The 71,889-nt window shown below is 39.1% G+C and overlaps 2 protein-coding genes across 13 annotated transcripts; one reads left to right on the top strand and one right to left on the bottom strand.

Annotated features, from left to right (window-relative positions):
• Nucleotides 1-13,581: 13,581 nt before the first annotated feature.
• On the bottom strand, nt 13,582-15,635 carry LOC128011937 (transmembrane protein 107). Its single transcript, XM_052594742.1, has 6 exons — nt 15,441-15,635; nt 15,228-15,318; nt 15,070-15,137; nt 14,348-14,448; nt 14,032-14,128; nt 13,582-13,911 (listed from the first exon to the last, which is right to left on the bottom strand). Exons 2-6 carry the CDS (start codon nt 15,312-15,314, stop codon nt 13,842-13,844), a joined length of 423 nt encoding a protein of 140 aa, XP_052450702.1. The 5' UTR covers nt 15,315-15,318; nt 15,441-15,635; the 3' UTR covers nt 13,582-13,841.
• Nucleotides 15,636-16,444: 809 nt separating this feature from the next.
• Nucleotides 16,445-58,004, top strand: LOC128012143 (E3 ubiquitin-protein ligase HUWE1). 12 transcript variants are annotated; one of them, XM_052595175.1, is made up of 82 exons: nt 16,445-16,512; nt 19,452-19,501; nt 20,352-20,421; nt 20,514-20,612; nt 20,692-20,898; nt 21,005-21,157; nt 21,536-21,598; nt 22,743-22,820; nt 22,945-22,992; nt 23,117-23,285; nt 23,398-23,498; nt 23,677-23,827; nt 23,916-24,043; nt 24,135-24,275; nt 24,396-24,501; nt 24,674-24,781; nt 24,880-24,981; nt 25,083-25,163; nt 25,368-25,474; nt 25,712-25,916; nt 25,998-26,089; nt 26,214-26,416; nt 26,537-26,594; nt 26,792-26,968; nt 27,087-27,332; nt 27,526-27,659; nt 28,043-28,143; nt 28,402-28,590; nt 28,690-28,906; nt 29,818-29,940; nt 30,070-30,307; nt 30,392-30,733; nt 31,111-31,233; nt 31,358-31,453; nt 31,609-31,878; nt 32,971-33,123; nt 33,268-33,395; nt 33,586-33,667; nt 33,764-33,940; nt 34,058-34,211; nt 34,924-35,315; nt 35,405-35,600; nt 35,703-35,870; nt 35,997-36,145; nt 36,826-36,892; nt 37,037-37,260; nt 37,475-37,686; nt 37,803-37,985; nt 38,141-38,313; nt 38,403-38,542; nt 38,639-38,714; nt 38,798-38,896; nt 39,115-39,242; nt 39,347-39,506; nt 39,683-39,911; nt 40,157-40,335; nt 40,410-40,499; nt 40,609-40,769; nt 41,405-41,450; nt 42,154-42,510; nt 42,779-42,989; nt 43,560-43,684; nt 43,771-43,994; nt 44,086-44,480; nt 44,788-45,448; nt 46,009-46,693; nt 46,961-47,055; nt 47,170-47,326; nt 47,527-47,656; nt 48,814-49,019; nt 49,173-49,255; nt 52,666-52,768; nt 53,037-53,186; nt 53,265-53,510; nt 53,632-53,749; nt 54,579-54,719; nt 54,812-55,099; nt 55,189-55,294; nt 55,388-55,505; nt 55,596-55,777; nt 56,588-56,778; nt 56,951-58,004. In XM_052595175.1, the coding sequence occupies exons 3-82, from the start codon at nt 20,377-20,379 to the stop codon at nt 57,051-57,053; spliced, it is 13,542 nt and encodes a 4,513-aa protein (XP_052451135.1). In that variant the 5' UTR covers nt 16,445-16,512; nt 19,452-19,501; nt 20,352-20,376; the 3' UTR covers nt 57,054-58,004. The 12 variants fall into 12 exon arrangements, with proteins under 12 accessions (XP_052451135.1, XP_052451129.1, XP_052451128.1 ...); XM_052595169.1 differs by having other exon boundaries at nt 16,446-16,512; nt 35,405-35,588; nt 49,173-49,423; XM_052595168.1 differs by having other exon boundaries at nt 16,446-16,512; nt 36,000-36,145; nt 49,173-49,423.
• The last annotated feature ends 13,885 nt before the right edge of the window (nt 58,005-71,889 follow it).

Below are 71,889 nucleotides of genomic sequence, written 5' to 3'. Positions count from 1 at the left end.
TACCTGTGCACGTGCCTGATTGGTTTTGAAGAAAATAAACAAAACAGTAAAGCACATGATCAGTGGTTGCAAGAGGCAATCACAGAGTTTAATAGTCAGTCTGGGACAAAACTCGGATTCACAGGTAAAAGCGAGAGAAAACGATGATACAGAAGAAAAAAGGAGCGAGAAGGGGGAGAGGAGACAGGGCTTGTCCAGCTGAAGTCCCCAGTGAGGTTTTAAGTCGCTTGGCCTCCTGTCACTTCTGACAGCCTCGAGCAAACACTCCCCTCCCTTCCACTCTCCCCTCCAAAAAGCCCACCACCCCACTGCTCTCCAGCCCGGCCCAGGCCTCAACAGCAGCCCAGTTGTCTGACTGAGCCTATAGAGGTTTCAGAGGAGGACGGCTGGAATACTAAGGGAGCGAGCATAGATTTTTTGCTGAAATGAGGGGGGTTGGGGATGAGGGGGAGATTGAGCTCGGCTAGCCACATCAAACTCTCCTCTTCTTTTTACTCTCCTTCTTCCTCTGCCTGCACTCTAGAGGGACCCTCTGTTTGTCAGCCAACCAGCCGAGCATCTCCCCCTAACCCCCCTTCTCTCTCTCTCTTTGTATATCTCCCTCCGCTTTAATCTGCCTTCACTCTTGTTACGGTTAACGGAGGAAACAGCCTGTTGATAAAAGCGGTAACGGAAAGGGAGTGAGAGCCAGCTTTGTGAGACGTGATGGAAGCTAAAGGCTCCTTAACGGAGCGAGTGGTGCAAAATAGAGAAGAGAAACGGGCACAACTAATTGCACCAAAGAGATGTTCCTAATAAGACAGACAAAGGGTGTGTAGAATGCCAATGAGAAGGCCGACAGAGAGCGTGTGAGTAAAGGGAGGAGGAGATAACCTGATATTTGACTAAAGATTAATGCACAGTATACAAATTATGCTGGAAAAAAAAAACTTGTTAATAGAGGTACAATGTTTGATTTTGGGGGTTAAAACGAGAGATAACATAAAATATAAAGTCAACATAAAACAGCATTCACAGCTTATTAAGAGCCTTCTATTATTAAGACCATTAGTATTATGAACAAAATCAAATCATGAAAGTAGACAGGGTCCATTTTGATTTGATTTTGACTTTCTTTAAGATATTAATTTCCTTTTCAAACATAAATCTTTATATCTTATGATGCTGGAACTGTCCACTGTCAGAAGTTCATTCTGTTGTCTTTATTCCTGACTCTTCTTATTTCAGGTTCTTCCTGTGGTTTCCTGCACCTGTAGCATCTCTTCACGGCCCCTCCCTCTCATGCTCTGAAGTGAGCATAAATGTGAATACCAATGCATGAGTACATACACATGCGTAGTGAATTATGGATCCGCACGGCTCTAAGACTCTGAAGGTAATGCTTCAATGCCACTCCTCGTTTATCTCTAATCAATGCAATACATGCTCAGAATCAACTGAAATCAAACCCTCTGTTTTGTTTTGAGCATTCGGAAGTTTAAAGATTTACCACCTGCTGTCTTAAAGCTGCATGTTTATTCAACTTTGTATTCCGAAATGTTTGTTCTGATTCTTTTGAAATCCTGAGAGGATAAATTAATTTTGTTCAAAATAAAGTGTTAGGGCTGTCAAAGTGAACATGTTCTTAATTAATATTTAAATATGTTTTTTTAATGATTAAAAAATATGTATTTTAGTAATTTTTTGGTTACTAAAACACATTTCTTGATTTTATTATTATTTTTTTACATAGCATACTTTCAATTATATTATGTCTTGTCTATCGTATGTGTAAAAACATTCAGGTAAGATTTTAAGGTACTTTTACTTATGATAATAAAAATGAAACTGAAATTGTCATGTTTAGGGGTCTTTGAAAAGTTTGAAAACCCCTGGCTTAAGCTATTGCTCTTCCTACAAGCTCCACATGTAAATCTCTTCACAAACAGACTTTATCGAGACAGGAAATTTGACAGTTTGTGAAGATGTTTGCTACATCATTATGGAGGCAACAAGGGATCAGTCATTCTTAAGGAAAACCCTCAGCAGCACGATCAAGGGCCGATATCAGGCATGAATTTCAAAATGGCCATTGGAATTCTGTCATGGTTTGATAATCCACAGAACCGGCTTACTTGACCCTGGTCCTCGAGGGCAGGAGTGCCTTAAGATTTTTCCTCCGGCAAATCTGCGCACCACCGAGATCAATCAATAATAATTTGGATACAACTCATCTAGCTGAATCTCTTTTACACGGAGTATCGACGTTCTGGAGCTGTGACTGGGCGGCATGGGGGTTTGAAGCAAGAGGCGGCAACGAAGAGACGCAGAAGATCCAGAGCTGCGCTCCTCCACATACACTTTGATTTTCCTCACACACACTTTGCATTTGAAAGATTTATATATTCAAATCTGCTCCTGTGGTCCCTCTCTCCCGATCAGCCTCAGTGTTTCTCTGACAGGTTCTGCTGAAATCCCAGGCATACGCTGCCAACCTCCACCTTGCTTCCACTTGCGTTCCCCGACCCAGAACCCCTAACGTCGATCTCTCTCTCTCTCTCTCTCTCTCTCCTTCTCCTCCATGCTCTCAGAAGCTGCGGGCTGTGTCCAGCCGCCCACTGCTCGCTCCATGCACGTGTGTGGGGGGGATCAGAGGGGAGAGTGGGCCTCGATCGATTTCAGGAGCTGTTATATGACAAGTCAGGTCTCATCTTTGCCTGCTTACAGAGCATTCGCAGCAAGCCTTCCCACTTTGAGCAATACCAGACAAATTGTTTGTTGTGAGCACATGTACATGCTAGCGTGTTTTCTTTTGCTCCGAGGCATCCGAGTGTGTTTTCTCATTTAAAGTCCGTTCTCTAAGGTTTAGGAATATTACAATATGCTTTGGATCGGTTATTTTACCTCTAATTGTGGCCGGTAAATGCCTTCTGTGTGGTACCCGTGAGAATACCACTGAGTTTGAATCATGGTTATTTGCCCATTCGTAATGTGGGGGGAGTTCATGTGTGCAAGCGTGCCGACAGATTGGATTGGGTGTCTGAGTGCTTTCTGACGGCTATTTTAGCAAATGCAGTGCATCTGGAGGAAGGCGTCCACCAACTGTAGCAGGTGGATCGGTGACTGTTGGGTGGTGGGGGTCCGACACAATTCACCCTCGAGCTCGCCATGCTTGCAACCTGGTTCCATACAAATCCCCTTAACCCCCACGACACAAACACACACCCCATTGTTTGAAGTGCCACGGCACTGAGACGTCACCCGGGCCGTTGGTGAAGATTAGAACTGACAATGTAGCTTCCCTCTCTGCCTTGATCAATCAGCCAGTCACCAGATCAGATCTAATTCGAACTGAACGGTGTTGACTGGAGTGAGTTGTTCGCAACCTTTGTCGTGGCAAAGGGATTTTGTTGTAAAAAGAATGTATTTTGCATATACGAATTGAGGACATTTAATGTTTTAAAGGGATCCCAGCAAGCAATTTTGCATTTGAAAGACATAGCCATTCAAACACAGCCCTGACATATAGGCTAAAACAAGGCTAAATTTGGGATGTCAGTGAATAGACATCTAACCATAGCCCAAGAATAGACTAGACATCAGTTAGACCACTATTGAACGACTACATGTATACATCTAATAGACAACAAAATGGCAATCCATCCAAACAAATTAAATATACAGCTTTTATTAAGAAAATCCATTTTAACAACTTAGACAACTTAAGACAATACAAAATTATAAATATACTAAAGAATTAATGATGAAATAAAATAGTAAAATAACAATACACTTAAATATAAATATTATGATAGGAATTTTTATCAAGTTAAGATATTAAAAATATAAAAATTATTTTTTTATTTTAAATAAGATATTTAAAAGAAAATATAAGCAAGAGCATGTTATCACTCTTCTTAACATTAAAATGTTAAGTTTAAATGACAACGTAAAAAAAAAGAAAAAAAAAGATTAACCCTTTTGTTGGTTTACTTATTTAAACAAATAAAACAGCCAACAGTGAATTTAAAGGAAATTAATAATTATCGTTTTTTTTTTGTGTGTGTTTTTTTTATTTCTTGTTTAAAATAAGATGTTATATTCAATTGGCTCATGCTCTTTCTGTATGCAACAAGCCATTGTTCAAAAATAAATTCAATATAATAGTTAAAATAAATGACTGACTTAAGATAAGTTTTTTTTTAGCATTGCTGCCTGAATCTCCTAATTTTCAACCATTTTTCACGTTGAAACTCCTCCTCAATTCTTCTGAGTGTGTTCACTGTATAAACTTGATTGAAAAGTTTGTAGACAAACTTTAGGTTGGCTTGAAAAAGCCTAGCTAGAACGTTTTAAAAGTTTTAAAAACTTGCATTCGGTTGCTGTGCTGTTTCTAGCATGACTAGCATGTTGCTTAAATATTTCTAGCATGATTTGCATGTTAATAGCATGATTAACATGTTTCTAGCATGACTGGCATGTTGTTAACATGTTGCTAACATATTTCTAACATGATTTGCATGTTAATAGCCTGTTGCTAGCATGATTAACATGTTTCTAGCATGATTGGCATGTTGTTAGCATGTTGCTAGCACATTTAGCATTTTTGCATTTTGGTAGCATGATTGACATGTTACTAACATGTTTCTAATAAGGTTAGCATGTTGTAAGCATGATTAGCAAGGTACTAGTATGTTTCTAGTAGGATTTTAGCACAATTGGCAAGTTACTAACATGTTGTTATCATGATTCTATCATGATTAACATGTTACTAGCATGTTGTTAGCATGATTAATATGTTACTAGCATGGTGTGAACATTTTGTTAGCATGATTAGCAAGTTACTAGCATGTTTCTAACATGATTAGCATGTTACTAGCATGGTGGTTACATTTTGTTACCATGTTTAGCAAGTTACTAGCATGTTTCCTGCATGTTTAGCATGTTACTAGCATGTTTTCTAGCATGATTAGCAAGTTAATAACATGTTGTTAATATGATTAGCATGTTACTAGCATGGTGTTAACATTTTGCTTCCATGATTAGCAAGTTACTAGCATGTTTCCTGTATGTTTAGCATGTTACTAACATGTTTCTAGCATGATTAACAAGTTAATAACATGTTGTTAATATGATTAGCAAGTTAGTAGCATGTTGTTAGCATTTGTTGTTAACATGATTAGCATGTTACTAGCATTTTGTTATCATTTTGCATTGCTTTTGCATTGTTTTAAAATCACTTGAGTTTGTAATCACAAACAAATGATAAACTTTCACTCTATTATCTATGCAGGTTGAGTAAATAGTCACTCACAAAATGTGCATTTTTGGACACAATATCTCTTTAATAAAATTGCATGCTCTGTTTTATATTCCCTCTTTTCCATTATTCATGGTGCTTCAGTAAACATGTGATTAAAAAGCGTTGAAAGATTAAAGGGAAGCTTTGCAAGAAGACCTTTTGGCATATATTCCTCAGCTCATAGCTAATTCGTGTCTGAAAATTAGCTGGAGCAAAGGACATGAAGATCAGCTTTTTATTTCTACTCTAAAATGTTCTCAGCCCCTCAGGCAGTGTATTCAGCTCTCCACACACATCGCTGTTCTTGCGGTTCCTCCCTGGGGCTCACATGTGAAGTGCATTTGATTGTCAGGTGCTCTGATTATATTTATCAAAGATGCAACGATTCCATTGTTGTTAGCTTTCTTGTGATATCTAGACTCTAGAGAACTAATGTGACCAGCCAGCTTTGCTTGGGAAGTATTTATTTCATTTTTTATTTAAAATCTTAAATGAATTTGACATAAGTCACAGAATTAGTTTTATTTGAAGCAAAACTTTGTATTAAAAAAAAGAATGTGCAATGAAATTGCTTTATGAGGAATGAGCTATAGGCTACCTTTCCAATGAGGCATCGTGATGTCTGCACATTTTTCAGCAGGCCTACTCTTTTTGATTTTACATGTTTTTATGAGTGAGTCACTGAATTATTATTTTTTTATATTTATATGTATGTATTTATATATATGTATTTTTTTATGTTTAACATGACTTATGAACATATTTAGCTTTAGCGCTCATGGCAGTTCAAACTTTAAAGGTTTATATTATTGTAAACAAACAAACAAAAACATTTCTCTATTGACAAAAATGGATTTATTTCTTGCTGTTGTTCTGCTCTGCTCTCAGACTGGAGAAGCCTGGTTTTATTCAGACAGAGTTCTACGGCTACAACATCACTGGAGCTTATGGAAAGGCTTCTGTCCTTTGCTTTAAGATCCTCCAGCACAAGATCAGAATAGTTAATGTGTTTGGGTGGGGTGAAAAAAACAAGCTCTCTCTGCCTCTTAGTGTCCATCATGTGTCATGGCTGCTCCTGGGTTTTGTGTTCTGTCTGGCTGAATCTCCTGCTCCAGCGGTTGCTGTTGCCTCTCTGTCCCTCAGAGGCAGAATGCTCCATAGTCTTCTCTCTCAGTCCGGTTGAGTTCAGCCCTACCTTTCTCCTGACACATAACACACCTCTGTTTTGTTGTCTCTCCTCACTCTCACGCAGGGCTCAGGTGTGCTTGAATGGCATCTGTCCAGATCAGAGTCCTAAGACATTGGGACAAGAGACAGACACCTGACCTGAGGAGTCCTTATCCTTTGTTTACTGTTATGAATATAGTTTGGGGTTTGTTTTGGCTAAAACGCACTTCTGTTTGTAAGGACATTGATCCTAGAATTTAAAACTCAAAATGTATTGAAGTGTAAAGTCCTGTTACAGAAATTAACCGTGCTTTTATTACAAGTGTAGTAACCATAGTTGTTTTTGCATGATTATTATGGATATAGCCACAGTTTTACTACAAATATCATGGTTAAATTACCATGGTAAATATGTGGTTCCTATGGTTTAACTGTAGTAAACATGTTTTTGTTTTTTTTAAAACCATTGTTAATTTTTATAAAGGCTAAACACCAAGAACAATAAATGTAATTATAACTTTCACAGAAGCATGTACTTATAATAACCAGAACATTATGTTTATTATAAGAACAGTTGAGGTGTTAACTTAGTGATACATTTCTGAATTAGAATGAGCGTAATTTTTTTATATAGCTATCATTATACACTGTTAAAAGTTACTGTTTTTCAAGAGAATACTATTTAAGTATTTCTGCTTTGAGTAAATTTTTAGTCAAGTGTTGATTTTTGATTCTTGAGTTCTATAATTATTTATGAAAATTAATAGCAATGTCTGAATAAAAAAAATATATTTTTTAAATCTAATTTGTTATATTTCTGCATGTGAACAGTATGATTACAGGATATTTGGAAGTTGTCATAAGATTTTAGTAAGTTTTCAAAATCAAATGTTGATTGTTTAATTATGGCTAGTTGTCTGAATTTTATATTGTTGTATTTAGTATTATGTTTGGTATTTGTTATCTTTTCCATGTTTTCTTTTTCATTAAATTGAAAAGAGATTTTTTTTATTATTATTATTTTAGTCTTATTTTTTAAAAGGTTAGTGTAAAATAAATACATTAAAAAAAAAAAACATTGTGGTGGAACAATTTTTACTCAGAAATTGCTATCAAATTTCTGAAATAATAAAAAAAGGGTAAAAAAAACACATTAATGTTATCGTGAAATTGAGTTAACAACTTTATTTACTTTACAGTGTAGCAGATTGTCATATATAATGTGAAAAAAAAACCTGTCAAAAATAGTGAAAATGTTTAGTGGATTGTTTTACAACATTACACAAATCCTTTTTCAAACAGGTATGCTTGCTTATTGATCTTAGTATTTAGTTGTGCACTTGCAGCATAGTCTATCCGCTCTCATGAAACATTTCTCATTCAGCCTTACAGCCTTAAATTCACAGCTTAATTCAGTACACTCCTGGCTCTGTAATAAAACATGCACTTAGCTTCCAGGCTCGCCCTAAATGTTATGCCATTGCTGACATTAAAATGGACATATTTGAAATCTCTGGCTTGTCTGATTACCATGGGAACCAGCAAATTCAGACTGGCCCCTAAACAACCAGAGGCTGATGAAGACAAATGTGCAAACCCAGGTTGGCAGAATTGCTTTCTCAGTGAGTGTGATCGGCCACGCTCGAGAAGGCGGAACCACGAGTTGTGATTTATCGTTTCATGTTGTCCCTAGACCACCACTGTCTGCTGCCTCTCCATGCCTTAATTACCCCAACCGTGTTTATTAGAATAGTCACACCACCTATAATACATCATCGGCACTGAGGGGAGCGGGACAGGAGATAGCACTGCTCTGTGTGGTCTTTATTTGCAAGCAGGGCAGCTATTTTCAATTTTGGAAGCATAACTAAAATAGCTACATGAAGCAACAGATACTAAAGTTAATGTGGATGTTATGTGACTTAACTGTTAAGAGGGTAGCACTTGTAAGGCCATGGGTTCAATTCAGGGAACAGATAAATATTTACAGATATGGTAAATGCACAAACGTCAATTAAATGCATAGAAGTCAATCTATAATTTAGGGTACATTTAATCTCCAATTATAATCATTTTGGTACTTTGGTACCAAATTTGATACTTTTTTTTTACATAAATAACATTTTATCCATAAGGTAAACCATATTATTCCATGGTCTGTCTAAATACTGGATTATGATTAGCTGGCAGGTGTGCAGTAAAACCGTTTAATGCACTGGTACTTCCAAGTAAGTTTAATCATTGTTCCATATTAATGTACTGCTTTAATTGCACAAAAACCCACACACATCACTCACACACACACACACACACTTAGAGAGTTGGAGATTGCAGATTGTGCTGCGCACACACATAGTGTAAATTTGTTGTCAATGCTTCCCCGCAATTTCTTTTTTTTACATATATATAAATAAAATAGTCTAGATACTAGATCACTACACTCTCAAAAAAAAAAAAAAAAAAAGGTGTCACTGGGGCGGTACCTTTTAAAAACTGTAGACTTTTGTACCTTTTAGGTACTATTATGTACACTTTAGGCACTAAAAGGTGTGCCGTTTGAAAAGGAACTGCCCCAGGTCTTTTGTACCTTTTTTCTGAGAGTATACATCATATTTCTCAGCAACAAGGTGGTGCTGTTTTTGAAGTAATTCATTGTTTGTAGGGAGAGATGCGCAGACGCAACAAGTAAAGCAGACAAAACTGTCATTTCTCTCTCTCTCTCTCTCTCTCTCTCTCTCTCTCTCAATCAATCAATTAAAATAAATGCTATAATTTATTCAAATTAATGTGATCTTACCACACTATTTCATCTCTGTGTCTGATTTGAAGTGGACAGAATGCTAGCGCTAATTTAGTTTTTATAACTGACTAAAATAACAAATTTTTACCTATTCGGTCAAATATTGTGCAGCAAAGAGCAATACTAGTTTTAAGTTATCTACAACTGGGCAAGTGAACATGGAATAAGTCCTTTACTTATATTCTCACACATCTATCCAGGGGTGCCACTATGGCTTCTGGGCACCCTATATATATATATATATATATATATATATATATATATATATATATATATATATATATATATATATATATATATATATATATATATATATATATATATATATATATATATATATATATACAGTATATATCTGATATATACAGTATATATCTGTCTGTGTGTGTGTGTGTGTGTGTGTGTGTTGAGTTAAGGGACAGAAAATATTGTTTAGTCAGTATAAAAGAAAAGGAAGTCTATGGAAAGTCCCATCAATTCACAGAAACAAACATGTGTATGTGTATGTGTGTGTGTAATGTGTAATCGATATAAACCAAAATAATATATATTATATAGACTCAAAATAATAAACCACAAAGTTAACAAAATGATGCAATCCACTGTGCTGACCGAGAGCTCCTCTCTTCTGTCTTCACGTGCTATCTGATTACGATGTGATTACGAGCTTGTTGCATTTTCTGTTAAAAACATCAGTGAACGCTGGTTTGTGTATTTTGATGCTTAGCCTAAATAACTTTATCGGGAGCCTCCATGGCTGTATCTGAAAAGTAAAATTCTGCCTCCGAAGGCAGCATTCCAAGGAAGGAGGGAGGGAGAGAGAGATCTTCACATGTAAATTATATGGGTGTCATTGTATTTTGTAAAATATATTCCTTTATCAGCATGCCTAAGGCAACAATTATTTGTTACTTTTGAACTTTTTTGTTGATTTTTAATAACTAGAATGCATCTTCTGACATTATTTGTGAAATGTAGCCTACCTTCAATTATAGTATGAGCTATAAGCTTGTTTTTTATTTTTATTTTTTTAAGAAAAAAGAAGGTGAGATAGTGTCAAGTAAAACGAGCAAAGGTTAATTATCATTATGGTAGGCTATAGAGAAAGCACATTCAGTTTTTAGCATGATGCAACATTAGCCATAGCATGTCACTGATTGGAGAATCCACAGGTCAGTGCTTATGACTAACCACAGATCAGCACAAACTGAGACAAACAATCTACTTAATGTCACTAATGATGGACGAGAACATTATTTATGTATAGGCCTATATGCAAATATCACAATCTAAACAACAGCTTTTTTCAAATAACTGCTTTGTCACAGTTTATGCAGTCAACAGATTTCTCATCTAAAGCTAGTTAACATTTAAGAAAGGGGTTCAAATAGACTGCTCTCTCCTTACCTAATACATGCTAATTAGTATCGCTACGAAGCCTACATTAACATACATACTGGCGCCCTCTACTGTTCATGCTTTAGTAGTTACAAAAAACCACTTTGGTTTGGTAACGTGAATAAGCAACTTCAACTTGCAGTTCACAGGGCATTTACATACATAATAACATAACAGCAATCAAATAAATGTTATGCCCTTTTAGCATTTACTATACTTTAGCATTACACTGTGCGGCATTATAGCATTTATTGTAAAATCCATCACAAAACTGCACAATTATTAACCATCATCATTATTAACGTCTTTCTTTGAAGCTGCCATAGGCATCTACTCTAGTTTATTTTCTTTAGATCACTAGTACTTGTGCAAAACTTGACAGTGACGCAATGCACTATAAAATATCGTGGTGTGCACAGTATTAATAGCCACTGAATGAGATGGCAAAAGGTCCTGGCACAATCACCAGAATCTTTTTTGTCAAGATGCACCTTCCATTTAGTTTTAATTATCTAGCCAGAGGTCACTGATGTTGTTGGTGTCTAGTTGACACTAATTGGCCTAAGTTGAAGAGAGCCTTCACTATGCGACAGACAGCAGAGGGGTCAGACGATGAGGTGGGTCGTGGCAAACAGAGACAAGGACGAAAATAACGATGGGGAGCAAAGCGTGCCGATAATATGTGTGCAAACAGTTGCATGTGCTTCCGAGGAAATAGGGCTGTGTACACACAGAGAGTGGAGCTCATTAAAGACAGGCCAATGCAGTGTCTTGGCTGAAGTTGCCTTATTGATTGCTATGGTTTATTTAAGTTAGGACAAGTGGTTGTATTATTTAGAGGATATGAGGGAAGTTTCTTGGAAATGGAGGTATTGATTTTGTCCAAGAAAATCAGGGTACATGAGTAGGTGCCACCAGAGCAGAAAGGGAGAGATGGGGTTTCTCTTAAAGGCATAGGGAGATGGCTTTCAGCACCTTTAATTGAAAGTCATTTCATTTCAAATAAATGCCAACTTTCTTTACAATAACCTTAATTTCAAAAATTACTGTATTCAATCTTAATTTAATGTGTTGCCTTCATTTAATTGTTTATTGAAGTGTCCTTTAATATTACTATTGTAATATATATATATATATATATATATATATATATATATATATATATATATATATATATATATATATATATATATATATATATATATATATATGTTGTTTATATATATTTATAAGATTATAGATAGATCAAATGTTATTATGTTGTTATTGTATATATATTTTTTTTATTAAGTGATGTGTGCAACATGATAATGAAATAACATATAGATAGACCTTATGCCTTGTTTATTAAAAAAAATAGAGAGATTTAAGGTTTTGTTGTTTATTTTTTGGTGGTTTGAGTGTTAATGTCTTATATTCTAAACTCTTTAACTCTTGAATGTATTATTCTAAACTCTTAAAAGTAAAGGTTCTTTGTTGACATCTATGGTTCCATGAGGAACCTTTAATATCCATGAGAACTGTGCATTGTGCAAAAGCTTTTTAATAGGAAAAAGCTCTTCAGATTCGCACAGAGGAAAAAAGTGTTCTACTTCTTTGGGGAAACAAAAATGGCTTCTATGGCATTGCTGTAAAAGCCCCTTTTGGAACGTTTTAGGAGTGTAGTGACTGTCACTGATCATTTGTGTGTTTTCATCCATCTTAATGAAAGAGTGTGTGCAGTCCAGCTGAAGTCAGCTGGGTTCAGCTCAGCATGTGCCTCACGGGCTCATGGACTCATCACTCCTCTGGAGGACTAACTTCTCTTGGCAGTTCTATCAACAAACACCTTGATGTTCGCTAAGAACATAAATATAATGTACCCTTGTAAGCCGATGTGACAGGCTTCGGCATGAAGGTATTCTTATGCTCCATAAGGGTTATTTTAAGCTAAAATAAGGTGTGCAGCAAATATAGGCTACAGACTGACAATTATGCTTGAAATAAAAATGATAAGTTGTTAAAGTTACAGCGAATCTTGGTTGGCTAATTCCCACTCTCATTCTCCTGGAGTTACCCACCTTCCACTTCTAGCTGAAATGTCAACAGATCACGATTACAGCGGCACTTTCAGTGTCTACTGTTTCTCTCACCCTGGGGAAGTTAATTATCCTACAGTCATAATTCACTCCAAAATTGTGTCATAATTTACATCATGTTGTTCTAAACCTATGTGATTTTCTTTCTTTTGTGGAGCACAAACCTAAATACCATATTTTCCGGACTATAAGTCGCACTTTTTTAATAGTTTGGCTGGTTCTGTGACTTGTAGTCAGGTACGACTTATTTATCTAAATTAATTTGACATGAACCAAGAGAAAACATTACCGTCTACAGCCGCGAGAGGGCGCTCTATGCTGCTCAGTGTAGAGTACAGAGCACTGAGCACAGTATAGAGCGCCCTCTCGTGGCTGTAGACGGTAATGTTTTCTCTTGGTTCTTACTTCTAAATAAACGCGACCTTATATATGTTTATTTCCTCGTCATGACGTATTTTTGGACTGATTCGACTACTTAGGTGCGACTTATAGTCCGAAAAATACGGTAATTAAAAAAATATCTGTGGTCGTTATGGTTCTTAAAAGTAAAGCCAACGGGGTACAGTGTTCTTTTGTCCATTATTTGGACAAAAACAGTTGAAATATTCTTTCAAATATTTTTTTTTCCCCATCACAGCAGAAAGTAGATCATATAGGTTTAGAATGACATGAGGATGAGTACATGATGACAAAGTCTTGCTTTTAGTATGAATTTGGGGAATGCAGATAGTATAAATTGGGTAAAAAAGTACAAGTAAAATTAATATTACATGTGCTTATAATTAACAGTTTTTAAGGGTAAAAATGTTGTGTGATCTAGTGAAAAATCTGAAGAATAAACAGACACAGTTTATTGGTCAGTTGTATCAAAATACAAAATGCTTTAATTCATCACAGTGTGTACAAAATGTGATATTTTCAAGAAAGAAATTGAAAGCAGTTATTCGTAACCACATAAAACCAACAAAAAGCCTTCAAACATAATTTTGCAATCTAAGAACTAATTTTATGAAAATGCTTATTCATTGTGTCAGTGAATATTACTCTCGTTTCAGGATATTCTGGTACGTCAGTCATGGAAGGACAATATCCGCCTGAACCAAGAGGGCAGAGATCCTTATAGAGGCTTCCTCTTAAATCCAAACACTACAATAAAAAGGATCATCTCATATAGTGCTGGAATCACACTGAAATGTAGAGAGAAAATATTATTGCAAAAAGTTTTTAAAAGACACATTTAAAGAGAATTTATTAAGACCATTTATATTCACAGTTATGCATTGACTGTTACTTATTTACTGACTGACCTACAGAAGCCACAGATCCACCAGTAGAGGCTGCAGGTCCATTGCTCAAACAAGAAGAAGAGCAAAGCCACAGCGCCACTGGTGTGACATCCAATAGCTACAAAGTGATGGTTAAATAAAAATCTGTTCCAGTAATTTGATTATGCCATATCAGTAACAACCAGAAATGACTAACTATTGTGAACAACAATGTAATGGTCAAATACTGCATTAAGAACTGCATTCACTTTTGGACTGCTCTAGGATAATAAAGGAAAAGATATCCCTCTTCTGAGGTGGACAACCAAGTAAGTTGAGCCTGTGGTGGTAAGGATACATAGAAGAGCTTGATTGTTGTTGAACATAGAGACTCCAGAGAGGAACCCAACCAGCTCGACAGCAAACAGGCCCAGGGTCACGGATAATGCCACTACAAGTCTGCTCTCCAAAAAAAAAGTTAGAAAAAGATTCATGAGTATATACATGTACATATATATATATATATATATATATATATATATATATATATAAAACATCCCATTTTAGTGTCGGAATCAAATTAAATTTACAAAAGTGATTTTATATAAATACAGTAGGAAGCATAAATGCAAGTAAAGTGTCTACTTTAATGGTCAAAAAACTTTTATAAAAAAAAAAAAAAAAAAAGAAAGAAAAAAATGGGTGACATGTTCCATCATCATTAACAGACATCTTACTTGTATATATTTTTTTGACCTGTACTGACATATAAAAGAAAAAGAGATAATACAACATTTTATTATATTTTAAATTATTTAAAACGTCTTGCCAACAAATAGGTAAAACCTAGTGGTTTGAAAAATAGTGGCAAAGATTGGTAAAGATTTCAAATGACAGGTAATTCGTTTTGGGGGCTTTTTTTTTTACTTTGGGGCATTTCATATGTTTATTTAGCAAGGATGCACTAAATTAATTAAAAGTGATACAAATTATTATTATTATAAAAAAAAAGTATGTACTTTTTGGTGGTTTGATAGTGTTATGTTAACGTTAAGGTTTGATAGGTTTATGTTAACGTACCGTGTGTCCTCAAAGCTGTATTCTTCATTAGTGTAATCCAGTGGGAGGCAGGCTCTGACACTGTTCTCCTGTGGGATGATGCTTCAGCAATGAATCACAGACCTGACACAAATATATCCTGCGACACAACAGTGATTAAACCTGGGATTAGTTCTTACCCGGGACCAGAAGATGATGATGACTATCACAAGATGCGCGATGAGAGTCAAGAAACGGGCTGGCACCAGACTGCTTACCACCGACATTGAACTGAACAGAAAACAACATCATGTGAGACTTAAACATAGCACTAAAGCTATGTGCAAGATAAACAAGATACTATTTATCTTGTAAATTCACGGTTTACACAAAAGGTGTAAGTTAACACTAACCGCGGATGCACGCAGCGGCTCTATAAAAGCTGTTAAAACTTGCTAATATCGTTCAGTTGGCGTGCCGAAAGTAAGTTTGTTTCTAACAGATGACAAAGCAGAAACTAAATATAATGCAACAGTTATACTTATCTACAAAACCCGTGGACAGTCTTTACGCTATAACGTTAAGCTTCAGGTTGCTACGACAACACTCTTCTTCTATTTGTAGAATCGGTTCTCAAAACTGAGCATTAAAAAGAATAATGCTGCCACCTACTGGCAGGAGTCGCTATGTGACATTCTCATCATGCAGAGGGGACGCACAATTTCATCATTATTTATAAACAATTAAATGTAGGTAATTCGTTCATTTTTACTTTAGAGAAAAAAAAAAATGAAATTAACTTTTTCACTTCAGCATGAAACTCTGGCAAATTAAACACAATGCAAATTTGTCCCATAAACAACTCAGTAAACTGGTCTTATTATTTCCATAAACAGACAGTCCATGTGTGTTGTAGGCCTAGTAAAAATCATGTTTTTGGTATAGCCTAGTTTTAGCAGAAATATGATACAGGCATTCAATGCTGAATGGAGGGAATTAATCAAATATTAGCTTTGACCATGGCCTTAACTTTTAAGAATTATATCTCTAAAGCACATGCGAGACAGTTTATGAATATTTTACATTATAATGGCGAACGCCTTTGCTGTTTGGGAATCAGGGTGTTATAGACATGCACATTAAAAAATTAATTACTTGTAATATTTTACCTTGTTTGCAACTGTTTTTATAAAATTTGACAGTACTTTTTGAGTATCTGAGAAAACACAAAAAAGCGAGCAATGTATGAAATGGATTATCATACAGATTTTATTATTATTATTATTATTATTATTATTATTATTATTATTATTATTATTATTATTATTATTATACTCATGAATACTGATCAGATCAGTGAAGGGGCTGGTCTGCGTGACCACAACATATTACTATTGGAGCAGGGGAAGCCAATTGAAATATCGCGAGATTTACATCCCCACTCGCTGCTGTAAGATGGAGAAGTTATGTTGAGGCGCAACCGAGGTATGATCTTAAGTTAGTCTTTGTCTGTTTTGTGGAGACGTCTGTGGCTGACTTTACATGACCGTTAACATTATCGGACGGTTTTGCTCGTAAATATTAGTTGTATACTGTGGGTAAAATAAGTGTTTTGGATGGAAAGATTAGACACTTTGCTAATATAAACCGCCATTTTTAATTTGCAGTCAGACTGTCGAGCATTGTGGTGTGTTGCATGCACGCGCGATGTGCGCGCACAGAGACTGAAATCTATTTACAAAATCTATATTTCCATAGGCAGAATCTCTAAAATGAAATGTAATAAACGTGCATGAGTGAAGATGATGATGATGATGAATTGGCGAAAACACTCGTTATGGATCTGTAAAGGGATGACGACGAAAAGAGCATGTAAATGTGGTAGCATGTGCTTTTGTGATAAATGAGTTGCACAATATGAGTTTTCGTGTGGAATTTATGCATTTTCAATCTTCACGGCCTTAAAATCAGGCTTCAGACATTGTGTAATCTGGATATGGATGCTCATACCCATAAATATGCTGAGCCGTCGAGTCCAATAAGTCTTGACACCTAAATTCCTCTTATCCCTTTGGTGGTTTACAAATTTCCATCCTCTCTAATCTGTTATGTTGTCCAGTTATAATATACAATTTTCTATCAGAGAAGTATCCGCTGTTTTCATTCCCCAATGCACCCCCAGAAATCTGTTTTATATGATATATTATGGAGATTACTGCTGATGGATCATATGGATCAGTGTAACCAAACCGACCCTAAACTGATGTTGTAAAGTGCATCATGCACTTCCAAAAACAAACTAACAAACAAACTAAAAATCACATAGATGTGTGTACAGTGTATATTTGTGAACTTCCCACCCTGTTTCTCTTGTTTTATGGTGCAAACTGTTGCTGATGACAGGAATGAAGAAATGAAACCTGTTAATTCCTACAGTAAAGAGTATAACAGTCGTTTTCAATGAATGTAAAAAGTATTATAATCTAATTTCAGTGTGATCAATTCATTTCCAAGCTAGTGATTAAGTTTAATATTAGAATGAATAAAACTTATATTTGGAAAATATATATTTCATACTATATCTTCATAATACCTTTTAATGTAGTGCATTAAGAAAAAATATCCAAACCGATTGATTGCAAAATTCATAGACTTTTCTTTACATTAAAGTTAGTCTGACAAACTCCATAATTTCACAAATTTAAAACTTCAATATTTAATACTTTTAAGTTCTATCTCAGATAAATGTGTTTTTGATTTGATAAAGTACACTTCAGCATCATGTGTGACACGCTACGTTCGCCCCAAACGCAGCTACGCAAAAGTGCAGCAGGAGAAAGCGAGAAATTGAGCAGTCCACTGGAAGTCAGTGTTATGGTAGGCCCGAATGGGGAATGATTCAGCGAGATATTCTGCGTTTCTCAGCTAACCAAGCAAACCAACACATGCACGAGCATCTCATCAGTCGCCACCGCGTGCGCCTCACCGGCCACGGTTCATCGAGACGAAGCTCTTGCTGAAGATGTGTGGTAATATATGCCACGGTACGGTTGTGTCGAAGTGTAAGCCCTGTGACAGACGACGTTTTGTGAGCTAGGGTTTTGAGGGGAGTGAGCGGGTTTGCCGGAGCAGGCCGGGCTGAGCCGGGCACTAGATTAGAGCAGAGCATGTGAGCAGCTTGGAGGAAAAATTTGGACCTGTGTAACGTTAGCTTCGCTCTTGACGAATTCCGCCACAGTCGAGCTGCATATTAAGGGTTTGGCGTGTGTTTGCTGAAAAATAGTTGCTTTGGATGAGATTTTAAATGTGAGTAGAGGGATTGCGGGTTTGTGTTGACATGGGGAATTATATACTTAGTGTCTCGTAGGTCGCAAGCTCACAATCAACGATTTCGCGTGAGCGGCTAACTGTCAAATTTGCCCGGTAATCGTTACGGTTATTCCGTTAACGTTACAGTTTATAAAAAAAAAAAAAAAAAAACTGGCGGTCATTGTTTTATTTGCGCCATCTAATAGGAATGACGTGACTATGATTATCCGCAAAACTTAGCTTGCTGACTGAGGTAGCTTGTTAGCAAGGAAAAACTAGCTAGCATGTTAGCTGTCTTTTTTCTCGAATTGTACTCCCTTTTCTGTCTTCTTTCCATTAGAAATAGTTAGTGAAATTACATTTCGATTTATTGGTTTATTTCCAGAGTGGTTGTGTTACTTTCAGTGGTACTTGAATTTATTTTTTACAGCGTTATAGTTTCTTTTATGGTGAACGTACCGGTTAGCCAATGTCATTGTAATTTTTGGTATTCGTTAACTAACGTTGTCTGCCGTGTTGTTCTCTCGACTACAGCACACATTGGTTCTCTGTCAAGAACTAAATTAGTGTCTTTCTTTAGTAATAAAGTTTATTTAAATGGCATAGATAAATTAAGTTTGTCAAATGTGTGGGCTCTTTTTTCCATGTCAGGTTCCTTGATCACAGGCCAGTGCTTCTCTTTGACCGGGTTCAAGGTCCTTCATGTGTTTTGTTTCTCAAAAGGAGCAAGTAGGTTTCTAAGAACGCCACATTAACAGCCTCTTGTTTCAAAAAGAGCAGTTTAACTGGTTAAATTCAGCAAGGATGTGTTAGTGAGATTCTAGGGTTTGTCTGTGCCCAGAATCTATGCCCCATATCTGAACCAATGTGGGTTGCTTTTCCCTTGGCTTGCTCTCAGACTTGTTTTCTTTCCACTGACCTTGATTTTTAATTCTACAGCTAATTAGTATGGGATTGTTTTTGACCATTTAGAAGAAATAGGCTAGCTATATATATATTAGTTTTATATTAATTAATTCTGAAAGTTTTTGCCATTGGCAGTAAGATCAACAAACATTTTTGTGTTTATTGTCTGCAATTGTTTCACTTTCATCTAGCTTTTTTTTGTACTTTAGGTTTTGCACATGAAAAATGTCGTTAAGTTGGAATTGCCAAATCATATACCGTAAGTATCTGCTTAAATGTTGGCATTCCGGCTTACATTTGGATCTTTGATTGTTCATATGTAATGGTACACCTCATAAGTGCTTTTGACACTGCGTTTAACCCTTGGTTATCTGCATTCTAAACCACACTTAACACCAGGTGAAGGAATGTTTCACACTCATTATTTAGAAGCAGAGTCAGAGTCATTTGTGGTGTTAAACACACTTTGCGGTACCACACTTTTGCCATGTAAACCATTGTGGTATTTGAATGTTACAGTTACATGCTTAGCAACAAATATCTTGTGCCTCACATGCTTTAGACAGTCACAGAAACGTGTTGTTGTCTAAACCGTAGTATGTTGGCAGGGGGAATGTCAAATGGTGACGTAAAATGTAAATGTGTCAAAGAGACCATTTCGATCGTACCTTTTATAGTCTAAAAAAGTCCATTCAGGCAAATTGAAGGTACAGTCTGTAATACATAATCTGAGGATTCCTAATGCTAGAATGCTTTATGTAAACTGGTTGTGTGCTGCTTTCTTCGAATCAGTGACACTGACAATAAGTACATAAATGCAGGATTAAGAAATGTAATGTATGTGAAACGTTATGAAAACCTAGCATGAAATCCTGGTGAAGTATGAGAACGAGAAGTGTGAAACATGAAACAAGATAACCTAGAATATTGTTTACCCAGGTTTAGAATGAGCCAGAATTAATTTAAGTGTGAAAAGACTTTTAGTCTTTTTTCATATGTGATACTCGGGCAATGCTAAGCTTAAATTTCAGTTGGTGGCATGGGGATGAGTATTATTCACTGTTCATTTGACTGAGCTTCTCTCTCATCATTTGATGTGTTCTCTGTAGGAATCGAGTGTAGAAATTAGTGACCATGAAGGTTGACAGAAGCAAATTGAAGAAAACCCCCACTGAAGCGGTCAGTAAGCAGGATTTCTATGCATTTGGAGTTTGAGATTGTGTGCACTTGCATTTCCTCATAGTTGACATGTTCTTGCGCTCCTCCTCCAGCCTGCCGACTGCAGGACTCTCATAGAAAAGCTGAAAGGATGCAGCGATGAACAGCTGTTGCTGGAACTGCAGCTAATCAAGACCTGGAACATTGGCAAGGTATATGCCAGCACCTCTAGCATCATGGTGTTTAATATGCATGTTCAGATGTCTAATGACGACCTGTTTCTCTTCACAGTGTGAGTTGTATCATTGGGTAGACCTGCTGGACCGTTTCGATGGCATCCTCTGTGATGCAGGGCAGACGGTGGAAAACATGTCGTGGTTGTTGGTGTGCGACCGGCCAGAGAATGGGCAGCTAAAAGCCTTGTTGCTGGCGGTGCTCAACTTCACTGCACTGTTAATCGAATACAGTTTTTCAAGACACCTGTACAGCTCTATAGAGGTACCCCAACTCAAGACTGATACAACAAAACCTGCTTCTGTTAGCCTTATATGGTTTATTGCGAGTTGATTTTGAGCATTTTCTTTTTTCTCTTTTGTGTCTGTAGCACTTGACCACCCTTTTAGCATCATGTGACATGCAGGTGGTTCTGTCTGTGCTGAATCTCCTGTATGTGTTCAGCAAACGTTCCAATTACATCACCAGACTGGGCTCAGATAAGAGGAGCCCACTGCTCGCCCGTCTTCAACATTTGGCTGAGGTATGAAAGCTTTACTTTGTCATGTGAGCATATTTCTTTTCTCAGTTTTGATTGCTGAAGTCTAGAAGATTGAAATGTCAAGTCTGAAAGCAGCTGCATATCAAAGGTCTTTGAAATGCATGTGGCTAATACTGCAGCAGTATGCAGTGTTTAACTGTCAATTTTTAAAAGTTGAATCCATGACTTACATCTTTGATTCTAGTGGGAACTTCTGAAGCCTTGTTGAAATTAATTCAGGTGTTTAGTATCGGTTCTAACCAAAGCAGCATGGTGACCTGTTTTGTACAGACTGGTGCTTTCATGGTGACATTTCAAGGCTGATGCTTGTTATCTTTCATCCTACACCTTTTCCTGACTCTTTTATTCCCGCTGTCCTAGAGCTGGGGTGGGAAAGAGAATGGCTTTGGTCTTGCGGAGTGTTGCCGAGATCTGCCGATGTCGGTATGCTATTTTGTCCCATTACATATACTATGTCATTGTGAACACGGGGGGAAAAAAATGCTGTATTTTAGAGTTAAGTGTGAGCCCCATTGATAAGATGTTCATGGTTAAGTATTATGGATGACTCTAATTCCCACGTCCACCATAATTTTAATATGATTTTAATTGGGATGCACAATATTATCAGACTTTTATCAGAATCAGCCTATAAAGGCTTTAAATGGAAATATCGGCATCTGCCCGTTATGAAAGATTATGCCGATAAGTCTTGCCGATAAGAGGGAATACGTTAACCCACATGGGCTCATAGTGTGCTGGTGATTAGATCACTTCAGCAGTGTGGCTTATTCTGGAAGCTAAATTTTGTCTGAATGATAATTGGATTCAATGTTTTGGATCGCTGCATTTAATCTGTGAAAGCACGTACAGAATGCGTTTGGTGTGTGATAGAATAAACCGTAAAAGCACCTGCAGCAGTGACAGCCTCCCCCAGTTCCTAAAGACCGTTCGGATAGTTTTAATCTTTAGGGATTGCTGTTGGCCTTCTAATTAAATTAAAAGTAAAATAGTTTACATAACATTTAGACTGTTTTTGATTAAATACAGCAGCAATTTATGTCATTAAAATAATGAGTGTTTTTCAAAAAGATTCTCAGAACTTTTACAACTCTTTTGCTTTAGACTATCTACAGATGTTAAATCTTAAAATAAAATGTTAACACTGCATCTTTCTGGGAAAAAAATCCAATATCTTGTATCCCTAGATTTTAATGCAATCTGTGAATTTATAATTCATAACATAACAGCTAAATTTTAGGAATTATTATATTCTTTGATTTAAATGTCTCTATGGTAGTGTATGGTAGAGTGCTGGATGGATATTATAGAAAAATTCAATTCTGAAATAATAAATAGTAAGCAATATCACTATCTATTATCATTTTAAAGTTGCATTTAATCATTTATTGCTGCTGTTTGTAAGAAATATTTAATTATATACAAATAATTTTATGGCAGGTTAAAATGTTAATAAAATGTTGACAGAAAAAGTTCTAACCAGGCCATCTTTGTTTAGTCCTGCAATTTACAAGTTTTAGTTTGAAGCAATTAATTTCTCTGATGTGTCTATATTTGTGTTATGCAGAAATATCCACCGAGTGCCACCACATTGCACTTTGAGTTCTATGCAGAACCCAGCTCTGAGGTCAAAGTGGAGAAAAAGGTATGCATGGAGTCATGCTTCCCTTTATTTCACCATTCTCGTTCAACATTGTTCTTTTTTTGTTAAGCAAACAATTCATTTCTTTGTGTTTAACCTTTGTTGTACCTTTTTTCCCTCTCAACAGTCGAGCAGTAATACGCTACACTACATTCATATTGAACAACTTGATAAGGTGATTTTTCTCCTAGTTGTTTTCATTTGCTGTCCTTGTGGAACAGTTAATGGAAGCACATAGACCTTTAATAGCTATTGATTACACTTGAATCTGATTTTTGCTTTTCCCCGGTGGCCCTTAGATTTCCGAGAGCCCTTCAGAGATCATGGAGTCTCTGACAGCTATGTACAACATCCCTAAAGACAAACAAATATTGCTTTTCACACACATTCGCCTGGCTCATGGCTTCTCTAACCACAAGAGGAGACTGCAGGCTGTGCAAGCCAGACTGCATGCCATCTCCATACTCGGTGAGTTGACCCCTCTGGTACTGATGAAAATAAGTACAGGTATTTATTTTCATGAAACATCACTAGGTTCTCGCTTTCTGTCTAGTGAAGTTGATGTGTGTGTGTTTTGCAGTGTACTCAAATGCCCTCCAGGAGTCAGCCAATAGCATCCTCTACAATGGGCTTATAGAGGAGCTAGTGGATGTTCTTCAGATCACGGACAAACAGTTGGTGGTGGGTAGCAATTATTCATCTTTATTTTTAACACCTATATGGCATATATGTACTTGTTGCGTTATTTAGAGTGATTGCCAAGAATGGGAAATATTGCACTAAAAGATGTTTTTAAAAAAAACTGAAAAGATGCTTTTAGATTTATTTCATTTATGAACCCTCAATTGTATTGTTACAGGACATTAAGGCTGCCTCTTTGCGCACATTGACATCCATAGTTCACCTGGAGCGCACTCCCAAACTCTCCAACATTATCGACTGCACAGGAACAGCCTCCTATCATGGATTTCTGCCTGTGCTTGTCCGCAACTGCATCCAGGCTATGATTGGTGAAGAGAGAGACCTTTAGCTCTAATTACTTGAACTGTTTTCTTAGGTTTCAGGTTTGGTGATATTCTGTTTTTATGTTTGCTTCAGACCCACTGATGGAGCCATACCCCCACCAATTTGCCACAGCCCTCTTCTCCTTCCTGTATCACCTGGCTAGTTATGATGCTGGTGGAGAGGCCCTGGTGTCTTGTGGTATGATGGAGGCATTGCTAAAGGTTGGTACTTTGGTGCTTCCTCATTTCTGGAGCATTTAATGAGAAGGTGATATGTGAGGATGTATTGTGAACCGTGAAACTTCCACTTCAGGTGATTAAGTTCCTTGGGGATGAGCAGGACCAGATTACCTTCGTGACGCGGGCAGTAAGAGTTGTCGATCTCATCACCAATCTGGACATGGCTGCTTTTCAGTCCCACGGCGGCCTCTCAATTTTTATCTCCAGACTTGAGGTATTGAAAGCCTTCCCCAGCACAACTCGTTCAGCCCCTTGTTTTTCTGCATAGACTATTCAGGTTTTTGCCCTCTGCCCTTTTGTTGACGGAATGTGACCCCATTGTTTCTCTGTGCAGCATGAGGTTGATCTCTCCAGGAAAGAGTGCCCTTTTGTAATCAAACCAAAGATCCAGAGGCCCAGCACAGCTACTGAGACAGAGGACATGGACACAGATATGGACAGTTAGTACCATCTCTGTTATGTTTACTGTATGTTGAACTATATTTTTTTATCCTTATTCAAAACTGTGTATGGTATCCACAGACTGTCATCTACACACTAGGCCAGGGTTTTGTAATGATAAATTGTGGATTTGTTTTTGTGGTTCACAAAAAAATGCTTTTGTCAATGTAGTGTCAGAGGTTGCCATGGAGAGCAGTCCTGGCCCATCCACTTCTTCTGGTTCCAGAGCAGAGACGGATTTGCGAGCACAGAGCAGTGCAGTCAGCGCTCCCAGAGCAGGTACAATAAGTGTACTTGCATGTCGGCGGGTCTCCTTTATTTAGTTCAGGAGAAACTGTGGACAGTTTTGTAATACATATTTTGTTATTTCCTAACAGGAGTACAGTGCATTCCTCAGAGGGCCGCTCTGTTGAAATCTATGTTGAACTTTTTGAAAAAAGCCATTCAGGATCCTGCATTCTCTGACGGCATTCGTCATGGTATAAAACTGCATTTAATGATGCTTCAATTTTTACATTATGGTTAATAGTGTTTTTATTTGCTGACCGTGATATTCATTGCCTTTGCACTCTCTTTATAGTAATGGATGGGTCCCTCCCTACCTCTCTGAAACACATCATCAGTAATGCAGAGTATTATGGACCCTCACTGTTTCTCCTGGGTAAGCACATGGAGAACAATACTTCTGGTGCTGCTGATATATTGCCCAAACTCTTTATGTGCAACATTTTGTAGATCTGTCTTCAAGGTCACAAAGTAGAAAATTGCAGCATAGTATGGTTAAAAGGCCCTTTGTGGATTTAATTGGTTTGAATCTTGACTAATTTATTTCTCTGCCCTCTATTTTTCTTGTTCTCCGTTTTAGCGACGGAGGTGGTGACCGTTTTTGTGTTCCAGGAGCCCTCTCTACTGTCATCTCTGCAGGACAATGGTCTCACTGATGTCATGCTACATGCACTGCTCATCAAAGATGTGAGTCTGCCTTAACAATATAACTATTTTTCCCTTTCCCTTTTATTTTTGTGCCCACACATTCTATCCATTTTAAAACTCCTTTTGTCTGTTTAAAGGTCTTTCACCACCCCTGTTCAGTCGTGCTAGACCCTTTATATCCCTTTTCCCCACTAAATCTTTGTACAATTTTTTTATTTTTTTCCTCCATCGCTGGATTCCCTCTTGGATAGTCCAGCAAGTCATGATGCATTTTAGTCCCATTTTATGCCTTTGTTTCTACAGGTCCCTGCTACCAGAGAGGTGCTGGGTTCCCTGCCTAACGTATTCAGCGCCCTGTGCCTGAATGCCCGTGGTCTGCACTCATTTGTGCAATGCCAACCCTTTGAGCGGTTGTTCAAGGTGCTGCTCTCGCCAGACTACCTGCCAGCCATGCGCCGTCGACGCAGCTCTGACCCACTAGGTGAGTGGCCCCTATAGGTGTTCCTGGGTTTGGAGATGATAGGATTGTGTTTCTAACAAACTGTTTAATTTTATGAAACAGGTGACACCGCTTCTAACTTGGGCAGTGCAGTTGACGAGCTAATGCGGCACCAGCCCACTCTTAAAACAGATGCTACAACAGCCATCATCAAGGTAAAGCGGATAGTGCTGAAACACATTGTCTTTTAAGAAATCTCCTTTATTGCAGTGTTATGCATATTTAAACTCCCTTTCATTCTGAGTCCTTTAATTTGATTATTAACTTGACCTTTAACAGTTGCTAGAAGAGATCTGCAACTTAGGACGATCGCCAGAATACATCTGCCAGAAACCTTCCATACAGAAAGCCGATGGGACTGTCACGGTGCCTCCAGCTCGCTCGAACCATGCTGCAGAGGAGGCATCCAGTGAGGATGAGGAGGAGGAAGAGGCTCTACATACCTTTAGCCAACAGCAGGGGGAGCCGGAAAGCAACAGGCAGTTAGTGCACCAAAATAGCTTCTAGTGTTCCTTGTTTTCAATGCCATGTGCGAGAAATTTATTTTGTTTTAGATATAATTAATAGACCATTTAAAAAAAAAAATTGTTTTTGTTTTACAGAGTGGTGGGAACAGAGGAGCGAATCCCTATTCCTCTTATGGATTACATTCTGAATGTGGTACGTGCAGCAGAGCTAGACTCTTTGTATCTTGTCTTATACTTTTCCCCTCATTATTATTCTTCAGACTGTCTATTATGACTCAGTCCTATTGCATTCGTACTGTTCATTGGCTGTTTGTCAAAATGCATTGTCTAAAGTTAGATAAGTGTTTGCTCTCCACGAACTGGAACTAAAATATGCACCTTTCCTTTTAGATGAAATTTGTGGAGTCCATTCTTAGCAACAACACAACAGATGACCACTGTCAGGAATTTGTCAATCAGAAAGGACTCCTGCCACTGGTGTCAATACTTGGGCTTCCCAACCTGCCCATTGACTTCCCCACCTCTGCTGCCTGCCAAGCTGTGGCCGGAGTCTGTAAATCTATACTGGTAAGATTGACACCTACCTGTAGGAAATGTAGTTTTTCCCTAATAATGCTTAAGATGCTGTGGTATTTAGTGTTTTAATTTTATTCTTTTATCCCCTCACTTTCTTACTGTGCCTTAGACTTTGTCTCATGAGCCGAAAGTTCTCCAGGAGGGTCTGTGTCAGTTGGACAGCATACTGTCTGCTCTAGAGCCGCTTCATCGACCCATCGAGGTTCCTGGTGGCTCTGTGCTGCTCAGAGAGCTGGCCAACGCGGGCCATGTTACGGATGCCACATTGTCGGCACACGCCACCCCACTGCTGCATGCCCTGACGGCAGCACATGCGTACATCCTCATGTTTGTTCATACCTGCAGAGTTGGACAGGTATGCATTGAGGCAGATATATATATATAATCTCAAATGTTGATTTAATATCAATTATTATCAGTTTTCGCATTTAGTTGTTAGTGCTCTAATATTTAACAATTATTGACTAAGCAAAAAGAGTCTGGAAGTGTGAGAAGCTGTGTGAGAACTGGTGTGGTGTTAACAGTACCTCTTGTTCCTGTTCTTTCAGAGTGAGATCCGTGCTATCTCAGTAAATCAGTGGGGATCTCAACTGGGTCTGAGCGTTCTGAACAAACTGAGTCAGCTCTACTGCTCTCTAGTGTGGGAGAGCACTGTGCTGCTGTCCCTCTGTACACCAAACAGGTTAGTACTGCTCTCACCTCACATGGAGGACCTTTCACTTATCCACTCCATAGGCACTTCTAAATCCACCATCTGAATTGTAAATGCATGTTACAGATTGTGAATGTAAATTTTTTTTGACCTTGTTTAACTTAAATGCCATAAATTGATCTTCCGGTGAAACGATCCATTTTTTTTTGATGCATGCTAGATTTCTCCAGTTATTTAGTCCACTTAAACCTTGCTCCTCCACAACTGACTGCAATGCAATGGTTTTGAGTGATATTTGTCACAATATGGTGGGGGTACATGGTATAGTATTAGGAGGATAGGTGATTGTCTGTTAACTAAAACAGATTGTTTTTATTTATCTATTTGTAATTTGTTTAATTTGTCCTTTGCAGTTTGCCTCCTGGCTGTGAGTTTGGTCAGGCCGACATGCAGAAACTTGTGCCTAAAGAGGATAAACCCTCCAGCAGCACAGCAGCTGCAGGAAGGAGAACTGGTAAAAATACTGCAGTATCAGTACTACAGTAAAATTCTTTATAAAGCTCACTACCTTTCTCTGCCTACTTTATTTGATATGATTTTATCTGTAAAGAAATTGGGGGAGTTATTTTAGCCATCGGTTTCATCAGTTTTTTTTTATTTCCTCTTTCCTGTTTTTTTGCACCTCGGTTCCTTTTATTTGCATTTCATGTCCTTTTTTTGTTGCTGTTTTGCATTTGCTTTTTCTTTTCTAATGCCCTTCTCTCTCCACCAGCTGAGACTGAGACCCTCTCTGTGGGGGTGGATCCCTCTGCTCAGGGTTTGCTGGAAGGAATTGGCCTGGATGGAGACACTCTCGCTCCCATGGAGACAGATGAGCCCACAGCCACTGACCCAAAGACCAAGTCCAAACTCACCCCTGCCATGGCAACACGCATCAAACAAATTAAGCCTCTGCTCTCAGGTCAGAGCCAGAAGAGCGGTCTCAGACATTTTAATCTGTTATTTAATAAGTCAAATGAGAAACTCTGAATTACATTGGATCTATCTCTTTATCCCCCAGCCTCCTCTCGTTTGGGCAGGGCTCTGGCAGAGCTCTTTGGATTGTTGGTGAAGCTCTGTGTGGGCTCACCTGTCCGCCAGCGGCGCTCTCATCATACCACCAGCACAGGCACCGCCCCAACACCGGCGGCTCGGGCCACCGCATCTTCTCTTACTAAACTTCTCACCAAGGGCTTGAGCTGGCAGCCGCCTCCCTATACACCCACACCACGTTTCAGGTAAATACACCTGCTGCTTTGTAGCAAAGTTTACCCTATAATTCTGAACATAGCATTAGTATCTTTAATGATAGTTTAGTAAATGGAGCTGCTGATAGTTGTCGTGGAAATTCCCAATGCTAATCTGGCTTCACCACAGACAATTTAAACAACTAGTTGTTAATATAGTAACTACAGTATCTCAAGCTAATTCCCTGACTTTCCAGAATACTTACAATACTTCCCTGTAGTATGGTGACGGCATCCCGTCAAGAAGTTACTATAACTACCTCAGTTGCACATGAGCACACAGGTCTTTAGCATGTATACACTCTCACCACCCTTCTCAGGATTACACTGGTCCAACACAGGATCTTTAATACCAACTCCAGTATTACAGCCTCAGCCCGAGGACGGTTCTATAGTCTTCCAACACTATCACTGTCTTGTACTTAGTACTTCCTCTGCTGCGCAGCATATACTAGACACCACTCCCAAGTTGCTTTTTGCAGGAATTAAAGTTTTATTCATGGTCGGGAGCACACTGGTCACAACAACCGAGAGAGACTCCCTGAACAGAAGGATACATGAACTTTTATACTTTGTAGTTGAGTAACAAATCAGTGTCACTCAAGTCGTCTTCACTGTAATTGGTTATACTGACATGACTGATAGTTCTACTATTTCAAGCACTTTTTGGGTAAATATAGATCATTTGATCATAGAGATGTAGTCTTTGATCTGAGGATCCTTAGTCTGCACTTTTCTGAACATTCCATGTTGAACACGCTCTTTTGACTCCTGAGGCCATTATATAACACAAAATATACCCACCACATAGTACAGTGTAAACGGAATTCCCTGAAGCCTGAGACTTGTATTTCCTGGAGGTGTATGACGCTTATATTTATGTGCTTCTCTTTCATAATCAGACTGACTTTCTTTATCTGCTCTGTGGGCTTCACCTCACCCATGCTGTTTGATGAGAGGAAGTATCCGTACCATCTGATGCTGCAGAAGTTCTCCTGTTCCGGTGGCCATGATGCTCTGTTTGAGTGAGTAGAAGAATTGAAAACAAATAACTGAATTTTAAAAAAACATATATTAATTTTTCAGTAATCATGCTGTTTTTGACTTTCTGTAGTATTATACTTACTACAAGTAAAATGCTTTGTATTCATCAGGACGTTTAACTGGGCCCTGTCCATGGGAGGTAAAGTGCCCGTGTCGGAGGGCTTGGAACACTCTGAGCTGCCTGATGGGACTGGAGAATTCCTAGATGCCTGGTTGATGCTTGTAGAGAAGATGGTGAACCCCAGCACAGTTCTGGACTCCCCACACTCTCTGCCTGCTAAAGTGCCTGGAGCAACACTCAACACGCCACAGTTCAGCGCATTGCGCTTTCTCATCGTCACCCAGAAGGTATGACATTTAATGTTAGTATAAGTACCCTTGCATTATTAAAGCGAAGCAGCACAGTTCTAAATTTTCCAACTCTTTTTGTAGGCTGCATTCAGCTGTATCCGTAACCTGTGGAACCGTAAGCCCTTGAAGGTGTATGGTGGACGCATGGCTGAGTCTATGCTGGCCATTCTGTGCCACATCCTACGAGGAGAACCTATCATCCAGGAGCGGCTCTCCAAAGAAAAGGAGGGCACTGCTCGGCCTGAAGAGGAGAGCAGTTCCACAAGTGGTGGGGGAGCTAGCGTGCCTTCAGGAACGGGGGGAGTAGTTGGAGAGGGAGTGTCTGGAGGTGCCAATGGCAGCACTGCTACAGCCTCTACAGAGGAGGCAAGCAACTCTACAGCACGCAGAGAGCCACAGGTCAACCAGGCTCAGCTGACTCAGGTACTGCCACTTTCTGTTGTAGGAAATCCTATGAAATATAAACTTTTAATCAGAAAGGATTTCTAATGAGTTAAATAAAATATTAGCAGTAACATATAACAATGGTAATACTCTAGGAAAGTTTATTTTTTTTATTTTTTTCAGAAATCCTGTTTTTAATTTTGGTGTATTTTCATGTTATGATTTCAATTCAAATGTATTATCAGAAATGGTAATCAACTGAATGATTAACCATAACAATTTAATGAATCTTTATAAATGTGATCAAATGAATCGCCAATCATTCGCATATATATGAGGTTGTGTTTCGAGATCTAAGATACCTGAAGAAAGCTATTAGCCATTTCTAACCAGTCAAACCTTGACCTCCTTCATAGCTAATGGACATGGGCTTCTCCAGAGAGCATGCGATGGAGGCTCTACTAAACACCAGCACTATGGAACAGGCCACTGAGTACCTGCTCACACATCCTCCACCACTGCTCAGCGCAGCTGTCAGAGTAAGACTAACACACAGACAAAACTCTCTCTTTCTCTCATACACACACACACACAAGCATACACAGACAGGATGCACACACAGGCTATAAGTTAGCGTAGTCACTGTGAGCTTTGTTTCTGTAGGAGTTCACCATGTCTGAAGAAGACCAGATGATGCGGGCCATTGCCATGTCTCTAGGTCAAGAAGTTAGCATGGAGCAGCGCTCAGACTCACCTGAGGTGGGCACCCACACATTCATTATTACATCAGTTAAATAGGAATTACTGAGTAGCACAGCATAGGCCACCTCACCTGTCTACTTCACATCTTCACCAAGATTTCCCTGCCTTTGAACAGATTCACAAGTCACACCCATGTTACTTTTTGTTTGTAGGAAGCAGCTCGTCGGCGTGAGGAGGAGGAGAGGAGAGCAAGGGAGCGGGTAGAAGAGGAAGAGTCACGCTGTCTGGAGCGTTTCCTGGAAGCTGAGCCTCTAGACACCACAGAGCTACATGCCTTCACAGATTCGATGCTGCCTGGCTGCTTCCACCTGCTCGACGAGCTGCCGGACACGGTCTACCGCCTCTGTGATCTGCTCATGACTGCTGTTAAAAGGAACGGCCCTGAGTACAGGGACCTCATCCTCAGACAGGTGGTCAATCAGGTCAGTATACCCATATGTGCACACAACATACTAATTGGAATAGGTATTTTTGGCAGTTACTGAAAGTTACTCATACACATCTAGTCAAATAGCTGGCCACGCATGGCTGAATGTGCTACTTATGGTCTTGGGTAAAAAAAACATTTTGGTGCTAAAGGCTTATCTTTTAAATGCTTAATATAAATTATTTTTTTACAAAGCTATTTTTTTATGCTGTTAGTCAGAGTAAACCATACTGTTAAAAATATGCTTGTGAATTATGGGCCATATACATTATTGGTCATTATTGACTGCTTGCCCAGTGAGACCAGCAGTTTAGATTTCTGCCTGCTCTGCCAGCATTGCCCTGGCCATAACAACAATGCATTTTATGGTTTAAAGTGTATAATTTTTACATTAGTATTATTTAATTTCATTTTACATTTATTGTGTATGTTGCCATTTGAAAGTTTGGGGTTTATGAAAAGTTTGTTCACCAAGGCTGCATTTATTATTAGAATTGTATTATTCTTTTAATATTAGAATTTAATGGTTTTCTATTTTATTATAGTATTGTAATTTATTCCTTTGAAAACTGATGCAAGGGCTGCTGAGAATTCTGCTTTACCATCAATGTCACTTGATCTTTCAGAGATCCTTTTTTAAGCTAATTTGGTGCTCTGGATACTTATCAATTGAAACATTAAATGTCTTTACTATCACATTTAACTGCGTGTTTGCTGAATACAGGTATTATTTTCTTTTTCTTTTGAGGAAAAAAGTACTGACCTCAAATATTTGAATTGTATATTTTTGTAAATTTGTTTTTTTATTATTCTTAAATTAAATTTCTAAAAAGAAAATTTTAAATAAGTGCAGGAAATTATAACTGTATATAGGTTTCCAGCACAAATGCATTATTAACAGGTATAAGCTGTAGTGCTTAGTAACATTACTGTCAGCTGGCCCAAAACTCTCTCACACTGGGCCCAGGTCAGTAGGCCATCCTTATTGTTGAGCCCTGCACCTATGGTGCTTAACTATAATATATGGGTAGGTTTTGACTTAAAACCATGACCCTATTATCATCTGTATGTTTGTTTATTTCCGAAGGTGTGGGAGGCTGCCAACGTGTTAATAAAGGCTGCAGTGCCGCTAACAACCAGTGACACCAAGACCGTGTCTGAGTGGACAAGACAGATGGCAACCCTCCCCCAGGCCTCCAACCTAGCCACCCGCATCCTGCTGCTCACGCTGCTCTTTGAGGTACATGGTCTTGCATAGTCGGCCTCACACATCATTACTGTTTATTTATGCACTATCCTCTAAAATAATTTATGGATCTGCATGCACAAGTAAATGCAACCACTGTGCCGTTCTTATGGAAGCGTGTCGTGCTATGTGCCACAGGAGCTGAAACTCTCATGTGCTCGGGTGGTGGAGAGCAGTGGTGTCTTAACTGTGCTGATCAAGCTGTTGGAGGTGGTGCAGCCCTGTCTGCAAGCTGCCAAAGAGCAGAAGGACATCCAAACACCCAAGTGAGTCCCTGTCCTTCCCCTGTCTGCATGATTGATGCACTCAGACATCAGCATTCCTAGAAATCTCTGCTGACCCAAGCATGTTAAAAACCGAGAAATGGAATAATGATGTTTGGGCCCTTTTGCAACAATTTACAGCATTTTCATGTAATAAGATATATATGTTTCCCATATATTTGTTTATTTGTAGATGGATCACCCCTGTTCTCCTGCTTATTGACTTCTATGAGAAAATGGCTGTTTCATCCAAACGAAGAGCTCAGATGAATAAGGTTGGTGCCAGATGTTATAATCCTAATCTTTCAATATGACAACAGTGAACAAGTTCTGTATCTAACGTAAGTGTTGTGTTAACTTTCTTATCTTAGTACCTGCAGCCCACTGGGAATAACTGGCGTTGGTTTGATGACCGTTCAGGCCGCTGGTGTAGCTACAGTGCAAGTAACAACAGCACCATCGACTCAGCCTGGAGGGCAGGAGAGAGCAGCGTCCGCTTCACTGCAGGCCGTAGGAGATACACTGTCCAGTTTAATACCATGGTGCAGGTAACCGCTACGACCTGGGCAAAACACCCGTTTTGTGACTCAGATAGAAATTTGATTACAGTGGCCATACAGTATGAGTAGTAGATCTTTGTTAGATTCTTTTTCTCTTTTTTTCAGGTGAATGAGGAGACTGGGAACAGACGGCCAGTTATGTTGACTGTACAGCGGGTGCCACGGATGCCCAAGACCTCAAAATCCGGGAGTGTCACTGATACGGAGAGAGAAGAGATTGAACAGCGAGCAAAGACTGAAGAGACACAGACTGACACAGGTGAAGCAACAGCAAGCCTATAAAGTTTAAAGGGGGGGTCATATGATGCGATTTAAAAATTTTCCTTTCTCTTTGGAGTGTTAAAAGCTCTTGGTGCATAAAGAGGATCCGTAAAGTTGCAAAGACTAAAGTCTCAAATCCAAAGAGATATTCTTTATAAAAGTTGAGTCTCCACCACACCCCTCTAAAACGCCTCATTCTAACACGTCTACATTCGTTGAGAAAGTGAAACTTTGCTTGGCCTTCCAAAAGAAGACAGCTAGAAATCATGTTTATAATGGGTTTTATGTTTGTCTCATTGCTCTGGGCGGACAGGGCATCACAATATGTTAAGGGGTGTAACATTTCGTCATGCGCTTGAGGTATTCGGCCAATCACAGCACACTGGATAGCTGGCCAATCAGAGCACACCTCGCTTCAGACCGATGAGCCTTAAACTGCATAAACACATTATTTCATTACACCAAATAATGTTCTTTTTAGCAGCATAGTATGACCCCTTTATACCTTTCTTTTTTTTTCTCCATTGTTTGATGGGGGGGAAAATTACTGAGTGCACCTTGTTTCTGCTTTTCACAGAGTTTTGGCTTTGGCTATGAGTGAAATTGAATACTATTTATAATTAAAAAAAAATAATAATTTAATTCATTAGCATTAAATTGTGTGTGTATATTTATAGTTTATTAAATGTTTCTTTATGACATTTTTTCAGATTCCGGCGCTGTGGAGATGGCGCCCCCTAAAGAAGAGTCAGAGCAGAAGGAATCAAGCACCGCAGCTCACTCTACCCTTCAGGAACCCTCTGGTTCCAGCGGTATTGTTGTACAGGGGATGACAGAGGACATGATCACTGTTTTGATCCGTGCCTGTGTCAGCATGATCAGTGTCCCCGTGGATCCGGACACTTTACATGCCACTTTGCGACTCTGTCTGCGTCTCACACGTACACACCATTACGCCATGATGTTTGCAGAGCTCAAAAGCACTCGTATGATCCTGAACCTCACGCAGAGCTCAGGGTTCAATGGCTTCACCCCATTGGTCACTCTGCTCTTCCGTCACATCATAGAAGACCCAGCCACCCTGCGACACACTATGGAGAAGGTTCATATTTACCCAAAAGCAACATTTCTTTTATCTTGGGTGTGTTACCTAAAATAACTTGTCCTTATTATCTCACTCTCTTTCCTCAGGTGGTACGGTCTGCCGTCACCAGTGGTGCAGGAAGCACTACGTCAGGTGTGGTGTCAGGTAGTCTGGGCTCCAGGGAGATCAACTACATCCTACGTGTCCTCGGCCCAGCGGCCTGTCGCAACCCAGAGTGCTTTATGGAAACTGCCAAGAGCTGTATCCGAATTGCTCTCCCTGCCCCAAGAGGTGCTGGCACTGGTATGGTGGAAACCTCCCAAAAATCCACCCAAAAATAATAAATCACCATATAGTGTTGTTCTAAAGCCTAATAACCAGTCACAATCTCTCTCTGTTCATCAGCCTCAGATGATGAGTTTGAGAATTTCAGAATTAAGGGTCCAAATGCTGTTCAGCTAGTGAAGACGACACCCCTGAAGCTGTCCCCACTGCCCTCCATACCAGAGACTATTAAAGAGGTCATCTATGACATGCTGAATGCCCTAGCAGCATATCACGCTCCAGAAGAGGGTAAGACAGAAAAATGAGAGCATGCGTTTTTATTTAGTTCATGGTCCAGATCTATCAAGCTGTCATCTCTCATCAACATCCACTTCTCTCAATGCTTGGGGTCCATTTGGGTTTGCTTATGTGTAGCAGAGAGAGGAGAGGAGCGGGCAGCCACAGTACCGGGAAGTCAAGACCTGTGTCAGATCCTGCAGGATGTTGGTGATGATGTCTACCAGCAGTACAGACTTACCAGACAAGGCAGTGATTTTGATTCGCAGTCTGCTTTCCACATCAATGTAAGAGTTTTATATATGTTGTACAATATCTGTCTGATTTTGTGCATTGTCAATTATCAAAGAATGCCATACTTGGAATCACTATTGATAAGACCTAGAAAATTCAGCTTTTTTTTTTTCTTTTTTTTTCTAAAATATAAAGTTGTATGAAAAATTTGTTTTTAAAGATTCACAAGTATTTTTCATGGCGTTCGGAGCAGGCAGCCCAAAGTTTAGTGATTATTTATTGTAACTTCAAGACACAGTTACACAAAACAGTTTGTCTCTACCGTAAGCAAGTCTCATATGAAATTCACTAAATGAATGAGCATGTGCTCACAACATATTCAGACTGTAACATTACCAGTTGGATTTTTTTAAAGCCATTTGTCAGATGAAAATTGAATGTTGGAATTCTCCTATATTAGTGACATCAAAATGTGTGGTTTGTTGCTTAGACATGAAGATGGACTTGCTTGACTTAGGGTGGCAAAAAAGCTTCCTCAACACTTTATTCGTTACATAACACCAGGCCTGCTCCAATGCCATGTCATGAGGATTTTTTTGTATGAAAATAAAACTCGTTCATGTACAAATCTAGTTCAATTAGCTACTCTGTGAAAAACACAAGTAGCCCCCAGTGTGTGTACTATAATAAGAAATGTGGGATTTGTATTAATAGTGGGTGTTAATTATATCAGACCCAGGTGTTTGCTGCTGATGGTGCTGTTGCAGAATCCTCCCAATCTGGAACTCCACAGGGAGAAGGTGTGAACTTCTATACATGCACACTTACACATTTAGAGCTTAGAACCCTTTCTTTATACAATGACCATGTTTTTCTCACTTTGGCTGGTTTCTTGTCTTGCCCTTGTAATTGTTTTCCTGTCATTGCTCTTTCTCTATATCTAGCCTCGACGCCTGAGGAAATGCGAGAAGAGAAAAAGGAACAGGAGGGAGAGAAGGGAGCTTCCACGGAGGAGAGCCGAGCTGCCAAAGCTAAGGCCAGCAAACCCCTGATGCCCACTTCTACCATCCTGAGACTGCTTGCAGAGCTGGTGCGCTCCTATGTTGGCATCGCCACTCTCATCACCTCTTACAACTACATAGCTGGCCAGTCAGAGCTCATTAAGGAGGTGAGTCACATCAGTAGATGTGCAACCAGTGTTTCAGTCAAAGGTTTCATTTTTCACGTCATTGCTTTTAGAGAACTGATTCTGTTTATGCAATATTGAGTTATAAGACATTGCCTGGACAGTATTTCAGTGTATTTGTAAAGTTCTATTTTACTTTCTTTTAGCAAACATCATTCATCATGTGTAATAATTGTGACCATATATATATGTACAGGATTGCAGTGTGCTGGCATTTGTTTTGGACCACTTGCTCCCACACACCCAGAACTCCGAGGACAAGGACACCCCTGCCCTTGCACGACTTTTCCTGGCCAGCCTCGCTGCAGCTGGCACAGGCACTGATGCCCAGGCAGCCCTGGTCAACGAGGTCAAGGCTGCTTTGAGTCGAGCATTGGCCATGGCAGAAGGCACTGAGAAACATGCCCGGTGAGTCGAGCTGCCCAGTCACTATTCTAAAATGTACTTTTAAACTATTAAGACACTGAATGTACTTAACTGGATATGTACAACTTGACTAAACTTTGACATTTATCTCTTTGCAGCTTGCAAGCAGTGATGTGTATCATCAGCACCATTATGGAGTCGTGTCCCTCCACCTCAAGCTTCTACAGCACAGCCACAGCCAAGACCCAGCACAACGGCATGAACAATATCATCCGACTCTTCCTAAAGAAAGGCCTTGTTAATGACCTTGCCCGTGTGCCTCATAGTCTTGATCTATCCAGGTATCACAAAATAATAATAATAATAACAACAACGAACTCTTGATATATTAGTAGAATGCAAATTTTTGTTTATAGTTTAATGTTTTTCTAACCATGGTGATATTGCATAATTGATTTTTAAGCAAATGTAAATTGTTTTTATTTTCTTCTTGCAGTCCAAATATGGCAAACACAGTAAATGCTGCTCTGAAGCCTTTGGAGACGTTGTCACGAATTGTGAATCAGCCTAGTAGTTTGTTTGGGGGTAAAGGGGGATCCAGCAAGAACAAGACCGAGCATGACACTGTTGGCACAGTCAGAGACAACAACAGCAACACCCAAGATCAAGGTAATGCTTGTATCACTGATCACTTTAACTCTCAGCAGAGTGCCCCAGTGCCCTTGCTGAGTGTTGTGTGTTTGTCTAACTGTGTACAGGGGAGGCAGGCGAGGCAGAGCCAGCAGAGAATCGTGACCGTGGTCAAGCCACAGATGCTGACCTAATGGATGGAGAAACCGAGGGTGACACCGTGGTCATTGCTGGACAGCCAGAGGTGCTAAGCACTCAGGCCATGCAGGTTAGAAGCACAGCAGTTTGTGGAACTGTTCTCTGTTGATGAATATGAAATTCCTCCTCCAGCTGAACAATGTTTGTTATTCATGTATTCTTGTAGGTGGAAAATGAGTTGGTGGATTTGATTGATGAACTTTTAGAAAGAGATGCAGGAACTGTTAATAGCACCATCATTGGTAAGTGATTTATTTGGTTTCAGGCCAAATATGAAAGCGATACAGAGTTGGATTTGTGTGTTTGATTTGGTTTTGTTAATTAGTGGGTCGCTCTGGAGAGGATGAGTCTCAAGAGGACGTGTTGATGGATGAAGCTCCTTCCAATATGAGTCAGGCCTCCACTCTCCAAGCCAACAGAGAGGGTAGGACATGGATCTCTTTCATATTAGCTCATGGAACATATGATGACAGTGACCCATAAATGCCATAGCCTGCTCATCGGGCCTTATAGAAAGGGGGCCCACACTCTGAATTTCATTGCCTCCGAAACTTATGTTTCACACTGGGAATTTGTCTTTATACTCCTCAAATCTGTCTTGGGGAAGATCTTGTAGTCATTTTGTTCTCTTTACTGATTTAGACTCTATGAACATTCTTGAACCAGAAGATGAGGAACACACACAGGAGGAAGACTCCAGCGGCAGCAACGAGGATGAGGATAGTCAAGATGAGGAGGAAGAAGAGGAGGAAGAGGAGGAGGAGGATCAGGTAATAATTATTTAAAAAGCAAAGACAGAAACCACCCTAGAGAAGATTTATCTTTTTTTTTTTTTTTTTTTTTGCATTTTTCTCATTTTGTTATGTGTTCCCAGGATGATGAAGAGGGAGATGAGGACGATGATGATGAAGGTTCAGAAATGGAACTGGATGAAGATTTTCCTGATATCAATGCTGCTCCACACATTCGTTTTGAGAGATTTGACCGAGACGATGACCTCATCATTGAGTTTGATAACATGTTCTCCACATCTGGTAAGAAATTAGTGGTTTAATAAACATCTTTGGGCTACTATACATTTATTCCCTTTTTCTTTTTTCTTTTTTTTTACTCAAAGTAGTTTGAGCTGAACATCCCTGAGAATTTTTTTTTTTTTTTTTTTTTGACCAAATGTGTCACGTCTATTCTATCTGTCTTTTGTGCACTTTAGCTGACATACCTCCCTCACCAGGAAATATCCCCAGCTCCCACCCTCTGATGGTGCGTCACGCTGACCATGGCTCACTGACTCTGGGGGGAACAGGCACCAGCAGCAGATTGGCTCAGGGCATGGGACGCAGCCAACGCTCTCTCCGCCAGCTCACGGCCAACACGGGTCACACGGTCCATGTACATTACCCTGGTAACCGCCAGCCCAACCCTCCTCTCATCTTGCAGAGGTGAGTCCATTAACTTTACTGCCTTTGTTTTAACACGATATGAAATAACATGCTTTACAGTGGTGCAAAAATGTGCACGTAAATTTTTCTTTTTTTATCCTTTTAAAAATCACAGCTTTCATTGCTTTTCTTGGTTTCCTGTAGTTCCAACATGAAAAAACATCATAAATGAGACTCGTTTACAATTCTGTTTGTTGTCACTGCAGCTTCAAATTCCTTTTATTTTTCATGTGTGTGTCTCTCAGATTATTGGGCCCCAGTGCTGCAGCTGATATCTTGCAGCTGTCAAGCTCTCTGCCTCTGCAGTCTCGTGGTCGTGCACGTTTACTGGTGGGCAACGAGGACGTGCACATCATTGCCCGTTCGGATGATGAGCTACTGGATGACTTCTTTCATGAACAGAGTAGCACCGGAGGACAAGCTGGTGAGACTCCCACAGACAAGCTGCTTTAAAATTAACGGTTCCAGATGCACCTGCTAAACCCTTGTGTTCTACAGGAACCCTTTCAAGCATCCCGACCGCCTTAACCAGATGGACGGATGAGTGTAAAGTCCTGGATGCCGAGAGCATGCATGACTGTGTGGCAGGTGAGACTCATCTCAGAATGAATATATTACCATCTGTTGTTTATGCACTGCAGGAAGAATTGCTAAATGAGTTTATCTCTAATGTCAAGTCTTGTGCTTGGTCTCTCAGTGGTGAAGGTCCCCATACTGCAGCACCTGGAGAGCTTGCGAGATGAGGAGCTGGAGGAGCGCAGGGAGAAGAGGAGGAGACAGTTGGCAGAGGAAGAGGAGACAGCCAAACAGAATGAGAGTTCTGCAGCTGGTGAAGAGACCCGGGAACAGAGCCTACAGGTACAAAAAAAATAATGAATGTGAATGAATAAAGTTAGAAAATAAGTTTGAAGCTTTAAATTGTAGTGTAATCTACAGGCTGTATTGCAGACAGGTGCTTCTGTTATAGACACTTGGTTGATTTATAATTGTAGCAATTGAGTTTGGATGTTTTTGTCATGTTTACAATTGCCAAGCAGTGTTGCTTGCCACGTTATATAGCATTTAAGTGATGTGCTGTCAAATTTTTTAACGTTGCTCGTGTATTCATACACTACCCTACACAAATTATTTGGAAGTAATATCCCGTACGCTCACCAAGGCTGCCTTTATTTGATCAAAAATACAGTAAAACAGTAATTCTAAAATATTTTTTATAATACCGTACATTTTCTATTTTAATATATTTTAAAATTGATTCCTTGGACTCCCACAGGACTTTTCAGAATTTTCAGCAGTCGTTACTCCAGTCTTTATTGTTACATGATCCTCCAGAAATCTTTTTTTTTTTTTTTTTTTTTTAATTACTATGATTTATAAGATTGAATTAAATCTTCAATCAAACCATGGGTATCAGCCAGGACCCAGGTCACATCCCTGATTCAGTGTGCATTTCACAGTAAGGGTGGATGAATTGTTGCTTTTATTTCCCTCAGGGCTCTGGGCTTGGAACAGTCAATGGAGCTGGAGAGAATACTGCAGGTTAGAACATTGCATGTTTGTCTAGTGTTTACGTGCATGTTTTTGTTCATTTCCGTTTCACTGAGCACAAAAAATGCAAATAAAACAAATGTTTTGTTTCTAAAATGTAATCAGCTATTTCATTGTGAAGAACCAGGGTACTGGATAAACTCTTCTGCGGGCTGTGGGATGAGGTAGTAGTTTGTATAGTTTTAGGATCACACCAGATCTGGGAGATAACTATACAGTCTACTGTCTTTCCCACGGTAACTGCTTCAACAGCTGGACGATCTTTCTGCCGACACCGCGGTAATGCTGCTAGGCAACAATCAATTGCTCGATCAATCATTTCTAGGCAACTGCTCAATTATTTATAGGTTTACAGCTACATGAATTGTATTCACCACATTACTGTCAGTATGAACAATATTTTTTTTGCTTTTGGCTGTCAAATGTTTGAATGTTGTTATCGTCTTTAGTTGGATAAGGCTACAGTGGCTGTGATGTGGTGAGGTAGTAAGTTGTGTTGTTGTTGGGGATCAGTGTAGTGTGGCCCTCGAAGGAGATAACTATACAATTTACTGCCTTCCTCACTGCAGACCCTCAGTCACATGCCCTTCCTTTTCATTACCTTCTTCAACCGAGCTACAGTGTCATTTATCACGTTTATCTTAACCTATCATGTCCACAATACTCATTTCTTTTCATTCTGTTATCTGGTCAGAAGGAGAACAGGCCCAGAGTGGATTGTCATCCTGCCTGGACCCTCCTCGCACCTCTGAAGGTTTCCTAACAGCGCCCCCATCAGGAGACGTCACCCCAACCACCCCTGCCCCACACGAGCAAGCCCTCGTGTCTCTTGAAACAGCCATCAGTCAGCAGGTGCACCAGCCAATCACTGAGCTGCTGCTGGCTGACTCCAATCCTAATTCTCATGGCGCCTTGGCAGGGGCGGGGATTCCCCAGCTCTCAGCACCTGATAGGCCGAATTGTGAGGCAGAAGCATCTCAGATGGAGATGTCACCTGTACCCATTATTGGTGAGAGAGGAGGAGGAGGAGCATTGGATGCAGTCAGGGAAGGTAGATTAACTTTGAATCCTGTAAAATTAGATTTTACACACTGTGGTTCAGTGGAATGACTTTAACATTCACATCACGGTGAATTCTTATCCTTATTCTACTTAAAAATGCCATGGGTAAAATATCTGTGAAGAGGCTTAGCCTTTATCAGAATTATTGTATAATCCCACTGCATTCTACATGCAACAACTGCATGTACTTTCCCCCACCTTTTACATTGGGTATGTTGAATTGTCTACTAATCTCTTCTTCCTGCTGTCTGTCTCAGCTTCTCTCAGTCCAGATATAGCTGAAAGTTCAGAGCCTGTGCCAGTGGGTGTATCTCAGCTTGAAGGTTCACCCATGGATACAAGCAGTCCTGCCTCAGGAACGCAGGAAGAGCCAGCTGCCAGCTCCGCTCCACCCAATCACATGTCTCAGGAACTGTCAGGAAGTGGTGACAGTGGCCTCACAGACAGGCAAACAGATGGAGAAACAGGGTGTGTATTTGGACCACAGTACTTCTTAGATAAATAGATCAGTAGGGATTGGCTGTTATTGCATTGTTGTTTTTCTTTTTTTTTTTTTTTTTTTATAAAGTGCCTTTATTTTCTTCATTACAACTGCAATATGTATGAAAAATGAATAAAATAACAATTAATAGTATTAATAAAATACTACAAAAAAGTTTACAATTAATATTATATTAAAATGTTACTGTTAATCTAGAACATAGTGGGTGGAATCCTGCTAATATAATGTTTAGAATTGTTTGCACAAAATTGGTCAATTTACAAATAATGTTTACATAATACACATCTTGTTAACAAGGTTGTTGGATTTAGAGCTAACAATATGCCTGAAGGTCCGTTTAGTCATTTATTGGCCAATGATGATGGTTAAATATTGCTTAAATTATCTACCAATCACTTGTTTCTGCTTTCTTCCATTTAAAAGTAAATTTGCTATTTAATTTTAGTAAGCAAGGGACCACACATCTACCAAAAAGAATTATATACTTGGTTTTGTATGACTATTGAATTCTTACCATATTATGATCTTTATTTCAGCTCAACTTCTGTTTCATCCCCTGGTGAAACCATGCCTCGGAGTGACAGTGCAGATAGCCAATCGCAGGCAATCCAGGAGGAGCCCCTCCCATCCACCAGCAATGAAGAGGATGACCCTCTGGCAGGTTGGTTTTTCAGTTAAGATTGATGATGAATATAGCCATGAGCCATTCCTCAACTTTGTATCAAATTTTCTGTCACTTCCTTGCAGGCATCAGTCTGCCAGAAGGTGTGGACCCATCTTTCTTGGCAGCGCTGCCTGAAGACATCCGTCGGGAGGTGCTGCAGAACCAGCTGGGAATAAGACCTCCTTCTCGGCCTCCTGTCGCCTCCACGTTGGCAGCGACAGCTAGTACTGTGCTGGCAGGAGGGCCAGGGCTTACTGAGGTTAGCCCAGAATTCCTAGCTGCTCTCCCACCTGCAATTCAGGAAGAGGTATGAGTAACAAATGCAGAGTGATTAAAATAAATTGTCTGAATAGGAAAAAGTCTTCATGGAGTTGATGAATATTTTCCTGTGCTATCAGGTCTTGGCCCAGCAACGTGCAGAGCAGCAGCGTCGAGAGCTATCCCAGCAACCTCCACAGGGTGATCAACCTCTAGACCCTGTCACGTTCATCCAGACCCTGCCCTCTGAGTTGCGGCGATCCGTTCTGGAGGACATGGAGGATAGTGTGCTGGCAGTCATGCCCCCAGATATTGCAGCAGAAGCTGCGGCACTGCGGAGGGAACAGGAGGCCAGGCAGAGACAGCTGATGCATGAGAGGTTGTTCGGTCACAGTTCTTCCTCAGCCCTGTCTGCCATCCTGCGCTCACCTGCCTTCACCAGCCGCCTCGGTGGCAACCGTGGGGTACAATACACTCGATTGGCTGTGCAAAGAGGAGGAACATTTCAAATGGGAGGGAGTGCCAATCACAGCCGGTGAGTGTGACGATAAAAAGGGTTTGGTGCTTGAAAAATACCAATAATAAAAATGTCCATGCTTTATCTGATGGTTTTTGGCATGAAATTAAATCAAAATGATATGTTTGGTTTTTTTTTTTGTTTTTTTTTTACACTTTAATGCCCTGCAGGGACTATTTTTTTATATTATTCACGCATGCTTCTAAATGCAACTTACAGTTTGCACATGTATTTTAGTTCCAAATGTTAGTGAAACACTTGCACTGTATTTATGAACAAGTAAATTTAATATTTCTAAATCATCTTTTGTTGTTTTTGAATGTAGGCCCTCTAGCTCTAACGTTGATTCTCTTCTGCGTCTGCGGGGGCGTCTCTTGTTGGACCATGAGGCCTTGTCCTGCCTTCTAGTGCTGCTTTTTGTGGATGAGCCCAAGCTCAATACCAGCCGCCTCCACAGAGTGCTGCGTAACTTGTGCTATCACTCTCAGACACGTGGCTGGGTCATCCGCAGCCTCTTGTCTATCCTTCAGCGTAGCAGCGAGAGTGAGCTCTGCCTGGAGACTGCACGCCTGGAGGAGTCCCGTGGCAAGCGCTCCCTAGGCCAGGGCTCATCCAGTGGAGGAAAGGCTTCCTGTTCATCTACGCAGGCTGCTGTATCCTCTTCGTCGTCATCTTCCTCTCTGGAGCTGATGAACAGAGTGGAGTCGCGTAGTTCCAGTCAGCTCTCCTGGCTGTCCGTTTCAATGGACGCAGCTTTGGGATGCAGGACCAACATCTTTCAGATCCAGCGGGTGTCGGGCAGAAAGCACACAGAGAAGCATTCGGCAGGAGTGGGCATGAGCTCTGGAGGGCTCGGAGGTGGCGTTTCAGGAGCGGGAGTAGCATGTGCAGGAGGAGGAGGAGGTGGATCAACTGTTCACATCCACCCACAGGCTGCTCCAGTTGTATGTCGACATGTACTGGATACCCTCATCCAACTGGCCAAGGTACTAGACCACCTATAGCCAAAGGGCACTCATCACTTGTTAATGCATTAGGCATGTGTAAGATTTATACAAATTTAAATGTGGTATTGAGTTAAAGGCATAGTTCACCCAAAAATTAAAATTGTCATTAATTGTCCTCATTTCCTTCCAAACCCAAAATCCTCTGAACACAAAGTAAGATATTTTTTAGATCCAAGAGCTCTCTAACCCTCCCATAGACAGCAAGGGTCCTACCATGATCAAGGTCCGAAAACATAGGAAGGACATCAGTAAAATAGTTTTCTTTGGGCACAAAAAGTATTCTGGTAGCTTTGTAAAATTACGGTTGAACCCCAGATTACAGGTTTGGAATGACAAATTAATGACATAATTTCCATTTTTGGGTGAACTATCCCTTTAAGTAACTAATGAGTTGTCTTCTCAAAAACAAGTTTCAAACTTTTTTTTTTTTATGACAAAGAAGTTCAAACATTAAATGTGATTTAAAGTAATATGCAAAATGTACTAATTATACAGATGAAAAGCCAAAGCAATAAAGAACATTTCTTTTTTTCTTCTAGGTATTTCCCAGTCACTTCACTCAGCAGCGCTGTAAAGATCCCCTGTCATCATCCTCATCAGAGTTGGACACTCGTCTTTGTGTCGGCTCAACACTGACTCCCAGTGGAAGCTACAGGTCTGGTGGCACCAGCCAGAGCAACTCCTCTGCTACCCTGAGTAATCCCACTTCTACCCACAATTCCCTGAGTGCCTGTACAGTTACAGCACAGTCCCTGGGCATTTCCACTGATTTCTGGGATCTCCTGGTCAAGCTGGACAACATGAATGTGAGCCGTAAAGGCAAGGCCTCCATGAAGACTCTGCCTCTAGGGGGTGCTGGTGAGACAGAAGGGGCTCTGTTGAGCCTCGAGGCATCTCCATTGGGCCAGCTGATGAACATGCTCTCCCACCCAGTGATCCGCCGTAGTTCCCTTCTTACTGAGAAACTGCTCCGTCTGCTCTCTTTGATTTCCATCGCTCTGCCTGACAACAAGGCCACGGAGGTTCCAGCCAGCCACCCAGTGCCTCAGGCCCCGAATGCCACACCCTCTGCACCTGCCACTCAAACCACAGCAGGGTCCGGGACCATCACATCGGTGGGAGGTACAGGAACCATGCAGGGCTCAGTGGTCCCGACGCCCTCTCAACCAGCCACCACAGTGTCTGCTGCAACAAGCAGCACCACCACCTCTGGCAGTATTGCTGGTGAGTCTCTCTTTATAGCATTAAAAACAGTTTAAAACATGGATTAATATGGAAAGTTCTGGTTCTTGAATAAGATTGGCTGAGCCACATTTTAAGCTGTTTTAAAATCTATAAATTAGGGCTTTTCAGACTGTTTTCATTTTAGGCTGGAGTATCCCTTTAACACTATTAGGAGTGGGTGATATGTATAACACTGTTGATTGACCAGACAATTGTGTTTGTGATTTTGACCGTAAAATATTCAAATGTTATATCTCATTATTTTAGCAGGAAAACCGAAGCCAGCAGTGAGCAGCACAGACATTGAAACCAAACTGGCCTCTGCTGGACTAACAGAGAAACAGCTGCAGCTCTCTGTGGAGGTATTTAATGATGGTGCACGCACATATGTCTCCTCATGTATGGTTCTCCTAACCCTGGGCTCTTTTGACCCAGCTCAGCAGGCGGATTAGTTACCTCCTGTGGTTTGTGTCCAGGTGCTGACATCACACTCGTGTTCAGAGGAAGGTCTGGAGGACGCGGCTAACATCCTGCTGCAGCTGTCCAGAGGGGACTCACCAACCCGAGACACTGTATTGAGACTTCTACTCAGCGGGGCACGTCAGCTCGGATACACTCTCTGCAAACAAATCGGTCAGTACTACATTACTACCCTGTTTTTGGTAGTATGGTCACTCATGGCATGATTAAGGGCTGAATAGTAAAGATGTATTATATGGGAAGGAATATGCTAATGTACTCGTGATTGTGTTATCACCATCGTGAAGGTTTGTGAATAATCTGTTTTGAAATTGTGAAAGGTAATCTCTTTATTTTGTCTCTGGTCTGTATAGGCACTTTACTGGCGGAGTTGAGGGAGTATAACCTGGAGCAGCAGAGAAGAGCACGTGCTGATGCTCAGTCTCCTGAAGCTCATGAGGACCCATCTATATCCACACGCCTAAAGGGCAAGATGACCAGCAGGTGAGGACAAACTTTCAGCCTAAGTTACCGTTTGGGGTTGACTTTCATTGAATTTTTTTTTGAAAGTATATTAAGACTTATCTATTGTTCTAAACTATTAAAATAAGACTTTATTTGATTAGAAATCAGTATTACTGTGAATTCATTTTTTTTTTTTTTTTTTCAAAACCCCATGAACACTACAGAATATCATTAAACATTATAAAGAGTATACTTTCCCACCGCTACATTTATCAAACACAAAATGACATTAAAAATAAGTTGTAAAATAAAGTAATATATGCAAATACACAAATTAAATAGAAATAAAGATGAAATGACATTCACTGATGTCTTAAAAAAAAAAAAAGTAAAGCAGAGTTTATTTATAGTACACTGGATTTCAAATTAGATTCATCTTTACATAAGATTCCATAATGATGAATCTAATTTGCAATCCAATTTACTACAAAAAACCTCTGCTTTACCTTCTATTGCATATGTTAATTTTTCAAGAGTAAGGTTGTCAAACATTTCTTTAATCCACTGTGAAAGAACAGGACTTTGGATGTTTTTACATCTATAGTAATAACACTTTTAGCTTATTTTAAACTGAAATCTATGAGCATCTTTTTGCTGGCATTTACTGACATTCTCAGGATATATATGCAATAAACAAAGCTTTGATTCCAAAAGAATATTTTCTCCGGTCATTTCACAGACTACGCCAAGAACCTCCCTCCAGAACATTTGCAGCTCTCTACACTATTTTATTATTGTTATTATTATTATTACAATTTATAATAACTTTGCTGTTATTATAGTTGTGCTTCTGAATATTTTTGTGAAAACTTATAATTTCTTTTTAGGATTCCTCGATGAATAGAAAGTTTGAAACAACGTAAATGTTTTGTAACATTATTGTCTTTACTGTCACTTATGATCTTTAAAACAAATATATATATATTGTCTTTGCTATATATATGTCTTTGCTAAAGTAAAAAAAAAAAAAAAAAATTCACAAAAGGAAAAAAAAACAACACTTAACTGTTAAACAATAGCCTCTAGATATAAACTGGTTTAAATCTTCTTTGATATGATTAATGTTGATAAGCTAAATTAGTGAAAATGAAAAGGGTTCTTTCCAATAACAGTACTTGTTTTTAACTGAATTGCAGATTTGATGGGTCAGAGAGTGTGGTGATTGTGGCTGCTCAGAAGCGCACATTAGGTGGTCGTGAGCTGCAGCTGCCCTGCATGAGCTCTCTCACATCCAAGACCTCCACGCAGAAGTTTTTCCTGCGTGTGCTGCAGGTCATCATTCAGCTTAGAGAAGACACACGGCGGGCTAACAAGAAAGCTAAACAGACAGGAGGAAGACTGAGTAAGTAACTCTGTTTTAACACAGAGGCGTCCTCTAATCCTTTAAGAACATTTCCACGCTTCATTTTGAACCTTTCAATTGACTCCCTTCTCCCATTGAGTGATATAGACAGCTTCAGAGGTCTCTCTATATTTATCCTCCATTTGTCTGCAGGTTCGACCAGTCTGGGCTCGGCCAGCAGTATCCAGGCTGCGGTTCGTCAGCTGGAGGCTGAAGCGGACGCCATCATTCAGATGGTGAGAGAGGGGCAGAGGGCACGCCGTCTACAGCAGGCTCCCCCACCCTCTTCATCTGCATCCTCTTCCGCTGCTGCTGCATCCGCTGCTGTGGCTGTGGCTGGATCGTCTGCCCCCAATACCTCTGCAACCAACAACCCCCCCGCTGGCACGGCCAGCGCAGCCACGGTTAGCATGGGCCGCACTGACAGCAGGCAGACTGCTACTGACTGTACTCACCCTCACACACACTCATGTTGTTCATAATGTCCTGAGTATTTCTTAATGTTGCTATCTGGCTTATCCCTTATTACTGATTTACTTAGTAAAATTACAATCCATGTTTTGAGGGACATAGGGCAGGACGAAAGCCCTCTTTTTCTCTCTCTCTCTCTCTCTCTCTCTCTCTCTCTCTCTCTCTCTCTCTCTCTCTCTCTCTCTCTCTCTCTAAATGAACAATAATTTATGTATTGAAATTTTAATAGCTTAAAGGTGCCATCTGTAATGTTTGGCAAAAAAAATCAAGTCATACTCCACATTCCATACCAGATGGGGGCAGTATGCCTCAATAAAGTGAATTGGTCTACTCTAGAGTAACAAACGAGAAACGGCATAGTCTCTATGCTCCGCCCCTACTTTCACAACAACACTACAGCCATAGCTGAAGCCTAACTGTGCGTTCACACCACCGGCGTCTAGAGCGTCAAAATCACTCTTGCCGCTCTGCTCACGACGCTGCAGAAAGATTTGTGAGCGCTCAGACGCTCTAACGTAGATCGAATGCTTATTTTGTATTTAAAGCGGCCGCAAAGCAAACAAGCTTGTTGATCTCGTGCAGACTAACCACAAGGAGTTATAAGTTAACCTCATTAAATATTGTTGTGGACCTTGGTCCACGTATCACTTTTAATTTATTTTTTATGTCCTTGTACGCAAACAGGGACACATCATAGATTAATACAAACGCTAAACGGCAATAATCAACCTGTCCTTTATTCTGCTTGGGAACTAATGTGCCAACCCTCAAGCATTCACCGTGAGACACACACAATTGACTCTTTTCACACGCTTTCACGCCACACATCAATTTTTTCACGCACAGAAAAACCACGAAGCAAACAGGACACGGAGACCAACAGACTAGACAGAGCAGGTTAGTTATGATATAATAAAATGGGTAACGTTAAGTTATAGCTAGCTAATTATCAAACGCAGCTACGGTTAGCCATCGCTAACATTAGCACGTTTATCGAACAGCCTTCGATACATTTCTATGTTATAACTTCCCGAAAACAAATACACAAACATATAAAACAAACTTCTAGCGAAATACTAACAGCATCTAACTTACCAATCGAAAAGAAATGTTGCAAGTTCAGAGTTGAACCTCATTTCTTTAAGGTCCATCAGTTGTCTCCAGCGATTAAAAGCAGTGCCGATGTTTACTCTGGTTCGGCTCCTTTTCTTATCGGATTTGATTTGTGATTCCGAGCGCGGTTGTTTCCCTGTAGCGGGTGGTGGTCTCTTGCCAAGGGCTTGAGCCATAATTTCTCTCTCTTCCCTGAACTGAAAATAAGTACTGTGCTGTACTTTCCACATGATTGACATCAGGTTCAGGCACGCCCACAAGCCGTGCGAGTTATTCGTGTATTGCAGGTTGGCTGGTGGTTATGTTGCCCGCATACCGCCTCCCATGGCCGAAACTGGTATTACGACACCTGTCGGGCTGGGGCTAGTAATGCTAATGCTAATTAAGGTTGATATCTCTGCAGCTCTATAACTTGACATTTTTTTAATGACATCATCGCCCTTTTTCTTCTCATTCTTTTGATGCGTGTAGGTCATGTTATGGATATTTTTACCTCAATTTTTGCATATGGCACCTTTAACAATTAATTGGGTAAACTGCAATATTTAACTTTTTTTCAGTTTAAAAGAAATGATTTGGAAATTCATGCAAAAGTGATTAAGACTTTTCAACCTGAGAGTGTTTTATTATTATAATCTTTAATATTTTCATATTCAAGAGATGAAATATCCTATCAAAAAGTACTTTAGGAAACCTAATAAATTTCAATTAAACTGACTTTGAACTCATTATCCTTAGTTTTATATCACCAACAAAATAATTGCAAAATATCTCAATTGTTTATTATACGGACAAGCCCTGGTTAAACATCAAATATCATGATGCAAGTAAATATTAGCTTGCAGTTCAAATTAGGGGTGGGCGATATAGCCTCAAGATATTTCAAGAATATTTGCGATTAATGATATTCAAGACAATATACAAAAAAATAGGGAAAAACTTTTTATTGATTGCAGCTGGTAGGCAATCATTAAAATTGTCTTAACTTTTTTTTTTTATTTAACAGAACAACCGTAAAATTACAAAACTAACATTTATGCATGTTGATGGAGCTTTTATTTTGACAGAAACCCATACGAAGTCCTCAGTGCTGCTTTTTGTTGACAGCAGCAGATTTCCAAATTACTCTCATTACTAATTTGGGAAGATGCACATATTACATTGTCATATGACTTGTAAAAATTCATAAAAATGTTACTGAGCAACTGACAACAGTTTCATTGCAGATTTCCCTCGTGGTTTGGACTTTGAACCTTGAGACAGGGCTATGTGAACACATGCAATATTAGAGAATATAACGTTCTGCGGTGTATTTAATTGTATAAGTCCATTTCACGATTTTAATCATCACACAGTAACCAGCACCAACCACCCCTTCCTCTTCTCATCAGAGACATGAGATTCTGCACTACACGGTCTCTCACTGTTGGTGCTTGTCATGATTTTTTGTTATCCTGGACAGTATGATATGGCACACCCCTAGTTCAAATTAAAACTATGCGCCCTCTGAAAGATCACCTCAGCTCTATTTATCAAACACCTGGACACTATTTTAAAAGTTACTAAACTTACACTGAACTCACAATTGTTTTCCAGTGACAAAGTAATTTTGTCATAAGACCTACCAGTGACTCTTTCCTAAAACCCAAATCTCTGTTCCACTTCTCCACTGCTCTGCCTTCCACTGCATTGTACTGCATTTAATGCACAGTCTGTATAGTGCAGTGTTTGAGATATTTGAATGTTGCATGCATCCAGCTTTGTGATTTTTTTTTTTTTTTTTTTTTTTTTTTCTCCTCTCTCATCTCTGGCTTTGTCTCTTTGTGTGTGGTTTGGCTGGCTGTCAATGCTTTTTTGCTTAAGCTCCATCCCAACCCCCCTTTTCTCGACAATGTCTGAATGTTTTGATGCATGATACCGAGTCTCAAGCACTGCTTCTGGTTTCAGTCTGTGATTACCCCCATTTCATCTTTTTCCTACATTATACACTCTGTTTGTCTCTTCTTCTCTGTCGGGGGAATTGTATTGAATCTCACCCTGTTCCTTGGTTCCCCTGGTTCAGTCGGAGGTGCACTCAGTTGCCGAGCCCCCAGCAGCTCAAAGAGATGATTCGCCCATGGATGTGGACCAGCCCTCACCCCTAGAGCAGGACCAGGCAGCATTAGGTGAGGACCAATGAAACAATAGATGTGACGTGATGGCTTAGGAACATCAGTGGCTGGAATTATAGCATCGAAATCACTGAATTTCTTTATCATATGTGATAGTAGCACTGCAAGGGATCTACCAGTTATATGGTCTTAAAGTAATTTTTGAAAATGGATTAAAATGTGCTTACCCGATGCTGCGTTGATGTATCTTGAGAAAAATCCTGGTCTAAAATGACTGTTTATATAGAATGCATGTTAAAATATGGTTTGTGTGTGTGTGTAGGTGAAGAGAGCAGCAGTCAGCAGGAGCAAGAGGAGCGTTTACCTGACCTGCCACTGTTGAGTGAGCAGCTGTTGCTGGATGAGCTTTGGGATATGCTAGGGGAGTGTCTGAAAGAGCTCGAGGAGTCTCATGACCAACATGCAGTTTTAGGTATATTGATTTATTTTTGAATGTTTTCAGAAATAAAGGAATTATTTTGTGCTAACAGTTCTCTTTATACTGCTGTAGTGCTGCAACCTGCAGTGGAGGCCTTTTTCCTGGTGCACGCCACTGAGCGGGAAAGCAAACCTCCGGTTCGAGACACTCGAGAGAGCCAGCTGTCACACATCAAGGACGAGCCACCCCCCCTGTCCCCCGCTCCACTTACCCCCGCCACCCCCTCCTCTCTGGACCCCTTCTTTTCCAGGGAGCCCTCCTCTATGCACATCTCCTCCAACCTGCCTCCAGACACACAGAAGTTTCTGCGTTTCGCAGGTGAGTCAGTCAAACACAAGCTGTCTTGTGGTCCCTTATGGAGGTTCACACAGTGTAAAGGAACACATGATGAATACAGATGAAGGCTGTCCTCGAAATGAACTCCTCTTCTGTCTAACAGAGACCCACCGCACAGTGCTGAATCAGATCCTGCGACAGTCCACCACTCATCTGGCAGATGGGCCATTTGCCGTTTTGGTTGACTACATCCGCATTTTGGACTTTGATGTCAAGCGCAAGTAAGATACTGCCTTTTATCCACCAAATTCAAAAGGAAAAGTTAGTATTTAAAACGTTATAATAATGTCATACAGCCTTCACTGAGCGCTTTACACAGAAGCACGGGAGAGTTTGAAAGCCGTGTCTCTGAGGATGCCTAATATATCTGCACATCTACAGATGGATCCGCTGACAGACGCTTGATTTCAAACCCTCCCCTGTGCTTCTGTGTAAGTGCACAAGGAAGAGTGTGACATGATGATCATTCTAGCCAACATCTGTCATATCTGTTGAGCGTGTGAACACGTTGGCCAATCAGCAGTTTTCAGAATCCACTCAAATGTTAGAAGGAAATGGACGTTTTTAAATTTTCAGTACTGACTGGTAAAAATGTCAGTATTTTTGACAACACTAATGACAAAACATTATAAGAAAAAATAAATTAAAGGATTTTTTCTCCTCGATACTGTAATCCTATTAATGTAATGCAAACAACATGTAATTGCAATTACATTTTGTATTACCTTGATTTTGATGTAATACTACTTATAAATTAGTGTATTATCAAGAATCATTATGGAGAATGCAAATTACAAAAACTCTTAAGTGAAACATCTGTTATGTAGAATGTGGAAAATGTAATTTCAGTACATCTAAACAGTCTTTTTGTTTATGCAAAATAAACTTTATCATTTTTATTATACGATTTTGGGGTGAAAATCCTGTTGCATGTTTTTGTGTGTATTTGTTTTTTGGAGGGTTCTCCTTCTTATTGAGGTTTCTACTTTATCTTTTTTATTTTATTTTTTCTATGGGTCGAGTCTTTTATCTAATAAGAGTGTCTCTTAGGTATTTCCGTCAGGAATTGGAGCGTCTGGATGAGGGCCTGAGGAAAGAGGATATGGCCGTCCATGTGAGGAGAGACCATGTCTTTGAAGATTCTTACAGAGAGCTGCACCGCAAGAGCCCAGAGGACATGAAGAACAGACTGTAAATATCTCACGCAAACCTGCTTAGTATTTTACATATAGCTGCAAGAGCAGGGCAGTTTAGTTTCATTCTTATGGATTCTTTCTCTACAGGTATATAGTGTTTGAAGGAGAGGAGGGTCAGGATGCAGGTGGGCTGTTAAGGGAGTGGTACATGATCATCTCCAGAGAGATGTTCAACCCTATGTACGCCCTGTTCCGCACTTCTCCTGGCGACCGGGTCACCTACACCATCAACCCGTCCTCCCACTGCAACCCCAACCATCTCAGCTACTTCAAGTTTGTGGGACGTGTGGTGGCTAAAGCAGTCTATGACAACAGGCTATTAGAGTGTTACTTCACACGCAGCTTCTACAAGCATATCCTGGGCAAGAGCGTCAGGTACTGAATCTGCCAAGTTTAGGTTTTATTTATCTCAACAATCTTTATAAAACAAGCTGAATTTATTTTTATTTTTTTGTGGTTCTTAGGTATACAGATATGGAAAGCGAAGACTATCCCTTCTTCCAGGGTCTGGTGTACTTGTTGGAGAACGATGTGTCCACTCTGGGCTACGAGCTGACATTCAGCACAGAGGTATTCATTTTGATACCAAACGTACTACCTTATTTCTGTCGTTTTGATTTATGAAGAAACCAGCATGATAATCACCTCCTCAAATGTTCTCAGGTCCAAGAGTTTGGCGTGTGTGAAGTGAGAGATCTGAAGGCCAATGGTGCAAACATCATTGTCACAGAGGAGAATAAGAAAGAATATGTGCATCTGGTCTGCCAGATGAAGATGACAGGTGAGCTTACACTTCAATAAACGTCACTGCTAGTAAGGAACGGGGAGGTTCAGGAGTGTGTCAGGGAGCTGAAACATCTGTGTTTCTCAGGTGCAATCCGTAAGCAGCTGGCTGCCTTCTTAGAGGGCTTCTACGAGATCATCCCCAAGAGACTGATCTCCATTTTCACTGAGCAAGAGCTGGAGCTGCTCATCTCCGGCCTGCCCAACATTGACATTGACGACCTCAAGGCCAATACAGAATACCACAAATATCAGTCCAGTTCTATTCAGGTTTGTACACGAGGTCAAAAGGACAACATAAACTGATTCTATTATTTATTACGGTTTTATGAATGATGTCTTCATCTCTGCACATCATTCTGAAGTCTTCCTTGATCTTTGATCAAAATGTAATTTACTGCTGTTACACAGCCAAGGAAAGGATCATAACCCACATAGTGCTGCAGGGATGACGTATTTTTGCAGGCTGACCTGGAATTTAAGGTCACCCTGGTTCTCTCAATAGAATTTTTCCATTTGGCTTTTGGATTATCTCTGTGACCAGCAAGTGTTTAGGATTCTTATATATTTTACTTATCATCAACAATCTTCACAAATTTTTTAAGCCTACATTTTGCCTTAAGTGAAAAGCTAAAGTAAGGCTAAAAACTTCTATGTCAGCCCCACTGAGCTTCCGACAACTCTTTAAATCTTTATGTAAAATATTAGATGAGTTTTCCTGTTCGGCGTGATGTTTAATGTCCCCAATAAACTAAAATGTTGTCCCATTTTGTAACTTGTTAGCAACCACCCATTTCAAGACAAGTAAAAGTGGGATAATGTATTTTATGATGTAGAATAAAACATATCTTGAGCTTGTTAACCACAGACCAAAAACCCATTGACTTTGAGGCAGTGGAACCAGAAGTGCAGAAATCCTGGAGCACTCTGTAATTTTATAACCAGCAAGTTATTTTCCTGCTATGTTTTGTACATGTTTTTTTTATTATTATTGTCTTAATACTGTCCCTTTAAAGCATTTACTTCTCCAGATGTATCCTGTACCTGATTTCAATTTTCTCTCCTCATCACTCTCCACAGATCCAGTGGTTCTGGCGTGCATTACGATCCTTTGACCAGGCTGACCGGGCTAAATTCCTGCAGTTTGTTACAGGCACATCTAAAGTGCCACTGCAGGGCTTTGCTGCACTGGAAGGAATGAATGGCATCCAGAAGTTCCAGATCCACAGAGATGACCGCTCCACTGACCGCCTGCCCTCTGCGCACACTTGGTAAATGAGTCCTGATGCCTCAAAACACACATTACAAATGTTTCCACACGATGCATTCAGAAATTCCATAATGCATTTCTAAAATCTCTATGCTGCATGCATGGCATGGCAATTGTGGTCTTATGCACAACCAAAAATTCTTTGACACCTCTTATTCTCTCTCTCCTTCCAGCTTTAATCAGCTGGACCTCCCAGCGTATGAGAGCTACGAGAAGTTAAGACACATGCTGCTGATGGCCATTCAGGAATGTTCTGAAGGCTTTGGACTGGCCTAAATACTCTCCTAAACCCACACACAGACACACTCACAGAGATATGTAGACTTACATGTTGTTAACTTATGACACACATGCATATACACACACTATCATACATATGGCCAAGATCTACTTCTAATCCACATTAAAACAACAGATGGACGGCTAAACGAGTGACAGAGATGTATTGACATTGCCTACACACAGAGCCTCTCATTGACACACCGAACTGTATTTGGTATGTGTGTGTGTCTCACTTCCCTATTAAAATTACAGAGCCTGAGAGGATCACAAAGGATATCTGCGGACTAATATAAAAGACATTTTTCTCCATTTAGTTTGGTTTCTCTGTACAAAAGGTTTGGGAGTTTATTACGTTTAATCTTTTTTGTTCTTCTCTGGCTGTTAAAAAGGAGAGGACTGTTTTGTGTGTGTAAAGAGGATGGTTGTAACCCTCTGGCGGGGGAAAAGAAAAGTTGATTGTCCTCTGTTCCTAATGTGTGACCTCACTAGCTTTGCAAATGGGAACTTTAATTTGGGGGAGGGGAAGTCTCGGACAAGGGCGGGAGGGCGAGAACATGGAGTGAGGTTTTGGCGAAATTGCAGATGTGCAGGGATTTTCAGAATGGGGACATTTTTAGGCAACTTTTGTGGTATTTTTGGAGAGGAACAACGATTTGAGAAGTGAAGGATTGAGACGTTGAACCGCGGGTGCTCCGACACATGCGGTTACCCAACTGCTGATGCAGCCTCTCAGCAGCTAATCAGAACGTAAATTGCTACATAAATAAATGCATAAAATGAGCCCACTGTGTCCTCTAGAGTTGTTTCAATGTATGCCTTACACATTTGCTCTGACAGGAGCAAATATCATTTATATGTTAAGAAATATACTGATGGAGGTCCATGGAAACTAACTTGACACATGCTGTGGGGTCCAAGTATTAAAAGCTCTATTCTTCATCCTGAGTTATGTATGAGGAATTCTGTCCAGTTATTGATCACCTGCACGAGTGTCACATTTATTGCTTTGGGTTTTTGTGTATCAGTATTTTAGGACCGGCTTTTTAGCCTTTGTTCTTGCCCTCTCCCATTCTCATTACATGGGAGCTGATGTGAAGTGCCATGAGTAGCTCAGACCATCTAGAGCTTCCAGTTATGTCCCAGCCGGGCTTCCATGCTGTTACAGTTACAAGATCCAGTTCATCACGCCTGCTTTCTCCTCCTCACCCCAGACTGCAGGAGTCCACTCAACATAAAGTGCAAGATCAAAGGTGAGCGAGGATGTTGGAGCCGTGATCATTTGCTGAATTTCAGTGTTTCTTCTGTTGGTTCTATTGTACCCAGAAAATATTCATTTAAAAAAAAAAAAAAAGTGGTATACCAACATTGACCAGTTGCTTGTAAATCTCTCATTGTTCTTTGTCAACATAACATTAAATGTTTTGTCAACTTGTTTTCTTTCAATTGACACCGGTTTTGTTTCTATTTTTTGGAACCAACTGATTGCAGGCCTCTTTGATCCGAGCTCAGCACCTCTGAATTTGAATAAAAAAAAAAGAAAATATATAGATATTTTTTGTTAATGTTTCCTCAAAAATGGACCTGCATGAGCTTAGATTAATCAAAAAGAAATACAAAACAGCCTAGTCAAAAGCAAACAAGTTGACCAAAAATGTAATCCAATATTTGTTAACAATATATCATAAATTATAGCATATGAAGCCTGTTTTATATATCATATTTTGGGGGAAGTTGTTACACCCTGTGAGCAAAGTCGGCAAGTTATTGTCCAGTGTGATAACATTTAACAAGCATTTTCGGGCAAAAGAAAATCCTCTCCAGGTCAAAATGACCGGAATACAACATGAAGGTTAAACCATCAGAATGGGCCTATAACTCCCTGTAATGCAGACTACGAAAGTTAACCCCCACCCCAAAAGTGTAGGAAATTATGCATCTGCAAGTAACCGACTATTCTGTCCTTATTGTTTGCATTCATTTGTTTTAATTCTCATTAAAGGTGTATGCAGTAGTGCAACTTGCTATAAAAAGAGTTTCCAAGGTCAGACTAAAACTGATGTTGTACATGGTTTACCTCAACATTGTATATCCAGAAAAACTTCTCATAATATTTTGACTAATCTTTTATGAGTTTGCATTTCAGGCTGGCCAGCAGAGGGAGTGCAGTGATCTATTAGTTAATACATTTACACAAAATACTTTTCTAAAAAAATAATTTCTATTAATTCCAAACATTTTTCTTTCAGGTAAAAATTAATTGGTAATGGTGATCTGGATACATGATGTTTGATTAAACAGGAAGTGCCTTTGTTTTTGTTTTGCCTGATCAATAAACAAATCGATAGTTATTAATAATGCAAGCAGTGTGGAGAAGGCATTTGTGTTGGTATCCAAAACAAAGCAGCTCTTATGGTTTTCTCAACATTTTTCAGTCTCCAGAGTTTATCTTTTATCTACAGATTTATATTTGGGGGAACGTCTAGCGCCAGGCATAAGGCCAGTTCATTAATGAAGTGTGTTGTTTTTTTTTTTTTTTTTTAGAAATAGCCAGAGCACTTTTAGTGTAGTGCAGTGTGCATAAATCAGCTTACATATTGACTATCCTGGAGAAATGATAAGGTAGGAAATAAATGGACTGCTTCATTTTTCAGGCCGACTGAAAGGCAATTAACTTCATGCTCCTAAATGAGAATGTATATTTTAACCTTGAGTAGTGCTTATGATTATTTCCTGAACAGACATCTCTTTAATGCTATTATATAAAGCTGTGAAAAGCTTCACTGTATGATCCAGCAAATCTTATTGTTTGCAGAGGATGTTATAATTAGTTTTAGGCCATTATGCATATGTAATAACAATCAGTGACTCTGTTTATGGGAAACAATTAAGAGCTTCTGAGATTTAAATAAATGCACTGATCATTTTCAGAGTTTCATTTTAGATTTTTCAATTCTATGACAATCTGTGAAAAGTCGGCGCGATTGAATTAACAGTTGCTTTTTTAGTGGCAACATCTTTCACATTTTCACCGGTTGTTCAGTGAATCCCTGCAGAACCCAAAGTGATGCCTTTTAAATGTTTTCTCACCTTTGTTCTTCTGCTTGACTTGCTTCTCATCAGTCTGGAAAATGGATTGGGAGTCTCAAATCAGAGGCTGAGAAAAGCTCTTTTCAGTAGCACAGACACCACTGCGGCTGGCATGACCTCATAGTCAAATTAACTTATGAACAGACTCTGCATTCTAGCAGTGCCCATAATAAATCATCAAGCGCTGACTTCCTCCTTCCTGTCTTCATCTCTGGTCTCTGTTTCCCTTTATCTTCATCTCTCTAACTCATTTTCAGCACAATAACCAGAGACCTCAAGAGAGGGAGATTAACGTCATAGCTTGTCCCACTTTAGATCCTGAGGAGAGAAGCTGGATGAAACAATTGTTTGTTTTTGTCTGTATTTGTGACCAAAAGACTGAAATAATAATGAGTACTGTTGTTACACTGTGTCCTCTCTTGCAGATTTAAAACATCATGCAGATGGGATCAGTAACTGTTAACCTGACATTTCAAGCCAGAGAGGTTGCATTTAAATGCACTTTACAACACTGGGCCGCTCTTGGGGTCTCTGGTGTAGCTTGGTTATTTTGCGGCTGCTAATAGATTAATTGAATTGATTAAATGGATGTGAGGTCATTCTGATGGTCTGACCTAGTGTTAATCACTGATTAATTGAAGGGCTTCTCTCCAACTCATGAATTATTCACACACCCAAAAAGTCCAGATTACTGAAACACATTACAATTAGTGCCATGTTTACAGTTTATATATATATATATATATATATATATATATATATATATATATATAGTATAAGACCAAAATTCTTAGTAGATTTGACTAAATTTCACATTTAATTTGATGCATTACTTGCTGTTTCATAATTTTTATTTTATAATAATTTACTTGCAATTTCTGAGTGAAAATGGTTTCAAAGTAATTCCTATACTATTTTGTTTGCTGTTTTGCAATTGTGCAGGAAATGTGTAATTATGCAATAATTGTATATATACAAATATTGTACATATTACATAATTATATTTTTTCAGTTACATATTTGTAAATGTAAATCATGTATATGTAATTTTAAAAAATATTCTTTAATTATGCAGATCATGTGTGTGTGTGTGTGTGTGTGTATATATATATATATATATATATATATATATATATATATATATATATTATATAATATATATATATATATACACACACACACACACACACACCATATATATACAGTGTGTATATACACACTCTGGAATATATACACAATCTTGGAATTGGTAGAGTTTGTAATTTTCTGAAGGATGTCTCTTATGCTCAGGCTGTTATTATAACTATACTGTGTGTGTGTGTATATATATATATATATATATATATATATATATATATATATATATATATATATATATATATATATGTATATGTATGTTGAACGTTAGAAAATTAACTAAATGGTAGGCAAGGGCATTGAAATCAAAAACAACATCCCATGTTTTCATTTCCAGTTCTTTTTTCTTTTTTTCCACCATCTCTAGAGTGCCACTATTTTATAAAAGAGCCCAGCTGTTTGATACAGAAATTCCCATAGAATTGTCCTTTGATCATAACGCTGTAATTTGGTTTTTGGTGGTTGACGGTCTGTAGTCTTTGCAAATCACCCTCATTCAAAGCAGCTGTTTTGCATGAGCTTTTGTTATTGAATTTGATGCCATTAATGCAAACTGGCAACTCCCTGCGCAAGGTTTTCAAGATGAACCTTCAAGCATCATTTGTCCTGCCTGATTCAGGATGTGCGCATGGTCCGGTCATGAACTGAGGTCCTTTAACAGAAGACTGGGCATTAGTTTCCAGTTAAAGGGCAGCGACTGGTGTTTTTCAGTGTGTGTGTGTGTGTGTGTGTCATGAGACACCTGCAGGAATGACTCTTGAGTGTAGCTCTGAACACAAAGCCAGATAATGTCACGTAACAAAGAAATTCATTCTAACTGCTCACAATCACTGACCTTTACTGTGTGTGTGTGTGTATATATATATATATATATATATATATATATATATATATAATATAGACTCGTCTGTAGTGTGCTTGCATGCAGACGGTGATTGTGTAGATGGAGAGATGAAAGCATCTGATTGTGAGTCCCCTTTCCTCATGAATCAAATTGTGCGTGATTCATTTGTCATTCAACCGTGCGCTAGTTTGAGTAAAAGGCTCCTTTAGTCACAATCTATCAGCCTCAAGAGTGGCTGAACAGATTTTACTTTTCCTTTCCCAGAAGTGATTTCATTCACAAATAAAATGGTTCAAATAGTTTAGAGGGGCATAAATGAAAGGTTTCCTCTTGCAGTCTATATCACACCTTTGTGCTCTTTACACTGTAAAAATGGTTTAAATATTTTTTTTCACATAATTATATTCCATATTTTAACTCTTTGAAATATGTTGTTTTGTTTTTTTGCTTGAAGTGAAATTGTGTATCATGATAATATATTTACCTTTTTTTTAATAAATGTAAACTTTGCTTCAGTCAGGTTTATGATGAAAAATAGAAAGAAAAAAATAGAAATATGCATTTATATACATGCTACTGTGCATATTACAATAATTTCTTATCAAGTGACACTGAAGATAAATTACATATAATATACAGTATTTAAAATACATAAATGTAAAATATATGTATAGAAATATTTGTATTTTATTTTACAATAATAGTGATTAATTTTATTTTTAGTGAGTAATTTCATTTAGTTTTATTGTTTTTATTTTTTGCACTGTGTATTGCACACACATATTAGTATAATTCCACACTACTGGATCTTCTCTTTCTATGTTTTATCCTCCACTTCCAAGGAGAGAGTGTAGGGAGGGATAAATGGAAAGCTTTCCCTGTGCCACCATACAAATGATGCATAACAATGCACCAATTAGCATAACGTATAGTTCTCATTCTTATTAGTCGCACCCACCAAACCAACCGCAAGAAACCTTTAATGGTGCTGTAGAACAGCTTTCTGCCTTTTACCAAGTCATCTCTCCTCTGCCTGACTGAATCTCTCCTCATCTTCTGACAGATCCTGCCAATCACCAGGGAAATTATGGACACATTTCATCTGGCACCAGGGGAATGCAGAGTGGAAATCAGGATGAAGACAATAAAGGAATGGTCAGAAAATGAAGGGAAGGGAGGAGAAGAGGAGAGTGAAGAAAAAGGGTGATGTCACTGGCTCTTGATGGCAGCCAATCAGAGACGGGGAGAGGCAGAGAGGGAGCCAGGAGAGGGTGTGTTTTCCTCGCACTGCAGCATCAGCGGTGAAGAGAGGCCACAATCAATCTGACACAGAGCAGGAGACACAAGAACCTTCAGGGACAGATAAAACAACAGAGTTGCCCGAGGAGGACGGAAACCCGAAGCCGTTTCTGAACTGCAGAGGTAAGTGGAGAAGGCTGTCAGTGACAGTGTCAATAGCATTTAGTGTCTGATAGATGTCAAACGGAATTGGCTTGTTACTGACGATTTTTCTTGTAGTTTGATGATCACACCTTCAAGACTTGAGGTGCAACGATATAGCAGTGGTGTGTTGTGGTCTTGCAAACTGGTGCTGTTCCATTCAAAATAATCGCATTGCATTTATCATTTATGCATTTTTTTATTAATTCCTATAGTGTTGCATTTAGACACTTTAATTTAGTGTTAAATGAGATGCTAAATGCATTTTTATTAGTTTTTTTTTTTTATGAAGATTTCTTCCTTTTTTGTGATGTCTCTCTCGTAAACAGAAACAGTTCTCTGGTGGATTTGCGCACATCCCGTGTGAAATCAGCAACAGGCTCTTCTGTTTTCATCTTTAATGCAGGACTGTGCTCTTGCTTTGAATATTAATACTGGTTTGGTTGCATTTTGCAGCCTCTTATTGACCTAGACCTAATGCAAACATTTGTTGTATTTCATAAGATTTACTTAACAGCTACCTATTGGTTCTATTGTTTCATTTGAAACAGTTGCTCAAGTGTTTTTTTTTTTAATGCATTAATGTTTGAAAGTGCACGTTTGTGATCTTGTTAATAATTTGTTTTCTCTATATGGTTGGTCCTCCCTCCCCCTCGTTTTGCTGGGCCGTGTAATTGTGTTAATCACCCATGAGAGTATTGTGGTGTTGAGAGCACTGGTGGTCCGCAGTGCTGCCCCTCACAGTGGTGTGTTGGTGTGTGCAGTACTGAAAACAAATAATGCCGCTTTGATGGGGCAGGCGGCAATAGCAAATATACGAGTGTGAGAGCATTGGGTGGGGCCTGCATTTATTTTCAGTCTCTTAAATGCAGACACACTCACCTGGCAGCATGCCAGCATGTTTGATTCAGGGTGGGTCTCACGCAGCGCTCAGGTTGCAAATTATTAGCACTGTTAGCAAAGTTTAGGGCATATCGCACTATATAAATCTATATTAAATATATTAAATTCCACAAAAAAATTATGTTCAGATCACATTCCCCTCTATACCAATCGCAATTGCATTCCCCTCCATAGAAATCCTGTTTCCCCCTCGAGGGCCCCCCTCCATCATCAGGCCCTTAGAATCATCCTAACCTTCCCCCCTTACAGCACTCCTGCGTAATACTATGATATTTTTGTCAAATTGAGAATTTTTCCTTACATAAAAGTACTGTGGAAGTACATTGGAACTTTAAAGAATACCATAAAATCATAAAACATGTTACCATGGCACATTTAAATAATTTTTTTTTAAAAATTAAAACATTTCAGCTACTTTAATACAATCCTGATATTATGATTTTGTTGTATAATTACAGATTTTCATTTATCCTTTTCAAAAGTATGGTGGAAGTACCATGGTACAGTATTTTATTTATCTTTGTAAATCACTATATTTCCATGTCATCCCAATCTACTTAAAAATGTAACGTCATAATACCATGGTATTGTTGTCAAATTGTAATTTAGCCAAAAAAAAAAAAAGTTCTGTGGAAATACCATGGTACACTGATTGTCATTTCACATTAACCGTTTAACGAATTCCATAATACTATAAAAATGTTTTTACCATGGTTCAATGATTATCATATTCAAAGAAAAGGTATTTATGTGGTGTTCCAAAATATTCAAAAGAAAAAAATCATAAAACCATTCCATGATTTTGTTTAATTAACCTTTTCATTTACAAAAGCGTACTGTCAGTACTTGTTTAGTGATTGTTATACATTACATTATGTATTACAATTACTATAGAATTTTTTGTACATTTTGTATAGAGCTTTTTATGGAATAATGATTGCGATGTTTAAAACCATGGTATTTACATGGTGTTTCAAGGTAATACAAAAGATACAATGCTTATACCATGATTTTGTGTTGCTTATTGTGGGTTAGCTTGCAAAGGAATTTTGACTAGTTGCCTGTCGCTGAATGACAATGACTTGTGTCTTTCTAGGATAAATCACTCAAAATTTATTATTGACAAGGTGTCTGTAGACGGCTCACAGGTGCTTGGGCCATGAGAGTGCAGAGTGATATCCATTCTGTGCTCCACATCCATCATACTGTAGGTTCTCTTGCTTTTACTGTACCATACAAAGATTATGTGTGCACAGAAAAATATGATCTGCCTCTGCAAAATCTTCTCCTCTGAGGCAGAGGCTTTAATTGAGCTGTGTGCACAGATGGATGGACGGACTGGAGAGATTTAGGAGGGATGAAAGAAAGGAAAGAGGGTGGGGTCACGTTTGACAGGCGAAGCCGTAGTGCAGAGCGATAATATATGTGCACTTATATTGTCTGAGGAGATCAACAGGGAGAGAGAAAGAGAGAGAGAGAGAGAGAGAGAGAATGGGTGCAAGGTCAATAAGGAAGGGACAGGAACGGGGAGGGGTCTATTAAAAGGAGGAGTGAGAAAAAGAGCCATCACTCTTTTTTGATGGCATCCTTTTTTGACACCTCAAACACTATCATAGGCGACGTCCACATTAATCCAGATTTTAAAAATTACATCCCATCTTTTGCTTTACATTTTGGCGGCTAAAACTTTGGAATAGTTATGATTTTTGTTTTAAAGGTTGAATTTATTTGATAAAAAATATACAGTAAAAACAATAACAATAAAACTTTGAATTGTACTATTTAAAATAATTAATATGCTGATTTGGTGCTCAATTTGGTCCTTATTATCAGTGTTAAAACGTTTTGCTGCATAATATTTAAGTAGAAATGGTGATGCATTTTTTTCAGGATCTTTTGATTAATAGTTTATCAAACAGAATTTATTTGAAAATTAGAATTTTGTTTTGATATTATAAATTTCCTTACTGTCACTTTTGATCAATGCATCTTTGCTGAATTGAAGTATAATTTTTTTTTTAATCATAATTACCTTAAACATTTAAATGACACTGCACCACCATTTTCATAAAAATATTAAGCCACAACAACAAACAGTTTTCTAACATTGATAATTATAAGAAACATATCTTGAGCAGCAAATCATTTCAGAATTATTTCTGAAGGATCACTAAGACTGAAGATGGCTGGTGAAAATTCAGCTTTGACATCACAGGAATAAATTCAATTTTAAAATAAACTGAAACAGAAAACAGTTATTTTAAATTATTATAATATTTTACAACAGTGCTGCCTTTATCTTTTATTAAAAATCAAAGCAGCCTTAAGCATAAGAGGTGTTTTTTTTTTTTTTTTTTTTTTACAAAATGTATTAAACATATCTTTATTAATACAGATGTATCTATAGCAGCATGTGAGAACAACACTATAAATGCAGTTCTCAGATGCAGAGCATCTGTTGTGGATGTGCCGGTTACAGAGGAGCTCTTGGGAGAAACAGCACAGCCTCTAAAGCCACCTGTTATCGCCTCAGGGCTTTTGTGTTGCCGGCACATCTCGCTCCCGCACACACGCTGGGCAAAAAATCCCCCCATAACACCTGTTTTAAGTACCCATGCAGTAGCGAAAGCTTTACAACCTACTGCTGCCACTCTGCTGACAGGGTCGACCTCCAAAGAGAGACAGACACATTAGTTAAAACCATTTGTAGAGGCTGGCGATGCTGCGGTTGGAGCAGACAGGAGGGGGATGACAGCAGCAGGACAGAGACGGTCAGACGAGCCTGGAGGACGACAAGGAGGGGGGCAGGATGCATTCGGATGATTTAAAGAGTGCACAATGAAGAAACTTTTCTGTTAGGGCAGAGTATGTACTAATAGGTGGAAAAGTGTATGTAAGTTTCTACACAAGTTCATCAGATAAAATAAGAAGGGTGGATGGTGAAGATGCAAAGCGGTTCAAATTTTATATATTTGTAGCAATAGCCAACAACACATTTAAAGGTAAAGATCTGGTTCCATGAAGATATTACGTAAATTTCATACCATAAGTATATCAAAACTTGATTTTGTATTGGAAATATGCATTGCTAAGAACTTAATTTGGACAACCTTTCTGCAATTTTCTCGATATTTAGATTTTTTGCATCCTCAGATTCCAGATTTTCTCAGCCAAATATTGTCCTTATCCTAACAAACCATATATACATAGAATGCTTATTTATTCATCAACTGATGTATAAATTATTTAAAAAATATATATTTTTAAATCACCCTTATGACTGGTTTTGTGGTCCAGGGTCACATATATTAAAAATATATAAAGACCATTGTTTTAGCTCATTTATTTATGAACAATTAAGCTGCCAACATAAATAATATATATCTAGAGAGAGAGACAGAGACGGTATAATTAACAATTATGCAAATTATTTTATGTGAATTGTTCAAAATGGTTTTAAAATATTTCATATATTTGCTAATTTAACAGTTGTAGAAATAATTTTTGTATTATACGGTTCATCTCCTGGTTTTCAAACTTGTTTTACATTGATAATCCATTATCTAATTAGAGGTAACACTTTATTTTAAGGTGTACTTGTTATGCAAGTTACATTAACTTATTATTACAATAAAAGATTCATAACTACATGCAAGGTCCCTAATCCAAACCCAACAATATAGTAAATACATGTAGTTAATTAATATTACTCAGTATTTAAAGGCATACAATCATACTGTAACATGGATCTTAAAATAAAGTGTAACCAAATTAAATTCATAAATGAAATGTGACTTAAATTTCTTTGGAGCCCTTTTTATACCTGGACTGCAGTAGAAAACGTTCAAATGTTGAGAAGATGAAGTAGTTTCCACTAGAGATTTGGGGTCAAGAGAGAAGATGAGAGAGTAACTGAGGAGAGACTGAATTTAATTTGTAACACCGTATCAAAATATCTAATGCTTTCAAAAGGAAAACTGACAAGTAGGAAAGCAATGTCAAGCTTTGAACAATCCTCTTTATTGTTCTTTTCAGCACTCACAAGTGATTTTTTTCTTCTTCAAGGCTGTATCTTTATTCATGCATTGCCAGGGAAAATACTTCTCTAGACTGCAATCAGAGTAATGGGTTCTTGAAAATGAATTGCATTTTTTTTTTATACCCCCACATGGAAAGCTTTATAAAATGAAGCCAATCATGCAATTGAGGCCATAATGCAGCCGTCTCAAACAGTCAATCTTAAATATGCTTATCAAATTAACTTATGCTGACAGAGGTCACTTTAAATCATTCAATTCTTTAGATTTAATCACCAAAAAGCAAAAAAGTTTGGCGATAAATCAAAATAAACCCACATCGTCAACTTAAAGTTCAGACACGTCATTTTCTTGTAAGCCTGCTTGATTTTGACAGCAGAAATTGTTCAAAACACTTTTTATGTGAATTGCATATAATGCGACTGACAACATGAAGCAACAAAGTAAAAAAATATAAAGAGAAATGCATCTGTGCTAAAACAAGTGCAGTCTCCTCCCACAGTCGGCTGAAATAAAGCCGTCTCTTTGTCTGACAAACATTTGCCTCATTCATCTTAATATCTCTTTTTAATGAAAGACGCATTATTGCCCAAATGAATGAACTCTGTGTGAATCTCTGCTTTCTGAGGAGTCTCTCTGTTGTCTTGTAGAGTATGTGAGGAGATGTGTACTCTATTGACATGAGTTCTTTCATGAGTTTCTTTTTTTCTAACTTATTTGAATTTTGATTAAACATTGCATCAACTTTTGACATGATGTCTACAGCTGCAGTGAATCATTTTCTCCATTTATGCATCATTTATTGAAATGGCAGACTGCTGTTTGGAAGATTTGTTATGAGATGACCTGGACTGGAATGGGTGACCATATTGTGGCCGTGGGCTGAACAGTCTGCCAGATTAATCACTGTGGAGATCTTCAAAACAGCCATTGTAGACGTGTGGCTCCTTTCTTATCATAATTCAGTTTGGAAAATGAGAAATTTGAAATCTTTAATGTCTATACACCGTAACTGGAAAAAGAAACTATTTTGGTTTAGAGTTCTCTTGAAAACACATAAGTGAGGATTTGGTCTAAGTTTTAGTCTGGGTCTACTGTTGAGACTGTTTATGATCCTAGACCAAGGTCACAGACTATTTACACTTATTTTTTACATCACATATATATATATATATATATATATATATATATATATATATATATATATATATATATATATATATATATTATTTATTTATTTATTTTTATTTTTTTTCACATTTCACCTATTTCAGTTCATTAAAACTTACAGCCTGGCTATTGGATTCACTGATCTGGGTCTAGTCTGGAACTGGGTCTCAGTGGGTCATTTTTCTGTCTGGATCTGGGTTGAGTTGGGTCTTAACAGATCTAGTCATGGTCTTGGACTTGATAAGTCTAGTTTTGTCCCAGCTAGTTTTCAGCTCAGCATCCAGTGGCTTTCAGTCCTCCAGTGGTATAACTGTGAGAGTGTTTGTAGGTTTGTGTGGCAGGCCTGGGGCATTGAGTGTTTGTCCTAGCGGAGTCAAAAGCATTATGTCAAGCATGATATATTCATTACTGCAGGATCAGTGCTTTGGTGAGTGTGATCCCCATGCACTCAGCTAATTTAATCTCACCTACAGTGTTGTCTTATTTCACACTGCACCCGCCAACCACCCAGAAGCACATTAAGACCTGGAGATGGTGGGGCAAGTCAGGACCAAGGAAACATACAACACATCGCTCTTACAGAGTCGACACTCAGATCGATGGTAATCAAGAGAGAAGAATTGTGCGAATCACACATTTTAGCCGTCCTTCTTCTGACAAGGCGACTGCACACATTTGAATGAATTAGACGTTAATTGTAGTCTTGATGCTGCAGTTGTGATGTTCTGCTGAAGTGTGAAGTTGTGTTTGATTAAACCACCCACTTCTGCTGCCAGACAATAATCAGCAATCCTGCCCACACGAATATAGACGCTGCCACGCACAATGTGATTTACCCAAGTTGAATGTGTTCCTAAATCCACATTCTTGGTTATGGAACAATATTCCTATCAAACAATAATAACTCCATCCTATAATTTCTAAGAAATTATCAATAAAGTCACATGGCTTAAACGTATTTCTCAAGCCATGCGTCATTTTCGAAAAGCTCTTCAAAACAGAAAGAAGTATTTGCAGTTTGATACTTTACATAAAGAAAAAAAAAGGACTAAGCTGTGTCCAAAATCATTACCTAGACTTAATTATGTTTTGCAAGTGTGCAGGTATTTCCATATACTATTAGGGAAGTATGTATATTAGTACGGCACTGGATATGCTTCAAAATGTCAGCATCCAACAAAGTCATCCGAAATTGCCTACTACAATGTAATCACTTGTTCAAAAGAAAAACCTTCTCAGACAGTATACGATTTTGGATGCAACTCTGGCCATGATGAGACATTGTTTAACCTGAGCACCACACGGTGCTGGCACTTTAGCTTGGTGCTTTGCTACATGTCAAAAGGTCCTCAGAATATTGGTTAAGCCCCTAACTCAAAAATCTGATTGGTTGATAGAAAGTTTTCTCCAGTACTGGCCAGAATGTTCCTCCAGGAACAAGTCTTGCTTGGATAAATCTCATTAAGCACACTCAAGTGAGGGAAAAGTGTGACATTTTTATACAGAAATGCTACCGAATATCTTATTTCCCTTATATCCTGCTCTTAGCAGTGGATACAGTATGGTTTTATTATCGCAGCTAAGCTTAGCTTTTGCTCTGCCTTCAAGCAGTGTGTGTGTGCGTCCAAGTGTCGTTTTCTCAGGTATTTCAGCTTCCACTTTATCCTCCTTGCATGTCGTGTGAGGCACGGTGTGTTTACACAGATGGGAGATAACTGGAGCTGAATGTAAAACCAGCTGCGTCAGTGTCTATGATGTTGATGTATTCCTGTAGTGCACCACTGAAAAATCGACTGCGCTGTATCTTGACGCACACTTTAGGGAAAAAAGGAGCAGATAAACAACAACAAACTTGAGAGATGTTATTCCGCATAAACACATTTGGAGTGAGCAAAGCAAGATGAAAGGGCATGCAAAAGTGGAGAGGAAAGGGACAGGAGAGTGAGAGAGAGTTAACCGAAGTGCTAACTGTGGCAAATTGGGGGCACGCCGAAAAATGAGAGCGCTGAAGGGACAAAGAAAAAAGAGATGGAGAGATCTTTTGGAGGGAAAGATACAGGGTCATAAACACTGCTAATAAGCTTAATGAGGTAATTATGCAGTTGGACAATGGGATGACCTGAGGGGAGAGGGGCTGGGTGGGGCTCCGGGACGGGTGAGAGATGAAGATGTGCATCAAGAATGAGAGAGCATCGTGAGGGGACAGGAAATG

Source organism: Carassius gibelio, chromosome B23 (assembly GCF_023724105.1).
Source record: "Carassius gibelio isolate Cgi1373 ecotype wild population from Czech Republic chromosome B23, carGib1.2-hapl.c, whole genome shotgun sequence".
NCBI lineage: Eukaryota > Metazoa > Chordata > Actinopteri > Cypriniformes > Cyprinidae > Carassius > Carassius gibelio.
The sequence above is the reverse complement of the archived record's forward strand: the minus strand, read 5'-3'. Positions and strand labels throughout refer to the sequence as shown.

Coding starts and splice junctions, on each gene's coding strand:
- LOC128011937 (XM_052594742.1), bottom strand. CDS start 15,314: ATGTCGGTGGTAAGCAGTCTGGTGCCAGCCCGTTTCTTGACTCTCATC. Junction 14,129..14,347: donor CAACAATCAAGCTCTTCTAT/GTATCCTTACCA, acceptor ATCACTTTGTAG/CTATTGGATGTCACACCAGT. Junction 13,912..14,031: donor TGGATCTGTGGCTTCTGTAG/GTCAGTCAGTAA, acceptor TCTACATTTCAG/TGTGATTCCAGCACTATATG.
- LOC128012143 (XM_052595163.1), top strand. CDS start 20,377: ATGAAGGTTGACAGAAGCAAATTGAAGAAAACCCCCACTGAAGCG. Junction 26,090..26,213: donor CTACAACAGCCATCATCAAG/GTAAAGCGGATA, acceptor GACCTTTAACAG/TTGCTAGAAGAGATCTGCAA. Junction 55,100..55,188: donor ATCCTGGGCAAGAGCGTCAG/GTACTGAATCTG, acceptor TGTGGTTCTTAG/GTATACAGATATGGAAAGCG.